This window comes from Vicugna pacos, chromosome 1 (assembly GCF_048564905.1).
Source record: "Vicugna pacos chromosome 1, VicPac4, whole genome shotgun sequence".
In the NCBI taxonomy this organism is placed as follows: Eukaryota; Metazoa; Chordata; class Mammalia; order Artiodactyla; family Camelidae; genus Vicugna; species Vicugna pacos.
In genome coordinates, this window is record NC_132987.1 from 20,777,549 (window position 1) to 20,838,322 (window position 60,774).

At 37.1% G+C, this 60,774-nt stretch overlaps 1 protein-coding gene across 3 annotated transcripts; it reads right to left on the reverse strand.

The window, feature by feature from the left end:
* Positions 1–737: 737 nt before the first annotated feature.
* GK5 (glycerol kinase 5) lies at positions 738–60,246 on the reverse strand. 3 transcript variants are annotated; one of them, XM_006202766.4, is made up of 16 exons: positions 59,948–60,246; positions 52,060–52,153; positions 50,326–50,401; positions 40,119–40,212; positions 35,521–35,652; positions 30,400–30,475; positions 29,783–29,844; positions 29,628–29,701; positions 29,360–29,420; positions 27,750–27,876; positions 26,572–26,676; positions 16,856–16,950; positions 10,815–10,918; positions 9,904–9,963; positions 8,987–9,120; positions 738–6,293 (listed from the first exon to the last, which is right to left on the reverse strand). In XM_006202766.4, the coding sequence occupies exons 1-16, from the start codon at positions 60,107–60,109 to the stop codon at positions 6,145–6,147; spliced, it is 1,605 nt and encodes a 534-aa protein (XP_006202828.1). In that variant the 5' UTR covers positions 60,110–60,246; the 3' UTR covers positions 738–6,144. The 3 variants fall into 3 exon arrangements, with proteins under 3 accessions (XP_006202828.1, XP_072814638.1, XP_072814645.1); XM_072958537.1 differs by lacking the exon at positions 738–6,293 and having other exon boundaries at positions 7,859–9,120; XM_072958544.1 differs by lacking the exons at positions 738–6,293; positions 50,326–50,401; positions 52,060–52,153 and having other exon boundaries at positions 7,859–9,120; positions 59,948–60,137.
* Between the last annotated feature and the right edge of the window lie 528 nt (positions 60,247–60,774).

Consider the following 60,774-nt stretch of genomic DNA (forward strand, 5'->3'; position numbering starts at 1 on the left):
AGACTTTAACCTCTGACCCAGGAGTTTCATATCTCCTGCCAGTAGCCATGGAACAGTGGGAGGCTAACTTGCTAGTTTCCAAGTAGAGTAAAATTACAAATTCTTCTCAGCTCTTGACAGTTTGGTTAACGAAGCTGGGATGCCGACAGAGACAGGACTTTCTGGGAGAGACAGGAAAATCCTGCAGGCTGGGTTAGAGGATGTGAGAGCTCCCTGGGATCTGGTGGTGAATGCTCTTGCCCACGTGGTGGGTCGGGGGTAAGGGGAATTTAGCAAGTCTAAGGCATCTGCCTTAAAATCGTCACCACTTAATAGGTTGTTTCTTTTTCTAAACAGCAAAAAATCCACTAACACTCCCTGTCATCCCCATTTATTTTTCCTACAACTTCCTTTGCATGAGCCAGATTCTGTAAAAATGATTTTATAATATTTAATGTAATTTATAGTCAGATAAATTTCAGAAAAGTCAGCTCCACGTATTTCCATAATGTCCCTTCCTTGTCCTTCTCATTGGGCTATTACTTTGAACAAAAATCAAATCAAAGCCAAACCCCTTCCTTTCTCCTGATAACTGAATGTTTATCATCCTTCAAAATCCCTACTATGAAATGAAACCGTGGTTTCATTCTCTACTTTGGTCAGGGAATGGGATCCAGATTGTTCAACTGAAGCCTCTACCACCATCGGGAGGTCGCTATATAGGTGTGTGAATGCAAAGCAACGAACAGAGAAACACATAATAAAAATGGCTTTAATACACATGTATCGATCAGTCATTCACTGTTTCATTATTGTTTCTCAAATCATTTTAATGATAATTTTCATAAGGGATTTTAAACATCTGCTAGTTTAATTCCATCAAATTAGTATTTGAAATCATGTTTCCTCCAGTTATTTAACATTTTTCTAAACATTTAAATAGACAGTATATTTTCACAACATATTGTATCATTCTTTTTCTTTTCCACCACAAAGAATTAACTCTCTTCTCTAGTAATTTCCTTTGTGAAAGAATGTAGAATATAGAATAAGCCTAAACAGGATCTGAAGAGGGAAGGTTACAGAAAACCTTTCTTCTCTAACCACACTAAGGCCCATTTTTTCCCCTTCCAGTTAAAAAGGAAACACAAGCCCAAATTTATCTTGAGTCAAACTCCAGTTAACATATGCTTATTTCTCTGTGACATTCTTGATGTGCAGAAACCCAAACAGGAAATAGTATTAAATAAGAATTTCTAGGTAAAAAATTTTTAAAAACAAATCCAAAAGTTAAAGTAGACAAAAAGGGAAGGGGGAAATTCCCATACTTATGAAAAAGATTCCTTTTCTTCTGCATTCTAGATTTTATGTATAGATCTTGATGATGATTTACGAGGTTCTCAATGACTATTTAATAAAACTACAAAATATGTAAAGAATCTCAGAGAAATATGATTGTAAACTTATTGATGCATATAAACTGGAATCTATATTAACTATTTTGCACAAATAGGAACATTTTGAATTCATTTCCCACAAAATCACCCTGAAATATTTATACAAATCAGCTCATTTTAAATTAAAAATATTAGAACCATTATGATAGCTATGTACAAAACATATTTATACATTTTACTTACCATTCTAAGTGAAGGTATCTTTGAAACTTTTTGCTATGAGTACCACACTATATAATGAGTATGGAAGGAATATGAGAACTCTTAAGTCATGTTCAAATGTTATATACATTTTGCCCACAAAGATTTGAAAATGCTACTTAATGACTTCTTAAGTCACTGGGCTGATTTTTTTTTAACTTTTTAAAAAAGATATTACTTAGAAAAGGTACGACTCATCTAGCAAACAACCCAATTAGCAATTGCACAAAAGATACGGACTTTTCACTGAAAAGTATAAACAGATGGCAAAAGACCACACAAAAAGATGTTCAACATCATTATTAATTAGGGAAATGCAAATTCAATCCACGACGAGAAAAACCACACACTTATCTCAGTGGCTCAAGTGAAAAATGCTGTCTGACAACATCTAACGCTGGTGAGAATGTGGAGAAACTGGATCATTCTTTCGCACTGCTGGTGGGAATGTTACATGGTGCAGTTCCTCTGGAGAACTGCTTGGCAGCTTCTTGTAAAGATATGGCTCATTTAAATTTGAAACCTTATTTATTTTCTAAACAAAATAGATATCTGTACAGACATAGCCATTTTATTTTAATAAACCAAGTGTAATGTAAAGTGGGGGAGGGGCGGACAGTGGAAATCAAGTGACAGAGAATTTCAGAAACATCTCATTCTGCAGGTTCCTGCCTCTAACACCGCCATTCCCAAGCTCATTTGTGCATCCCTCTAGGGACAAAGGTCCCCTGGAAATGTGGTGACTAAATAGCCAGTGACTGAGAATAGATGCTGGTGCCAAAACAGTTACAGCTCTGAGGACCCAAAACTTAAGAAACCAATGTGATTCCTGAAGCCTCTTTAACTTCTTTGGGGTTACCCATTTAGACTGGTTTTAACCAGACAACCTGGCTTTGGGTATCCAAGATGATAACTCTGGGACCGGATAGTTCCAGGGTGTGTTTGGGATTTTAATTCTAATTGAGAACCATGCTATAAATTTCCCAGAGGAAATAAGAATCCTCTGGGGTAGATTCAAGCCTTCTAGGCTTATCTCTGGGATGATCTGGAACCGCTTAAAGTTGAGGAACTCCAGCTATGTCTCCCCTCAAAGAATTTTAAAATGATTGCCAAACTCCTGAGCTAGATTATTTTTAATTAAAGACTACTCGTCAGCAGGAGTGCCTTGCAGAAGGGGCCATTTCTGAAGTATCTTCCCTCTAATACCAGAGTCTTTGGAATTCTTAAGATTCAGTCTGTTAGTCACATGCAGTCAAGTACACGAAATCTGTGACTGGAAAGGCACCAGTTGTACCTTAAAAGTTAATATAACATGTGTGTCTCCACACAAATACAGATACAAGTATACAAACATATGAAGAATTTTAAAATAAAAAAGTATTAGGCTTACAGTTCTCATAGCAAAGTAGTCCTTCTTAATCCAACAAAACATATTTTGCAACAAGTGTAAGCTGCTCCCTATCCAAAAATGTATGTAACATCAATATGTAAGATCAAAGACAAAAAGTATATGCAAAAAGAAAGTTGCACTTATAAACACAAAGTAAAAATTCATGCTACAAATATGAAGGCACAGAGTCAAGTTCTGCAGAAGTAGACACAGTTTCTGCTTTCAGGAAACTTCTAGTTTGGTGGAGGCTTGGACAGAGGCAGATAAAAGGAGTGATCATCTCCTTTGTTCAGAGATGGGACAGAAACAAGAAGGCAGATCAAATCAAAGATGATCTGCAGACTACACTAATTCTATACTGAAATCATAAACTCACTCATTAAGGCTGCAGAGGATACAGACCTGGGGGTGGGGGTGGGTGGATAAAAACAGCAGAAGACAATGACAACATGAGATTTTTTTTTTCTTTACCTCATTAACCAGCAAAGTAGAAGCTCTATTTATCTTAAGAGACTACCACTTCTTTTCTGCGAACAACCATTTCCTAGGCAGAGAGAAAAGGAGTATGATAGACAGTCTACATTCATTGAGTCTTCAATTTTCTTCCAACAGACTACATCAGTGGTTCTCATCTGGGGCCACTGTCTCCCATGGGGACATCTGACAGTGTTTGGAGACATTCTGAACCACCATAAGGAGAGGAATGCTACCAGCAGCAGCTAGCAGGTAGAGGTCAGGGATCTGCTAAACATCCTATAATGCACAGCACCCCAAAACAAAGAATTCTCTAGCCTCAGTTGTCAATGATGCAGAGGTTGAGAAACCATGTCATGGCTGGATATACAAAAATTTAAAAATCAGTAAGTTTACAGTATAAAAGCAATTAGTACCACTCTAAGGATTGTACAGAAAGATTCCTCACCTTGATAAGATAGCTACAGACCTCTTAAAAACTCTGATAGATCCATAGTGACAAAATAAAACATGCTGAGAAATGTTAGCATAGAATTTTTTTTAACTTGAATTATTAGCATACACATGAAAAAAAAACTGAAAGATAGGATGATTTTTTTCTCAATTGATTTTGATAACGAACAGTTTCTACAACCACAAAAGCAAAAGCGGACACATTTCTGATTTAGGTAAAATCTGACAAAGGACTTAATAAACTGTGTTACTTAAAAAAAAAGTCCAGAAATATTAAAAATAGACATTAATTTCTAGGGCAACAGAAGAAAAAAAATTTGCCACTGATTTTTGAGAAGATGCTCAATTCCAGTGAAAGACATTCAAAGGTATTTTCCCACATTATCTAAAGGCTTTTTTTCCTTTATTTTGTGGTTTTATGAGTAGAAAGAAGAATGCAGAAAATAAATGAACCAACAAACTTTCAAGTATTAATAACGTTACAATTGAGCATATCCCAATACAAAAAGACAGTTATTTCCTATGGAAGTCATACCCACTGAGAAGCAGAATCTATAAGAAATAGTAAAACGAAGTGGCTTTCATATGAGTTTGAGAAGAAAGCTTTTAATTGGCCACTAAGCTTTGTAAACAACGTGGAAAGCAGAAAGAATGAAAACAAGAATAGATATTATCTACATAAGGGGATCTGACTTATTAAACAAAACACCTGCACTTAACAAAAATATTTCCAAATCTTAATATCTATTATCTGTCTGAAATGGGTATATACCATGGCAACAGCAAAATTCCCTACAACAGTCACCTCTTTAATTACATTATTACTTAACAGCTAGCTCTTTAACAGTAGGACTTTACGTGATAAGCCTGACCCAGAGAGAAATAAATACATTATTGCTGCAAATCTAAAGTGAATCTAGCTCACAAGTATGGAGGGGCGAATAACATGAGAACAGGTTGGAAGGTGGTCAACTTGCCTTAGAAAATGTTACCCGGCCTGATGCCACACCCAGCTCTTACACCTCCTACCTTGTTTCCAGCAAGAGAATCTGCACGTGTAGAATCTTCCCTGCTCCTCTCCATGGATGTCTGGCTCGGTGGCCAAGGGGCAGTCACTAGCATGAACACACTCCCATCACCTCTGGCAGCTACTCCCTTGCACAAATCTCAGAGAGATGAGTAGAGTGGACCAAAAATGAAAAAAATACCTGGGTAGGTAAAATACCCCAACGAAGGCGATTCTTCAGTCACCAGTGAATTAGGTCACTTTTGTTAAATTAAGCTCTGTCAGTTAGGCACTTGATAAAAACAAAAGATGTTTGTGTTAGCATCTCAACAAATAAGAGGGAGAACAGGGGAAGAAAGGCAAGATTTATATTTACTACCTGCACGTTGTAAAAAATGGGATGTTAATACTTTAGCCAGTTTTTGAAAGAAATGCTATTTAAGAAGTAAAGTCTAGCCTTTTCTTGTTCCTTATGAATCAATATCCTTTTGAGTTTTATTAACTAAAACTATTTTTTCAGTATTAAAGGAAGCTCCAATTTTTGGTTAAATAAGGAAAAATTAAGGCAGTTATCTCTTAAGCCCAATCAAGGAAAGAACGGATCACCAAATAAGCCTGAGAAAGACATACGGAGCTCATACTTGGATATAAAATCGAACAATCATGGCTTTAAGTGTTCAAAAAATTAGGGCATTAATGTTTCAAAATCCCACATGTCCTCAGTTATTCTTTCTTTTTAGCTATATAGACTTCAAATAGCTCACTTAATTTTAAAGAATTAGGGAACACTTTCACATAATTCTGGAACAAAACACAAATGGTGCTTGACCCAGAACTGTTAACTCAGATAGCAAAGAAATATGTTCATATTGGCCCAGTATAAAAAGGAGGAGGAGCCGTGACTGTCAAAACATGCTTGGAAATGGCTAATGTCCTTTGGAATTTTGCTACAAAACAGGAGATTAAAAAGTTCTGAGGTATTGTGGCCTTACAATCTTACCAAGGTTTAGATTTTTTGAAATGAGGGGTTCCCCCCGCCTCAAAAAAAAGCAGTGCTTTTTCTCCGGGGTGGCAAAGCTCAGTCTAAATTTCTTCTCAGGCCTCGTTGTACCATTATTCAGGAGCTTCGTCTCATGTCACGCCCCAGCCACCAGCCGTCGGCCGTTCCTGCCATCCCGGCAGTGCTATAACTTGTGGTACCAGTTCATGGAGCGTCTCACTGCTTTGACCCAGCTGCCCATGCTCATTTCATAGTCTTGCCATTTCTTCTGTGGCTTGAAAACCATTTCACTTTGCCTCAGTTTCTTTAGTTCCTCCTTGTCAGTCCAAAACCCTACAGATGAAAAAATTTACTCTCAAGTTTTTAAGGCAAATTATGAGTCCATCAAGTATATTCACAAAGCTACGCAAACGAGTGCAAAGGGAAACAGTTATTCCTGCAGAATGCAATCCGGGATATTTTGTTGCTTCTGAATTCTGTTAGATTTATTACTCCTCAGGAATAAATACACCAGGATTTAAAAATCTTTTGGTTTCTAACTATCAGCTTTATTTCTGTGTGGAAGGGTCTCAAATCACTTCTAGAGCAACCACACCCTGTCATTTCACTTCATGACTTGCTACTGAGGACAACAACAAAAAATCCAAGTAAGAAATGGTGTATTTTCTTTTTATACAACTTAAAAACACCAAAGATAAATTAAACTTCTTGTCATATATTCTGAGGTAAGCAGCAGCTCCGTAGGATATGTATAACACTCCAAGCTGGGAATTAATACAAGAAATAGTTTCTTTTTCAAACTATGCATTTCATACAAGGCTTTTAAATTCCAGTTCAAGATAAAATTGTAGTTCTGGCATATATTGTTTTTTACAAAGAGGATCATGTGATTTATAATAAAAAAAATAGCAAGAAAACACATTTATAACGAAGATCATACGTGGTCTGAAATGCTAGCAATGTCTTGTTAATAAACTTGGTACAAACACCTCATCTAGTCAAGTATTAACCTATTGACAAGTGTTCAAGATGTACATTTTATCTTACCAATAAGGCTGACACATAAAATTCTTTCTTTTAATATTTTCTGACAGGTCACTTTTTTCCTTTTTACAAAATCAGCATTTTAGACTGTCTATATTTAAAGATATTAATTAATTTATAGACGTTATTAAAAGATTAAAAATAGTTTTTATTAGTATACTATACTTAGATAAATCTACTCGTGAAAATACATTCTCAAAATTCTTATTTTTCAGAATTTATTATTTACATACTTTTAAAAGTCATTTTATTAAGTTTGTATTGAATAGGCCCAGTTTCTGGATGAATTTTGAAAATACAGAGGATTTGCACAGCCTTCAGATCTCAAATTTCTGAGAGAGAAGTAATCTAACCAGAAACTTCAGATTGTTCTGAGAAGGTAAAACTGCTCCCTGTGGTCAGTGAAGTACCTTTGTATTGAAAAGTTTTGAAGTTAAATATAGACAGAATGAAGGAGATACAACTAAGCCACTGCGTTATGTGTAAGAATAATCTGCATGTGTTTGTTGAAGTATTTTAAATGTCCAAGAGAATTGACGTATTTAGTCTTATAAGGTGATAAGTGTAAATAGAATTTGAATAAACTTATAAATAATATTAGAATGCTTATGAGCATTTGACTTACTGTAATTATAAGCTTAATTTATTCATTCTTCAAGAGTTGTCTAAGTACTTGAGAATATCTTTCGCTGTTATAGTTCTGAGTTGGCTCAGACAAGTGAAATTATTAAAAATAAATCAACTATATTAAAAGAGTTGACACGCACAAAGGGATTTAAATTTGTAAATGGGAATGATTATTTAAGGGAAAGTTATTTTCTTCAACTTGAATTAATCAAACATCAATGAATAAATGAGAGTGACTGTTTCAATTTTATTCAAAGTTAACAGATTTTTAGTAGAATAAAGTTGAACTTATCAAGATTTTGTGCTTTTTGGATCTGTAACTTTCATTGCTAAATATTAGCCTAAACTTTCAAGGGTAAAATATCCTGTTTTGTACAAACACTCCTCCCTTCCACAGAGGAACACGTGAAAATAGTCCCAGTGTCCCAAGTGCCATCTTGCTTCCTACAGAGCCCTCTAACTGGCCTCCCCACATCACATCCCCTCCCAACTAATCCTGTCACTAATGGCCAAAGTGATCTGTTCCAATGTAGATCTATTCATGTCCCTCTCCGGCTTAAAATTCTTCTGTAGCTTTCCAATGCATTCAAGATCAAGTCCAAACTCCTCTTTACCAGGCCAGCACAACCACACCTTCATGTACTTCTCCAGCCTCAAGTCTTGCTCTCATCCTACCAGCACTGTAACTGGGCAGTACCTTTGCACGAGCTGCCCTCTCTAGTGGACCACTCACCTCTATCCTTTCGTCATCTGGTTGTCTGCTAGCCTCTTCAAAACTGAATGACATGTTGTCTCCTCTGGGAAAGCTCACACTACTAGTTGCTTAATACTACGGCTGTTCGCTGGGTTTATCACATGAGTATAATGATGGGTTGACTTGTCTGATTGCTCCCACTGGAGACTCTCACGGCAGGGCAACGCAGCAAGTCGCTAGTGATTATGGCATGTAAACTCTTTATTCCCAGCATTGACTGGGAATAAAGCAAGTGCTCAACAAATAAATGTTCAATAAATAAAAGAATGGAGTGGTTTCTCATACCAAAGACCAGCTTATCTAATCAGACAGCTTACCCAGAGACATTCCCTTGCCAAAGACCAGAGCAGCTGAGAATGAATTTTCCTGGCCTCATACTTCTGACTGAAGGAGTGCAGTAAGGATGGAAGAGAGGCAACATGTCCCGCCTACAGAGGAGGTCACAAGAGTAGTCTGTGAGTGATGTGCTTATGTGTATAGAGTGTAATGGCCTCCAAAGCTTTCCAGACACTCTCCATATTTTTGTGATTTGGGAGGTGAAATGCCATCTGTAAGAGATAGTCTGCAAGACTGCTCTTGTTCTTGTAAAATCCACACATACCAACAGCAAGGCCCGCTAGAGAAGCTGCACCTACGCACGACATATCAACGTGGACCGGTCTGTCTATCGGCTCATTAATCAGGTCCGAAGTCATCTGCATGACAAAACTGTTCTTACAAACGCCTCCATCTGCCCTGTGGGGAGCAAGGCATTTGAGATAAATTACTGCAACAAAAGCATGAAAACATTATTCTTTTTAAAAGAGCCACACAATCTTTTTTAGATCCTTGATTTTATTTTTAAAGTTTAACTTTTTTAAATTAATTAAGTTATTTATTTAAAATTTTTTATTTGGGGGGAGAGGCAATTATGTTAACTTATTTATTGATTTGTTTTTTGGGGAGGTGCTACGGATTGAACCCAGGACTTTGTACATGCTAAGCATGCACTCTACCACTTGAGCTATACCCTCCCCAAGAAGTTTAACTTTTTAATTTCAAAATTATATCACTGAGCATTGATCTGAAGATAGAGGACCTTACTAGGTAATCTTTAAACATTTTTCCTTATTCCTGCCATCAATTTTCCCACCTACCCTGCTTGTCCTGGGACTAGTTCAAAATAGGCCATGTGAACTAAGCTAACATAAGAATTCATGTGGACATTCCAGCAAAGAAAATTTGATGCTTCCATGCTAAAAGGATAGCCACACACCCAAAAAAAGAGATATTAAAGATTCTTCTAGTACATGTAGGGTGTTAAGACCCTCCCAAATTCCACACTGTGCTTTATTTTCCATAAATCTAAAATTAGCTTTCCTTCCTCTCCAAATTCCTATGACCAAGTATTTTGCTGCAGAGGACGTAAGCGTAAGTTCTTTTTGAAATCCTGAATAATGATAATGCTGAAAATGCTAGGAGCAGCTGCCACTTAATTCTACTTTCTAATTAACTCTATTAGAAACAAAATTCACATACCGTATTTTTCTTACAGGAACATGGATCTCTTTCTGCATCACCTCAAATAATTGTTTGTTTCTAGTTAAAAAAAAAAAAAACAAGATATTTAGAGGCAATTCAAACCATGATAGTTCTCTCCAATTTGAATAATAAAAACTGTGGTTTTATTTACATGATATTTATAAAAATATGCCAAAGAAAATATTAATGAAATATTTTTTGCTAACTGAAAGTCAATAACAGATGCTCAAATAAACAAGAGGCTCAAGGCCTCCTGCTTTTCACCTGGCTATCAGAGAACATAACTGTTATATTAACACTAAATGTAATTTATTACCATTCCTGCAAATGAAAATTTAAAGCAAGCATCCATTTAATAGGTAGCTATTAATATGACATACCATAAATAGCATGTAACAGAAATCATCAAATATAGAAATAATGATTTTGTAATCAGAGAAAATATTATTTTAAACATTACAACTGTTCCATTTGCTCCATTCATGAGAGCCGCCTTCTTAACTTTAATAAGCTACACCTGCCCCATAATAACCAGACTACAGGAAATATACATAAAGAATAATTTTGATGAGTCAATCTTTGAGTATAACAGAAGCATTAACAGTTAGAATTCTCCTTCATGAATAATGATATAAAAACCTTTGGAAGTTCAAATTTTGAATCTTCTATGCTTAAGAAACTGGATATCTTTAAAATCATTCTATTTTTCAGATTTAAAAGATTAAATATGAAAAAAAGAGATGGTAACGAAGTTGGCAATAAGAACAGATTATCCCATATACAGTGTGATTCAAACTAAAGATATTAATAGTTAAAATTAAGAAACTTAATTTAGTTTAATAGAAATTAATAAAAAGAAACTGCAGTAATATATGGGAAGGGGGCAGTTTAAGGGCAGGTTCTGGTACCTGAAAGCTATTGACTCCAATATTGCTCGTACAAGATGGTATTTAGTGGTAGAAGGCTTCAAACCCATGAAAGAGGCACATGCACACGGGTCATTTAATGGAGCCTAAAGTGAGAGAGTAAGAATATATTATTATTGTTCTAAATTATGTCCACAGACTTGAAGACATATTATACAATAAAAACGGGGGGAGGTATAGCTCAGTGATAGAGTGTGTGCTTAGCATGCACACAGTCCTGGGTTCAATCCCTAGTATCTCCATTAAAATTAATTAATTAATTAATAACCAGTTAAAAACCTAATTTACTTAGCCCCACCAATTAATAATAAAATAAATTTTAAAAACCACAAAGCCATGTTAGAAAAAAAAAAGCTTATTTAGATATATGTAGTTTTATCATAAATGACAGCCCCCAGATGACATTAATTATTAGAGTAACTTTTCGACAGAACTCAAGCAAGGCTGAGTCACAGTTATTGGACTGAGCTGGATCTTTTGTTTGTGCCCATGCCAAGAAAAGGGAGTGAAGCCCAGAGCAACAAATCATGAAATGCCTCGCTTTTATATATGAGGAAAATGAAAAGTAATGCTAGTATTTCCTCCTTTCTCCAATGGTTAAGCATTTATACTGAAATTATTTCCTACGTAGAGTGGTTTTCTGAGGATGTAAGTTAAACTTAGATAAAACTATAATGTAAAAAAGGTGTTTCTCAGTGTCATAACTTACACCCAATATTGTGACAGACTCTCAAACTAAACTCTTCTATTTCTCTTATTCTTTTTGGGGAGGTGGGGAGATTATTAGATTTATTTATTGACTTATTTATTTAACAGAGGTACTGGAACCCAGGACCTCTTGCATGCTAAGCATGTGCTCTACCACTGAGCTACTCCCCCTGCCCCATTTCTCTTATTCTATTCTCTCTTCTCTTTAGTCTTACTGCCTAGTATCAGAGGCGAACCCGTCTAACATCTGCTTTTAAAAGGCCATAATCTTGAGCTGGAATTATGTGTTCGTCAGATGAAGTCTGTATTCATCTTTGCATCCCTGGAAATGCAAAACAATTCTGGGACATGGAGATGAGACACAAAGATCTCTGCCAGAGCCTGCTGTCTCACAAGGAAACACAGAATGATTCCAACACACTCACGTAAGGTCATGGCAGAGGGACATGCTAGTGCTGTTGGGAAATGATGGTCCCCAGGAAAAGTACCTTTGAGCTTCAGGGCTGTGACACGTCATCTCCTCAGGTGCAAAACTTTCTACCACGCTTCCTCCTAGTTAACCCCACTCCCCTCCCAAATCTTGCCTTAGCTTCCTCTGGGAAAACTCCAAACCCCATAGTCTAGATAAAGTCCGCCATTATACATTTTTGGGAACCTGTAACTTCCCATCATGTCATGTGCCCCAGTTTATAATCACATATATTTGTGTGATCGTTTGTTGAAACTCTATTTTCCCTGCTGCGCTGTTAGCATAGCTGGTGGAAACTCATCTGACGGGTTAGTGTGTCTCCAGGGCCTAGTGCTGTACTTGGCCCCTCACAGGGGAGCAACACACATTTGGTGAATCCATGAACAAACAATACTTTCCCTAATGTCTTAACTGAAGAACTTCTCCATTATATCTTATCTTTACAGTAGCCATGATTTTCCTCCCATTGTGATTATATCTTGGTAATTTTTCAAATTTATGAACACCTTTTGGTGACTCACTTAGGAAAAACTGATTTAGACAGTAAACATACCAAATGGTATTCCAAGTGTAAAACACTGTAAAACAAAGATGGGTCAGGCTAAGCCAGTTCAATTAGTCCCCAGCAATGTGCTATAATTTGTTTTAATGCATAAAAATGACTTATACCACATAAAATCCTGTTATAATTGAACTGAAGTCACTTTTGTACAAATAGCTATGAACATAGTTTACCAACAGTAACAGGCCAATTTGAGTTGGTGATAAATTCCATGGAAGAAACCTACAAATTTCTTTATAGGGTACAATGTCCCTGCATTTGTTAGCCCAAGGCAGTCTCAGGGGTGATAAGGTAGGAAAAACACTGGTAAGATCCCTTTAAGGGCCTGGTCACAACTTGCCAGGGCAGACAGCCTGCAGCCACACCTCCAATCTGTCACTGCCAACCCCACCAAGTGACCTTCCCAGAACCATCAACCAGCTAGGAACAGCAGGACTCAGCAAAGTTCTGTCTGGCACCTTGAGCAGAACCAGCAGACTCTGGCCCAGGGCACAGACTACCTGCTCCCCCGGCCCTGGTCCCCACTGGAATCTCACCCTAATCTACTGGGGACCTGCAGGATGATTAATGCCACCGTGCCTCTTGTCCTTGTCAACCTAGACCCTAAACGTAAGTTCCTCTGGCTCCAACTGTGTATCCCTGTCATCAGAATATTTTATGCTATACCATGAAAGAGTACAGCAGAGTGGATAAGGATCTGGACTCCAGAGTCCAGCCCTGCTGCTCACTATCTGTGTGACACAGGGCAAGTGATATAACAGCTCCAAAGCTCAGTTTCTTCAGCTTCACAATGGGATGAAAAGAGTTACCTTCTACTTTTGTTGGGTTACAGAAGACTGAATGAGACAACGCATTTGTAAAGAATTTAGGACAGTGCCTGAGACATTAGTCCATATTCACAGGTTATCTGCCACTCCAATTTTTATTTTACTGTTATTTTTCACCCAAACCCTTCCCACTACTACTCACTGTCTTCATAATGCTTTCACTATGCCTGCTGAACATTTCCTTCTATTGTAAATAAACTCCCCTAACCCTCAAACCACCCTGAGACAGTCTCTCCACTTATTTTGTGGTTAGTTGCTGTAACAAACTTAGCTCTGTGCTGGGCAAATGACTTCAGCTGTCGCTATTCAGTGGAGGGTCCCCAGGCTTCCATACCACAAGGACCAGAAGGACACCGTGCAAGCCTTCCCTGACCACAAGTTGTCACTATGCATCTACTGTCAGCAGACATGTCAGTCCACATCCACATCGTGCTTTATCTCCCTTTGCCCTTCCACGGTGCAGACGTCCCACAGAGCTAGAGGAGGAGGTCACAGTATTTGCTGGCCAAGGAGGAAGGGGTTCTCAGGAAACTGCTTCAATCCTTGTCTAAAGTAGCCCCGTTTCATGCTCTAGTCTCACTGCCACCATCTCAACCATAAGGAGGGGTGAGCACAGCTGACTCAAAGGCTATTCAAAGCTTGAAAAGACAAGGTGGTCCAATCAGATTCCCTCCCCTGGAAATCTGAACCAGGAAAGACCTCAGAGGGCACCCGTGCTAAAAGGACGCACAAGGTGGAAGAAGTCTGTGCTTAACTTCCAAATTGTGACAAGGAGGAAGGTTAAGGAAAATCATGACGATTCGAAATTATGAGGACGAAAGGACACAGAGCAAAGCTGGTAAGGAGAAGAGGAAAGCACACCCACAGAGAAGCAGAAACCACAAACAGGAACACAGAACCATACAGTCAGTTGCCGATTCCTTTCCATCCTGGGCGCTCAGGAGGATGTAAACAGCCAGCTCCTTTCAGGAATGGCTTAAGCAAGCCTGTTCCTTGCAAACCCAAGAACCCTCATTGGAGCATGACTCCTCAAGCTCTGAAGACTGGCACTTGGCTGCCTGTCCTGTCCCTCCTACTAGGGCCGTCATCACAGAAACTTTAACGTCAGGTGAACGATCGCTGATTCCTGCTTCCGATACCTGTCACGGATGCTCTTCGCTAGTATCCCCTTCCCAATCCACCCGCCCTGCCAGACAAAGCCACAACGGCTGCACTAACTGATGCAGTCCCGTGTACTGCTCCCATGCTCCAGACCAGCCCTCTGCCATTCCCTGCAGTCGCTGTCCCCGCATTCCCCCTCTCCTCAAAGTTCCTCCCATGCCCCTTCCTCAGCTGATGCCCTTGAGAAATAGGCTGTTAGGAGCCTGAGGCATCCTGCCCGCCATGAGCCATGGCTGTAACAAGGTTCTAACATGAAAGGCAGTGTCACTGATGTTCGATCCTTCCTTCCTGCCATTCTCCTAGCCTGCACGCTCTCTAGTTGTTGACATTGGCCGCTCATAGGTGATCCTCCCCACTGTTTTCCAAACAGCTTAGTATCAACACACTATTGTTGTTTGAGTTCACTTTCAGTTTCCAGTTAAGAGTTTCATTTCACACCAGGAAATGATGGGCCTGCGGTCCTCCACCACCCCACCCAACCTCAACATACTGCCAGGGTGCAATCATGGCAGGACAGGGACATTTCGTTATCAACACGGCATTAAAAACCACATTTGTGATAGTCCTGTCTAATTTTTGGACTTTAGCAATACTTTGGGTTCCTTAATCAGATATTTTATATTATTTTTACAGGCATATGAGTCGGTGGAGAAGTTAAAAGCAGAGTTGCCAAGATAAAGTCACTACTAGGTCCCCCAGCACAGTTTTCATAAAAAGAAGAATCTATAGGAACCTAATTAAACTCTACCTTTGCTGATGACAACTATTCACCTAACCTTCGTCCTTAAACCTCAATCAGACAAATATTCTTTTCTCCTTGTCTTATCATGGGTGCTATTTAGTTGCCTCATGTCACCCTGAAGAGGATGCAATGCAATCTCTATATGTAGTTTATAAACTTTTAGTCCTTAGAATAAAGTACATAGAAGGAGATTATTACAGGTATTAAAAGAACACTCATTTTAAAGCCTAAACTGAAAATCTGGTATTTTTAGAGATTTAAAACACCTGATCTAATTCTTTTTCACTGGGTTCTACATCCTATTACCCAAACTTTCAAATTTTGAATTTGTTGTAACTGATTTCCTGAGTATGGAATAGACTAGACAGAAGATAAATTTTTATTTTTCAAAAGAAAAAAACTTGGAGGAAAATTAAAAGAACTAATTCCAAAAAGGGGGGGATTCTCTTCATAATAATATACCTAAAAACAGATTTTATTTTTTATTTTTTTTAACTTAAATTGAAATATAGCTGATTTACTGAAAACAGATTTTAAGAGTCTTCATAACAATATGCTAAAACTGAAGGCAGTATTAAAGATTTTTCAATTAAATACAAAGTTAAATATTACAAAATCAAATCTTTTATTGGGTTCACTTTTTTTTTCAATTTATTGCTCAATCTGAGCGTTTTTCCAAAACCAGTTAATTTTTTTTAATTGAAGTATAGTCAGTTACAATGTGTCAATTTCTAGTGTACAGCATATGTCCCAGCCATGCATATATATATATATATATATATATATATATATATATATATATATATACACATATATTTGTTTTTATATTCTTTGTAATTAAGGGTTATTATAAGACCGGGTTCACTTTTTAGTTTTGTTTTGGGGGAATAGGTAATTAGGTTTCTTTATGTATTTTTTAATTAATTTTTTATTTTATTTTATTTTTAGTGAATGTACTGGGGACTGAGCCAGGACCTTGTGCCTGCTAAGCATGCACTCTACCGCTGAGGTACACCCTCCCCGACAGGGTTCACTTTTTAGTTAGGCAAAGTAACCAATATTCCACACCACAACAGTTAAACAAAGAAATTCTGATTTTTTTTTAAAAAGTTAATGAAATCTACAAATAACTGCAAAATACACACATAAACATATGTGTGTATATACCTTAATGTTATTTTTCTAATTTTCAATGGTATACCTCCTGTAAGCAAAGAATGTCAATTTGCTAATGTATTTTCCCCCAGTGGGAAATGGCTATTTTTGGTTATGATAAAGAAACCATGGGTCTTATGTAAAAGTTTTATAATAAACCTGCCAACTTTTAGTTTCCACAGAGGAGTTCTGAACAGAAGAAGCCAACTGAATTTGCTCTGCCCTCTCATGGAACTCATGCTAGGTCAAAGCACAGCTTCTCGGCCCTAGAATGCCACTTTCACCTTAGTTCTTTCCAGTGCCCACATTTCAGATAAAGGAATGGCAGACACATAAATTTGGGTGTGAGTATGAAGAGAGAAATGTTTGTAATTGCCATTAACTCTTTTTTAAAAATACCTGCAATCCACTAAAAGATGGAACAAAATAAACTCCTTCAGAATCTTCCAAACTTCTGGCCATTTTTTCAGTTTCAGCAGCATCTGTGAACAGATCTGCAAAAACAAAAACAAACAAACAAACAACAACAAAAAAACTCTAAAACAAAACGAAGGGGCTGGGGAGGGACAAACAGAATTATGTTATATAACTTGTATTTGCATGCATCAAAATTCGTTATGAATATAATTTGAAAGGTTGCTCACTTAAAAGGGTCAACACAAAGGCCAGTCTGCTCTAGTGCTACCCGGGTTCCCCACTGCAGAGATTTACGGCCCATGGAAGGGAGACAGAAGACCCTCTAAGATGGGCTCTGTGTGCAGCAGCCCTTACTTTTTCCCTTTAAAGATATTTGGGCTGTTTAAAAATCAATTCTAAGTGTTTTCTGGCATTAAAAATTTATTCTCCTGTAGATAACACCCATTCCAGTTCTCTGATGAAGAGATCATCTACCTAATACTGCCAAGAGAGTCAACTGAAAAACTACACCATCAATGAGTTCAATAAGGGGCCAGTAACAAACAGATATACTAAAAGCCAATCTTCATAAAACAAAAAAAATCAAGACCTATTTCATTTAGCATACTTTTTTTTTTTAGTTAAGTATTTAATCTACATACAGGAAGATGCACAAATCCTAGGAGTGTACAGCTGGGTGACTTTTTCACAATGTGAATACACCCAGGTAACCAACACTCAGATCAAGATACCAACTTCTTTTGTTCGACAACTTGCCTGTGAGATCCATCCATTTTGTTACAAGAAGTTGTACTCATTCATTCTCATGCTGGTATGGTAATCCACTCTCCACATGCACAATTCATTCAACTATTCTACATCTGATATGTATATGGGTAGTTTCCTGTTTTTGGCTAATATAAATAGGCCACTTTGAACATTCATGTACATTCTTTTTGGAAAGCATATGTATACATTTCTGTTTGTTATATACCAAGGGGTGGAATTGCTAGTCCTAGGGTCTTCATACTTAGAACTAGCTTTAGCAAATACTGCCAAGTCATTTTCCAAAGTAATTTTTTACCAATTGAAGGCTCCTGCTAGCAATATGAGAGTTCCAGTTATCCCATATTCTTTTTTTTTTAACATTTTTTATTGATTTATAATCATTTTACAATGTTGTGTCAAATCAGTTATCCCATATTCTTGCCAACAACTGATACTTCCTGTGTTTTCCATTTTAGCTATTTGGTGGTATTGCATGATGGCTTGATTTGTATTTCTCTGTTGACTAATGAAGTTGAAATCCTTTACATTGGCCATTTGGATAGTCTTGTTTGTGACTCCAAAATAAACTTGTGAAACTGACAGCACAGATCAGATGAAAAAGCTCAGGAGCTGGTCATAATAAGTACTGCTGGCTTTACACAGCCTTAATTAGAGGGTTTTAATATCTTATATGCTTTTTTATTATAATGAAGAATTAACTCAAGACAAGAAGTTTAAGGAACTCTTGTGCTAAAACACAAGTGGAAAGTGTATAGCTCAGTAGTAGAGTGCATGCTTAGCATGCATGAGGTCCTGGGTTCAATCCCAGTATTTCCATTAAATAAGTAAGTAAATAAATAAATAACCTAATAACCATGCCACCCAAAAAAAGACTGATTAAAACACAAGAGAATGAGGATCACTTAATAATAATCACAAATTTCACTGAAAATGACAGTTATCAGATCCATAAGCTACATTCATTTGTCCAAAATGTCCAGGTAACACATCAAAATACATCTAGCACTTCAAAAACTAATATTAAAGAGAAAACACTGCTTTTGAAATCTATACTTAAAAAAAATCACATCCAAGTGTCTATATATTTTTGGGGGGGTATTTAGGTTTACTTATTATTGTTATTATTTATTTAATGGAGGCACTGGGGATTGAACCCATGACCTTGTGTATGGGCTACACCCTCCCCTCCCCCAAATGTCTATATTTTTTAATCAAGATTTAGAAAATATACTAGATGGCTGATCCTAGGAAAGTTTTTTGTAACAGACAAAGAAATGGGGGAAAATCTAGTTTGTTCACACTCTTTACTGGTTGTTCTGTCTGTGCTTGAAGAATTTCTCTAAATAATCTTCCACTTAAACTGTTCTCAAATGAGCTTATTGATGGAAAGTCTTCTAAAGTAAACAGACTTATCTCTCTCTCACTGAATGCAACTAAAAATCCGGGATGGAATACACAGAAAAGTTATCTGAGGACTCAAAAGAACAAGCTAACAGTCCAACCAGGGAACTCTGAGTACCACCAAACTGGCAGCGAATTTCCTGTTTTTTATTTTCTCTGGTATCTCCTGGCCTAGGATCAGGGACAACCTGAAACCTGAAACTTGAGTCTGTATACTAGGTGCAAAAATGGGCAGCTTCTGAAGAAGCCCCCTCTCTCTGGCCTGAGGAATAGGAGCCAGGGGCCTCTATAGGACAGAGGGGGAGTAATTACCCTGGTTTGTTTTGGGGGTGGGGGGTGGGTGGGTTCTTTCGACTTGAATAAGATAGAAAAAAAAAAACCAAACTGAGAAAGAGAGAGAGCAAGAAAGAGAAAACAGAGCCTCAGGGGTCAGTGGGACCATAAGAAAAGGCCCACTTCTGTCATTGAGTCCCAGAAGTAAAGGACAAAGAATGCACTGCAGAAAAACTACATGAAGGAAAAAAAATGACTGTAAATTTCCCACAGTGGAGGAAAGATATAAATCTATAGATTCAATAAGTTCAGCAGGGGAGGGTATGTAGCTCAACTGGCAGAGTGTGTGCTTAGCATACACAAGGTCCTGGGTTCAATCCCCAGTACCTCCATTAATAAACAAACAAACAAACCTAATTACCAACCCCCCCCCCAAAAGATGTTCTGCAAATCTCAAACAGGATGAACACAAAGAAATTCATGCATAGCCACACCATAATAAAACTGAAAACTGAAAACCAAAGGCAAAGAAAAAGTCTTGAAAGCAGCCAGATTACATACTAGGGAACAAACACTGAAACGACTATAGGTTTCTCATCAAATGATGATAGTCTAAAGACAGTGGAAGTACTAAAAGAAAAGAGCTGTTGACCCAGAACTTGACATCCAGCAAAAATTATCCCTCAGGAATAAAGACAGTCTCCACTGAAGGATGATTAAGAGAATTTGTTGCCAACAAACATACTATAAAAGAAATGCTCAAGGACATCTATATGCAAAAAAAACTTAATTTAAAAAGAACCTCAACTTAAATCTCACATTTTATACAAAGATGGGTTATATAGCTAAATGTGTAACTAATACATAAACTACAACACTTGTAGAAGAAAATATGGGAGAAAAATCTTTATGTTTAATTTGGCAAATAGTTCTTAGATAGAGAACTCAAAATACAATCCATAAAACAACTGATAAATTAGACTTTACCAATTTAAAAACAGTTAAGGCATGAAAAGATATGATATGAAAAGATAAGGCACAGTCAAGGGAAAAATATTTGCAAATCATATATTCCAAGATGGACCTGTGTTCAGAATTTAAAAAGAACTCTTAAAACTTATCAGTAAGAAAACCCAATAAAAAACACACGAAAGATTTGGATACTTCACCAAAAAAGATACACAGATGAAAAGTGAGCACATGGAAAGTAGTTTGACATTATTAGCTATCAGGAACATGCAAATCAAAAACAAAATGAAACAACATTACACACCAATTAGAGTGACTTAAAGAAAAGGAAGAAGAAAAAAGACAATACCAACCACTGGAGCAAGATGAACATGCACATTATTGCTAAGAATATAAAATGGTATAGCCAGTCTGGAAAACAGTTTGGCAGGTTTGGGTTTTTTTTTAATAAAAAATAAACATAGTTATTTATGTATGTGTTTATATGACATGTATGAAATTGTGTCTATATAAGCCAGCAATCCCACTCTTAGGTATCTACCCTAGAAAGATGAAATCTTACATTCACAGAAAAACCTCTATATGAATGTTCATAGGAGCTTTATTCACATGTCTTTCAGTGGGAGGATGGATGAACAAATTGTGATATATCCACATAACAGAAAATTGCTTAGCAATAAAATGAAATGAACTATTGATAAATATAAAAACATGAATCTCAAAGGTAAAATGCTAGGTAAAAGAAACCATCTCAACTGGTTATATGATTCCATTTATATGATACTGTGGAAAAGGTGAAAGTATAGGGATGGAGAACAGACTGGATCTGCTGCCAGAGATCAGAACAGGGCAGGGATTTACCAAGGAATGACACAAGGTAATTTGGAGGGATGATCAAAGTGTTTAGTACATCAATTACAGTCCTGATCGTGGTGATGGTTATTCAGTCTATACAGGTCTTAAAACTAGTAGAACTATACATCAAAAACCCAACCCAAACCAAACCAAAAACAACCACTATAAATCTACAGCTGTAGATTCAGATATGAATAAATTGATTACAGCCATAACTGTACATTTTTATATGTCGGTATCTACTTGGTCAAAACTCACTGAATGAATGCTTAAAATAGGTGATGAATTATATGTAAATTAAACCACAGTAAAGTTGATTTTGAATAATATTTTTTTGTTAAATATAGGAAAAGAAGTTCAACTTCACTCATAATAAGAGAAACGTCATTCACACACTGTGATGTTATTTCTCACCCATCTAGGTAGAGATTTTTAGTCACATATTTTTTTCTCTGGTCTTCCCTCTGTATTTCTTACCTTTCAGCTTCCTTTTCTATTTTTTTTTTCCTTTCTGTTTTTAAATTCTTCCTGATTCCTATTTGAACTGTTAGCACTGTCCATTTTACATTTTATTAATTTTTTTTCATTTTATATGTCATGGTTTTTGCTCTTTGAAACTTTTTATACTTTCCCAACATTTCCATGCAACATTTTCTTTTATCCATTTATTGTTTCCTTTTGTTGCTGTTATTGTAATCGTCTGTTTCTTCCATGAGATCTGCCTCTGTGGGAGCTGCCTGTTGTGGTTTATTGAACTGGTCACCCTCCTTCAAGGTGCTGCGTATTCTTAAAACACTTTGTGCCCTTTCAGGTCAGGCTTAGGGGGTCGGCAAGTAGTGAGAGGTAAGGGAGTGAACATCCTTGGCTCTTGGGTTTCTTTTCTCTTTCTTTTTAATGTAGGTACTGGGGATTGAACCCAGGACCTCGTGCGTGCTACGCATGCTAGGCATACTCTCTACAATGAGCTACTTCCCTTCCCCCTCGGGTTTATTAAAGTATGAGAAAGATTAGACCTCTCGCCCCAGCCTGGAAGAGGAGCAGTTCAGATCAGCTGGTCCTGACGTCCACTGTTAGCAGGCTCTCTCCCAGGGATGGGCAGGCCCAGCTCTTCCTTCTCCACATGCTGATGGGATTTTCTCCTGACTCATCAACGTCCATTCATAGCATATCAGGGTCCTCACCAGCCTCTAACATTTTCACCAGTAATACTCAGTTGGTGCCTTGCTCAGACCCTGCACCTGCAGTCTACTTCATTCATGTTTGGGCTCCATTCCAGCCACAGCCGTACTCATCTTACTGTGTGTCATCCCAGCAGGAAGCAAGAGGGAGGCAAGATCATGAACAAAGACCCTACTCACTAGCAGTAACATGTCACTATTCACCGCCACCTCATTAGCTCATACATGAAAGAATGTTTATCTCATCTCCTCTAATGAGGCTGTATCTCTCCTGGGAAGATACCCAGAGAGAAGAAATCAGTTTCCTTTATTTCTAGTAAACAAAAGTCCTGGGTAATTCTACATGTATACGAGAAGTCTGATGGGGATTGCCTGGAGCCGGCAGATGTGACGTGCAGTAGCAATTAAAAGTGGTATCACTGGGGAAAAGGCGTCCCCGGACCCACGTTACTGGAGGACTACAGAGATGGGAGCTGTCTCAGTTATAGAAAAGAAATAGGGCATTCTTTCAGTTCCTTAAATGGGTCATGTTCCTCCCTGCTCGGGGCCTTCCTCACTGGTCCTCTCTGCGTGGACTGCTCCTTGGCCAACAGCCTCCCCATCTATCCCACCACCCCTATTCTTCCTTCAGGGCTCCCCTGAAACATGACTTTTTTAAAGAAGCCCTTTCTGTCACTAGACAAAGCCCTTCCTTTAGAAAGAGATCACTGATTCTACTTCTTCCTGGCACTTAACACTAAGGATTTGTTTTTTTTCAATTATTCATTTAATAGATGTCTTTCTTGCTAGACTACAACCTCCTGCTAGACTATGAGGGCCAGGAGTGTCTGTCTTACTCACTGGTGTCTCCTACCATGCATAGTTCCAGGCTTGTACTCAACACTCAGTTACTTGTTAGCTGAATAAAAGCTGGAAGACATATAAATATTTCTAAGATTGAGACAGCAAAACAGAACAAAGAGTGAAGAGGAGCAGAAACAGACCAAATTAAAGGAAAAGCCTGTAGGGGACAGTTAACTTAGGAGGCTCAGGGGTAAAAAAAGTGAGAACCAGCCCGTGTGAAAAGGTTAAGAAAATAAATCTAAAAATCAGGATGAAATTGGTTTAAAAGAGCTTTTACGCCTGGGCCTGAGTTGTTCAACCCAGTAAAGAGGTGGAAGGAAGCCACCATTCAGAGCAGAGCAAGCCAGCATGTCACACACAGACAGAAAGGCTCAGATCACAAATCTTCAAGGAAATGACAGTTACTCAGGCTCTCACTCACTGTGTTTCTCCTGAATGTAATTTAGTTATTTTCTTTGATATACTCACTAAAGTGAATTCTAAGAATATATTCAAATAAAGGTCGATTTTTTTAAATTGAAGTAGAGTTGATTTACAATGTTGTGTTAGTTTCTGGTGTACAGCACAGTGATTCAGATATATATATATATCTGAAAAGAATATATATATATATTTCATTATATGTTATTACAAGATATTGAATATAGTTACCTGTGCTATATAGTAGGACCTTATTGTCTGTTTATTTTATAAATAGTAGTGTATATCTGCTAATTCCGAAGTCCTAATTTATCCCTCCCTGATCCTTCCCATTTGGTAACCATAACTTTGTTTTCTATGTCTGTGAGTCTGTTTCTATTTTGTAAATAAGTTCATTTGTGTCATTTCTTAGATTCCACATATAAGTGATATCATATGATATTTGTCTTTCTCTGTCGGACTTACTTCACTTAATATGATAATTTCTAAGTCCAAAAACCGACTTTTTGTATGGATTTCAGACAGATATATGACAGTAATGTTTAGTTCTGACAATGACTGAAATTTTAAATTAAATAATTCAACCCAATTCTCTCTCACTCCAGTTAGACCAATGGTCCTAGTTCCTACCAGAGGTGAAATTAGCCTTCAGGAGGGACTTGTGCCTCTACCGGAAACTACATCACTTTTCTAGGTCAGGGTCAGTTAGCTTCATCTCCCAGGAAAGAGTTTTCATCATTTGAGAGTCACAGTGAATGAGCCTCAACTCAGCAAAGCAGTGGAAGTGATTTTCACTGATACTGTATACATGGTCATATGAAACTTGGGAATTGTTTTTTTTTTAATGATGATGTGAAATTATTCTGTTTTTTCTTTGTGTCTTTTGGGAAGGAATAAAATTAATAAAAGGTATCACTAAAAGAGAAGAAATATGCAACCTATATTTTCTACTTGTGATAATCTGGAGTTAACTAAAGATACAGGTCCAAAAAATTAAAAGAAGTCCATTTAAGGAAGAAGGGACTTTTAAGCGGTAAAAAGCTTCCAAATAACCATTTTTTGAAATAAGTAATCTTAAGCTTATAATGCGGGTGCATGCTTATAGACAAAGAGAAAGGAAGGAAGAAAGGAAGAAATGGATTGGCATTTGCCAGTGGAATTGCTTTGTCTTTAAACAAATCAGCTTAGTTCATATTAGCAAAGTAGAAAGTCAGACCCTCTCCATAATTTAATTATCAGAGATAATGACTGTTAATACTTTGGTATGTAACATTACACAGCTCAGGCATGAAATACGGCTGTGTAATATACAGGCTGTTCATTATTCACAATAGCCACAAAGTGAAAACAACCCAGATGTCCATCAACTGATGAATGGATAAATAAACTGTAGTATGTCTGTATAATGGGAAATTATTCAGCAACAAAAAGAAATGAAGTACTGATATACACTACAATGTGGGTGAACCTTGAAAACAGTTTGCTGAATGAGAGAAGCCAGTTACAAAAGACCATATATTGTTTGATTCCATCTATAAGAAACTGTCCAGAATAGGCAAATCCATAGACGGAAAGCCGACTAACGGTAGCTTAGGGCTGGTGGAGAGAAGAGTCACTGCCAGTGGGTATGATGGTTTCTTTTAAGGAGAAACAAAAATTTTCTAAAATTAGATTGTGGTGATGGCTGCACAACCCTGTGAAACTACTTAAAAATACTAAATTTTACCCTTTAAATAAGAGTTATATGGCATGTGAATTATATTTCAATAAAGCTTTTTGTAAAAAAGCAAAATTAAACAAGCTATTCTTCAACTGCAGCAACTGTGGTTGCAGTAAGACAGGCAACACTGTTATCTGTCACTGTACAATGTTCCACTATATGGATGCACTGACATTTACTCACTTAATGCTCTATTATGAGACAGGAACTTATTTCCAATGGCCATATTGAACATCTATATACGAACATGCCTTTTGCATGCCTGTATGATTACTTTCTCAGGAAACAAAGAATAGACCTGAGGGCCAAGGGTTTGCATTCTACAAAATAACACATGTTGTCTAACTGCCCTCCAAAGAGGCCATACTAATTAACATTCATCTCAATGGGAAACAAGATTTTCTCTCTACATGCCCACCAGTGCTGAGCATCATTAAACTAACTGATCTCTGATAAGGACAGGTGACATCAGTTTTAAAATGTGTATTTTTTGAGTATTTCTTTGATTATTGAATTTGAAGCATATTTTTTTCTCAGAAAAATAGCGTAACATTTTTTATTCATTAACTGCCTGATACCGCTATGATTTTCTCCTATATTCATGCTGTTAAGGATTTTCACACTATGACTTTGTAATACCAATTTCTATAGAGACCTGGAGGGGAGGTTATAGCTCAAGGGGTAGAGCACATGCTTAGCATGCATGACGTCCTGGGTTCAATCCCCAGTACCTCCTCTAGACATAAATAAATAAATAAACCTAATCCCTTCCCCACCAAGATAAACAAAAACAAACAAAAAAAGTTGTCAACCTAGAATTCTGTATCAAGTTAAAATATCTTCAAAAAAAATGAAATAAAGACTTAAAAAAAATTTTCTATAGAGACCTATAGACAGATCATTCAAATGTTAATAGTCATTTGATTTATAAAATACCTATTTTTCTGTCCTTTATCCATTTTGGGAGTCATCCTTATTAATTTTTCTAACATGGCTTCACCAGTTTCTCTTTTAACTTTGCTACAGCATCTCCCTCCCTACACATGCTAATATTTTAAATACTTACACCTATTCTTTTTCTTTATAGTACCTGGCTTTAATGCCTAGCCTTTCACTATCTCAATGTCATAAAAATAACATCTTATATTTTCTTCTAGCTTGTGCCATTTTATTTTTGTTTTCATCTGAATGATCTGTTCATTCCCTACTTATCTGTGATCCTGTGTGCTTCTTGAGTCTGGCCTATGAAATCTGTTTAAAGGACGACTTACCTAAGTGTTGAGCCCATTCTATGGCAGTGCCAGTGTCTCCTGCATTGCTTTCAGCTAAGCATACAACTTCTTGCCCAATCTTCCACCCAATTAATGGATAAAAGCCTTACAAACAAATAAACAATGTAAGTCATATGGTAAATAGCAAATTCATTACAGAGACATCTATGATGGAACAATTTGTAGCAATATGGCTCTAAAGTCACACTGTCTGAGTTCCCATCTCAGCCCTACCGCATTTCTAGCTGTGTTCTTACAGGTTTCTAACCTCTTAGCCTGTTTCCTCAACTGCAAAAAAATAAAAATTAAAAAAAAAAAGAGAGAGAGAGCGAGCTCCTGTAAGAATAAACTGAATTAATAAATAAAAAGAACTTAGTGCAGTGCCTGGCATATAATATGAATAATAAATATTAGCTTTTATTAGCTATAAGCATATCTATGTCTCTACAAACAAAGAAACTATTTTAATTGAGAAATTAAAGGTTATTATGAGACTGATTTTCTAGAGAACTATGCTATTGCATTTATCTGTAGTTTCTAAACAGTTCCTAAATAAGAAACAATGATGAACATTTTCTAGCTTCCATTTTCCTACTAAGGTAAAAAGGAAGAACTTTGGGAGGGATGACAGGCAGGAAAAAAATTTAAAAAAAGATTTAGTAGCCATGTTAGGGGACCAGGGCTCAGACGGAGAGCCTCCAGCCCTCCTGGGTGTAGTTACACAATCTAAATTTCCTGGTTTGTACATTACAGGATTTCCTCTATTAGGGAGAGCAAATTCCAAGCAATTGTCATTAAAACTCTAAATTGCATGGATCACTAGTTGAGAAGTACCACCCCTAAAAAAATTCACAAAAAGAAGAATAATTTATAACACATAAAATAAATTTTAGAGACCCAGAAAGGTATTCTAAATAAATATAACAAGTATTATAGGTAAATATTTGGAAAGCTGATCAAAATAACCTAATCTTTCTGAATTTTTCTATAAAACCTTTCTCATTTTTTAAATGCTTTTAATTTAAAGAAAAAAAGGAAATGGTGATTGACTGTCTCTAAGAATAATTATGAAAACTGTTAGAATATTCTTAATATAAAATGGGAAAATTGTGTCACAAAAGTTAAATGTGAAAAAAGGTGTTATTTTATAACAAGTAGGATAAATTCTAACTACTTACCTCCAACACTCTGCTGAGGGTTATTTCCAGTATTAATATCCAAAAATGTCCCAGTTCCCATGGTTAACTTCACGTCTCCTGTCTGAAAGCAGCATTCTCCAAACATGGCTGATTGCTGGTCAGCGACCTGCCAAAAACATTCAAATAAAACCTTTGGGCCTTTAGCATAGTCCATTTCACTCTACCCCACTGTCTTACTTATTGTATTCTCATTGTTCAACATTTTCTTTCCTTTAAAAAAAAAAAAAACTCACTGGTGAGACCAGAGAGCAACAACTATACCATAGGAGTCTCTCCAGAACTAACATTATGTGGATAACTAACGTGTCTCTGGGATTTTTAACAGGGAACCCACTTCGTGACTTTTAAGTATCATAATAATATTAAAAATAAAGCTTAGAATAAAATTTGTGCAAGAAAAAAAACAACAAAGATTATTCGTTTTCAACTTGCAAGCGCTTTCATTCATTATAATTTCATTCAAAATAACTGACCACACAAATTTCTCTTTTAATAAGAGTGATAGGTGTGTGATTAACTGTAAGTAGATGTAGGTTAAAACCATACATTTGCCAACCATACACTCGTTAAAAAATTGTAACATTTTGTTCATATAATTACATGTTATTAGCAGTATTTTAAGGACTAAAACTCATCTGAAGAACACTTTCTCACTAACCTATAATTCTTCCAGCCAAACCTTAAACTACACCTGAGCCTACCCAGAGCTCAATAAGACTGATCCTCTCCAGGAATTTGTAACCTGGTAATTAAATTCCTCTCCCCTCACGTGACTTCTCCACCTACCGTGGTTGATCATCTATCTAGAGACAGATGCTCTACACCTCTTACAGGAAATCAAAGGCAAGGTCTGAGTTTCTATTCAGCCTCTCAATCAGGTGGTAGAATCCTTGGGATTCTCCAAGTTCCAACTCTCTCATTCAGCTAGACAGAAGTCTAATCAAGAAAGGAACCTCAAAAAACTAGAAACAGCAAATTTTTTACTCTCCCACAGATTCTCTACTGGCTAAGTAAATGCTGACTAAGGATTTTATATAATGCAAATACATTTCTTCTTTTTTTTTTCTTGGCTGCGGGGGGGATTGGGTTTATGTATTTATTTTTTCATAGGAGGTACTGGGAGTTGAATCCAGAACCCTGTGTATGCTAAGCATGTGCTCTACCACTTAAGCTACATCCTCCCCTCTCAAAATATATTTCTTCTTGACTTTAATTGCCCCATCACAGTTTATCATTACACTATATCAAATATAAACTAAGCACTGGCCCTATCACTGTCTTTTGTCTCAAGTATAAACCATGCACTATTCAGAATACAACATTTTAAAAAAATTTAATGTAGTTTTCTGAAAAACAATATATAGAGAATTCAGAAAAGGTTATAAAGTATGTCCACAATAGAAGACTGGCCCAGTGGTCCCCTTTCCAGAATATAGAGAATGCTTCTGATTCTATCCAGGGCCCTTTAACTTGAAAAAAAAGAAAAAGAAAAAAACTTTAACTTCATTCTGCAAGGATCTTTCGTGATCCTTAAATCTATGCATTTAGTTTACACTGTACAAGGAGAAAACCTCAAGTCTTCTACTTACCAAGGCCACTATTGGTATAGGCACACCAAATACCTCTTCATCCACTGATCCAAAATTGTAGCTTCAAATAAAATCAATGAAAAAGTAAGTTATAGCTCTAGAAATATAATCCTAAAGTTCAGCAAACTGTTTTCAGCATAGGCCAAAAAGTTACATAATGAACACATACATAGGCATTTCACAAATGTGATAAAATGCTTGTCCCCACAAAGACAAAGTGAATTCAGGGACAGTTTTGTTGGTTTCTATATCTGATTTTTATTTTTACCTCGTATCCCTCACAGGAGGCAGGAGAGAGAGCGGGATGGAAAGCAGGGAGGTGATGAACTTGCTCCAACACATCTGAGCAGAAAAACATGGCATCAGAATCCAAGCTAAATTACATAAAATTGGTGATTCAAAAAGAAAGAAAACAAAATTTACCTCATATGGGTCAAAAAGTCCAGTTGTACTGGCATTTGAAAAATCCGTGGCAAATTCAGAACCTAAATTTACATTGGAAATGATCTGTTTGTTATCAGGTAGCGTAAGTCAACGCCTGTCCCTAGTTTATAATCTTGACCCTTTGACTGCCCTCAAATTCATTCCAAAATGTGTATTTCCAGTGCCAAGTCTCCAAAGCAATTTCCCACTTAATCTTTCTGAACTTTAATACTTTACAGAAGAACTTTCATGTCCAGTGTCACACCATGATTCCCAGTTTAAAGACGAGGAAAGGGGCTCAGAGAAGCAATGTGATCACCCAAAGTGGCAGGCTTGGAATTGAACTCAAGTCTAACCACTCTTGAATTTAAGACTGTTCCTCAGTTTTATATTGGAGGTTTCATCGCAACTTTAAAATCACCTTTCTCTTCAACAAATCTGAAATTAATCCAGCTTTACTACAACATGAAGTTACTAGGGTACCAAAAAACAGTATGTCTGGGATAAGGGGGTGTGGGGCGGGGGGGAAGAGTTTAAGACTTCCACTTTTTTTACATGAATCATTTCTATCAGTTAAGTTCCAGTTACTTGAGACAGATCTATCACACCATCCTTACCTTTCGTGAGCTTATGTAACAACCAGGTGTCAACAGTCCCAAAGCAGCAGTTGTCCTCTTCAATCGCCTTTTGCACCTTGAAAACACAACAGCACAAATTCAGTTCAAAAAGGCTAAATTAAGTGCGTGATTACGTGTCAACCACTAAATACAATACAATCCCATTTTTAAATAAAAATTAATACATACATAAGGAAATAATTTCTAGAATTTACCCCAAACGGTTCTATACAATTACTACAAGGGATGAAAGGCTTTAGTTTTACACCAAGCATGTTCACTTTTGTGATGAAAAAAATGAAGTGTATCAATTTTTTAGTTTAGATAAAAATATGTCTAAATATAAAAAGTTTAAAACAGAGGATGGCAGACTATGGCTCACAGGTCAAATCCAACACCAACGTTTTAAATTTTATAACGGTCAAAAGAAAAAAGAAAGGAAAAAGAATACTTTGTTATACATGAAGAGTATATAAAATTTAAATTTCTATGCCCTTAAGTAAAGGGTTATTGAAACACAAACACACATTTCTTTATGTATTACTTATCACTACTTTCATGCTAAAATGACAAAGAGTATTTATGACAGAATCCTCATGACCTTCAAAGCCTAAAATGTTACTATCTGGCATATTGCAGAAAAATATCCCAAAGGAAACAAAAGAATGAGAACTTCTTTAAACTACCTAATAGAGAAATTGAAATGCTTGTAAAGGAATATTAACTTATAGGAAAACAATTCCCTAAATCATACTTTATCATCTCTCCCACTCTTATTTATCCTTCAAGACTAGCATTTCCTGGATACACCCAACCCAGCCCCCTATGGGTATCTTCCATACAGTCATTCTCTCAAAGCATCTTTACTTCCGTAAGCTCGTTAAGAGCAGGAACTAGATTGCACTTATAACTCCAACACCTAGCAGGGATCCTGCTATATGAATAGCAGATGTTAAAAAAAAAAAAGCTTGTTATATAAATGAGGTAAAAAGTTCAGCAAATGGAGACATTTAAGGATAAATTATATTTTAATAGTAGAAAGGATCAATAAAATGAAAACAGATGACATGAGTTTCAAAAACAGGTCATTTGTAGATGACTTAGAGCAAGTATTTTAAAGATGCCAAGTGTTACACCACTTAAATATAGAGTACTTAAAGCAATATTATTATTTCAAACTCTCCTTAAATTTAGAAATTATGATTCTAAAATTTGTTCCAGATTAAACAAAGGTTAATCCATATTTCAGCAAGTAGCAACAATGCTGCCAGGTAGTAGTTCACTTGTTCTTTCAGAACCTACTTGAAAGTCAGGCCCTCTTGTGAAGCTAAGGGGACACATTGTAGACACCAGGGCTTTCTAAGGCAGGAGGACCAAGGGCAATCCTCCTCACACTGGGTGAGGATTCCAAATGGCTATACCCTAGAAGAGGGTAAGCTAGAAGGACGGGCTCTTACAGGAACTGCAACTCAGCTTTGAATCATCTCAGTCATTAAACAGGATTTAGATAATCCTGGTGCCTAGAAGAATGTAAGAAACATACATAAATCCTATCCAGAGCAAGATATATATATCTTGGTATATATTAATATATATATCAAGGTATATATTAAGGTTCTCATAATTTCTACACACAGTTTCACAAATACAATGTCTAATTCATACAGATACATACACACATACAAATAAGTAACCAGGTTCACCAAACTCATAAAGTTGTATACATTAAATGTGCACAGCATTTTGTATGGCAATAGTTATACCTCAATAAAGTGGTTTAAAATTTTTAAAAAAATTTAATAACCACACATGTGAGGAAATAAGAGCCCATCGTGAAAAAACAACAAAAAAAGAAGAGACAGTCCACAAGGGTTACGGATATCAGAATGAATCATCATGGACTTTTAAAATACAATGCTAATTACATGAAGAAGAAAAAAAATTCTAGAACTAAAAAATTAAGAACTTAGTGGATGGGTTTTAATAATAGCACATAAGACACAAATGAAGAGATTATAATAGATTTGGAAGACAGGTTAGAAAAAAAATCCAGAATAAAGTCCATAGAAACCAAAGAATGGAAAATATGTAAGACAGAGTGAGACACAAAAAAGATTGAGTTAGAAGATTTAACATACATGTAATCAGACTTTCAAAATGAAAGAAAATAAGGGGAATGGAGCAGAAATTACATTTGAAGATAATGGCTGAGAAATTTTTCAAATCAACAAAAGATAGCAAGCAATGAACTTAAGATGTCCTACAACCCAAGTAGGCTGTCATACCTAGATAATCGGTACAGAAAATGTGTCGGATAAAGTCAACATCCACTCATAAAAAGCCAGCAAACTAGGAAAAGTAGAGAATGTCCTCAATTTGATAAAGGATATCTAAAGAAAACCTACTACAAGTTCATACTAAATAGTAAAATGCTGAAAGCTTTTATTCCAAGATTAGGAATGAGAAAAAAATGTTTGTAGTTATCCCTTCCAGTCAATATATCTGGAGGTCCTTGCCAATGCAAAGAAAAAGACATAGAAATAAAGTCATATTTCTATATCATACGTTATCAGGGAATTGCAAATTAAACCAATGAGATACTACTTCACACCTATTAGAATGACTAAAATCTAAAATACTGACATCAAATATTAGCCAGGATGTGAAGCAATTCCCATTAATTGTTGGTAGGAATGCAAAATAGTACAACCACTTTGGAAGACAACTTGGCAGTTTTGTACAAAGCTAAATATAGTCTGACTGTATGATCCAGCAATTACATACAAAAGGATTTACCCAAATGAGCTGAAAATTTATATTCATACAAAAACCTGCACACAAATGTTTACCACAGCTTTATTCATAACTGTAGATACTAATATATACATGATACACAATAAGTTTATACTGTATAGCACAGGGAACTATATTCAATATCTTGTAGTTAACTTATGGTGAAAAAGAAAATGAAAATGAATATATGTATGTTCCTATTAAAAAAATACTAATCAGTGATTAAAACAAAAAAAGAAATGAGCTATCAAGCTACAAAATGACATGGAGGAAACTTTAATGCACACTGTTAAGTGAAAGAAGGCAGTATGAAAAGGCTACATTCTGTACAATTCCAACTATATGACATCCTGGAAAAGGAAAAACTATAGACAGTGAAAAAAAAAAATCAGTGGTTGCCAGAGGTTCAGGAGTAAGAGGAGAGGAATGCTAGTAAGTGAAGTGCAAGAGATTTTTAGGCAGTGAAACTATTGTGTATAATACTGTAATCACAGTCACATTATATTAACAATACTTATTAATAATGTGTCAATATTGATTCATCAGGTGTAACATATGTAGCATATTAATGCAAGATAATAATAGGAAAACTGCGTTGAGGGTAGAATATGGGAATTGTACTTTCTGCTCCATGTTTCTGTAAACCTAAAACTCCTCTGAAGTTAAAGTGTACTAATTTTTTTAATCAACGAAAGATGCATTCAGTTTGTCTGTATCTTCTTGAGTCAGTTTGAGTAGGTTGTGTATTTATAGGAAATTTTCCATTTTACCTAAGTTATCTAATTTGTTGGCCTATACTTGTTCATCATATTGCCTAATGTTTTTTACTTCTGTGAGGTTGAATTAAAGTTCTTTTATTCAGAATTTTAGTTATTTTGAGTCTTCTCTTTTTCCCCTCACTTGTCAGTCTAGCTAATCTTTTCAAACTAACTTTTGGTTTTGTTGATTTTTTTCAACTATTTTTCTATTCTCTATTTCAGTAATTTTCAGTCAGTCTTTATATTTCTTTTCTGCTTGCTTTGGGTTTAGTTTGTTCATCTTTTCCCAGTGTCTTAAGGTAGAAAGTTAGGTTTGTTTTATTATAGTCTCTATATGTAATATGGTCTTGATCTGAATTTCCCTGAAAACATTACACTGTTGTTCAAGTTTTCTATTTCATTGTTGATCTCCTGTCTAGTCGTTCTATCCGTTATTGAAAGTGGGTAACTGAAGTCTCCAACTAGCACTGTTGAATTTCCCATTCAGTTCTGTCAGTTTTTGCTTCCTGCAATTACGTTCTTATAATTATTATATATTTCTGACGGATTGACTTATTATAAAATGCCCCTCTTTAGTAATATTTTTTGTTGTTTTAAAGTCTATTTTGTCTGATATTAGCATAGCCACTTAATTTATGGTTTCTATGATATATCTTTTCCATCCATTTACCTTTAACTAATTTATATTTTCTAATCTGAAGCATGTCTCCTATAAGACAGCATATAGTTTGATTTTTTCATCCAGTCTAAAACACAATGAGATATTACTACCTATCCACCAAAATGGCTAAAATTAGGAAGACTGATAATAACCATTATGATGATAAATGAAGCTACAAGTTCTCTCATTCACTGATGATGGGTATATAAATGATCAAAAACTGTAAAAAAAAAAAAAGTTTGCCATTATCTATTAAAGGTGAAAATATATACACATTCATGCCTAAAAATTCCATTCTCATGTATAGATATAGCAGAAATGCATTTATATAGCATTATTCATAATGGCCCCAAACTGAAACAACTCAGATGTACATGAACAGGAAGTATAAAAGGATAAACTATGGTAAAATCATGTACTGAAGAGCAATGAAAATATAAGGAAATTAATTTACACACAATTTGGGCATATGTCACAAATATAATGTTAAGCAAAAGGAGTCAGACACAAAAGAGGAAGCACTGTATAATTCCACCTATATAAAGTTTTAATATATTCAGGCAAAGAAAGCTAAAGTACAGTGTTGAGGAATAAACACATAAACCATAAAAGTGGAAATAAAATGCAATACATAGTGTCACAGTGTTGTAGTTCTTGATTCAAGTAGTCTTACACAGATGTTTGCTCCACAAAATATCACTGAATGGTAGTTTTGTTTTGTTCGCTTTTCTATATGTGCTATGACTCACAATAAAAAGGTTAAAAAAAACAGAGTAAAGATTCTGTGTTTTCTATCTCAATGTGGTGGGCAGTTAATTTTCCCTGAGATAATCAAACTGCTACCTGATTCCTTCAATTTTTTTTTTCAGCCCCATAATCTAGATTCAGACACACACAATCTTCCCTTACCTCAGTCAGGTTTTGCAAAATCCAGGCCAGTCTCAAAGAAACATGCTGGGTTGTGAAAGTGAACAAACTGGCTGCTAGAAATCGTTTACTCCTAGTGAAAAAGTGCAGCACTCGGCAGGAACTGTGAATGAGCTATTTTAAAAAAATTTTTAGGAAAATGCATTTAATATATTAATTCCATACACTTGCAAACAAACCCAGTAACAAACAATTTATTTAACTACTTGCAGAGTGTTCTCAGCACTTAAAGAAACCAAGTAAAGCAGTATTACCCTAAGCGGACAATTTACATTCTAATATATGAAATGTAACACATCTACTATGAGCTTCTTTAGCAAACACGAGAGCTCAAGTACTTATAAAAGTTTTTTTAAAATAAATATTTTCTACCCCTTTACCTATTTTTAACTACAGAAGTAAAGGGAGACAGTCAAGGGAGAAGGCTATTTTTCTATCAGAAATATATTTTAATCAAGTTAGTATTAAGCCAGAAGGGAAGTTTCCCTACACATTACATACTTAAAATTTGAGATGAATGATTTTATTTAATACTGCTTATATTTAAAGATGAAACATATAGTTTTAAATTTACTTCTTAGTATGCAAAATCTTTAATTGAAAAAAATAAACTTACACAGAAAATCAGCATTGAGTTTTAAGGTAAGACATACAAAAAAAAAAAAAACTTAAAAAAAAAAAGCAACAACAACCGAAAAAAAAACCTTCACCCTGTCACCTAACTACAAGGATGAAGATGTAGAATTCAACTTCTGAAATTGATTTTTTTCAAAACATTCATTTACAGAGAATTTATCCACTTCTTGCATTTTTTTCTGTTATTCCCATCCCTCTCCAAAATAAATTGAAAGATTTTGGTTTATTTATTTAAAATAGTAATACAAATTTGTTTTCCTTTCACTTTTAGCATAACACATCAATCAAGAAATGTGTAGACTCAGTTCTCTCTACATTTCAGTTTTGTCTTTTTTTTCTTGAACAATGAGCCTCACTTTAATTTTTTTCCCACCTTTTTTTTTTTCCTTTTGGGTGAGAACATTTAAGTTCTACTCTCTTAGCAAATTTCAGTTATACAATATAGTATTATCAACTACAGTCACCATATTACACATGAGATCCTCAGACTTTATCATCATATAACTGAAAGTCTGCACCCTTTTAACTTCCTGTTCACCTCATTCAGTACTCAAAACTTTTGCACTTCCTTATATTTTATATTACTATGAAATAAAAGACTTTTAAAAAGTACTTAAAGTGACTACCCAGAAGCCTGATGTGCTATATGTCAAGAAACACTTCAAACTGAAATGAGTTCTTCCTCCATAAGCAACTATACTCTTCTCTATAAAAACTTAGGACCCTTCAGGGATCTTCTGTAGAATGCAGACAACTTGTGGGGCTGGGAGGGGCACACCAAAAGTCTTAAGAGTTCTAACACCTGCATTTTTAGTCAACATATGAACAATGAACCCATTTGTTCATATATTTAACAAATATTTATTGAGTACCTTCTATGTACCAATGCCTGTGCCAGGCCTGGGAAGACAGAATTAACAATAGAGGCAGAATCCCTACCTTCTTGAAATTCACATTCTAGTGGGAAGAAACAGACAAATAAGTAATCAAATCAATAAATGAGATAACCTAAGAAGACAAACTGGTTGTAAAATAAACCACTATCTAATGTACCACCAAATAAGAAAAAAATCCTGCCAGTTTAATTACGACATAACATTAAGATATAATTTATGGTTAAAATGACCAAAAAAGAAAAAACAAAAACCCCCAAAACAAAACAAACAAAGAAATCCTGGTAATTAAAAATTCATCCTGGTTAGAAAATCATCCTTTTCAAAGCTGGAAAAAATATATGTCTTATACATTGCTGGTGGGAATGCAAATGGCACAGCCTCTCTGGAAAAAAAGCATGTCAGTTTCTTATAAAAATAAAACATGCAATTACCGTATGACCTAGCAATTGTACTCTCAGGGTATTTGTTCCAGAGACTTGAAAACTTATGCTCACATCTGTACACAGATGTCCATAACAGCTTTATTTGTAACAGCCCCAAAACTGGAATTATTAGCACAGATGTCCTTCAACAGGTGGTACACCTGTACCACTGAATACAACCTAGCAATAAAGAGAAAACAAGCCACTGATACATGTAACAACTTGGACTCTCCAGAGAATTATACTGATTGAAAAAAGCAGATGCTAAAAGGTTTTGTGCTGTGTGATTCCACAGATATAACATTTCTGAAATGAGAAGGATTTGCAATGGAGGACAGATTAGTGGTTGCAAGAAGCACCGGACGGGAGAGGGTGGTGAAGTACACAGGAGAGAGGTGGCTATGGTTATAAAAGAGCAACATGAGGGATCCCTGTAGTCCTGGACCTGTTCAGCCCCTTGACTGTGGTGATGGATACATGAACAAAGGGAAAAACAAAAACTGTATAGAAACTAACACACACACAAACATGCAAAAAAGAAATGAGTATAAGTAAAACTGGGGGAATCCGAATAAAACCTATTCACAATAATTAATAAAATATTCATGTCAACACTGACTTCTGCTGTAGTTACCACTGGGAGAAACTGCAAAGGGCAGGAGGGATTGCTGTATTATTTCTTACAGCTGCATGTGAATCTACAATGATCTCAATTAAAATTTCAATTAAAAATGTTGGTCTCAGAATCTGAAATTTGATGAGTGCTGTGAAAGAAATAAAGGACAGTAACAGAGACTGGATGGGGCGGGGCTACTTTAAATAAGATGGCAGAGAAAGGCTCCCACAGAGGAGGTGCCGTGGGAGCCAGGCCCGAGGGGTGAGAAAGATGCAGGCCTGATGGCAGACAGAGCCCCATGCAGGTACCAGGCCTTCAGGTGAGAAAGGGCTTGAGTGCTGGCAAGGCTGGAGCCTAATCTTTAGCAGCTTCAGGGAGAAAAGGATCCAAGAAGGGGTCAGAGCTGCAGATGGTGTCAAACCATGGTAAGGAGTTAGAATTTTTATGCTAAAAGCAAAGAGAAGCCTTAGCAACCATTAGGCAAGAATCAGAACAGCAGTCAGAGGAAGCTGGGTGCCTGGGGGGACTGGCAGGGAACAAGTGTGCCAGGAGACTGCCAGCATGCCTCAATGCTTCACCACTCTGCCTGGGGCTCGCTGGTGCAAATGGCCGGCTGCTGTGCAGCTCTGACACACACTCCCTAAACATTCCTAAGGGCCCCCATCAATAGACCGTAAGCATCTGGAAAAGGATGACTGACTACAGGATGGGGTTCCATCACTGGCAGGACGGGCTCTGGTACTGTGTGTGCTAACCTCTAAGAGTCTGTTTGTGTGCATTTTTCTCCTAAGAGAGGGCAAAACTTACATCATACACGTGTTTGATATCAAGTAGAACAAGTGCTTTGAAGGTTCAGTTTTGGGCTTAAAGTCAGTTTTACATCATGATTTGAGATTTGGGGCTTATACTGCAGAAAGAATTGTTTCCACCATCACAATTTATTTTCAAAGGGATAAAAGTTGTAAGTTATCACTGACTAACTTAAGGAACATCTGCTGGATTGATCTATTAAAAACTAGAATTATGTATGAAAGTATAAAACCACACATGGTATATAGTATAATTGTAAATTATACCATTCAAAGTTCCCATTTCCAAAAAAAAAAAAGTTCCCACTTCCTTATAACCACTTTCAACTCCCTTAATGACTCTGTCTTCCCTGTAAACAGCATCTCTCAGGATCCAGCCTCACAAATTATTAAAGGTCCATTTTTATGTATTAAAATTAAAAAAATCAATGTGGGTGAGAGTATGGCAAATTTGTTTCACTCATGCATTACTGTCACAGTCTATAACATGTTCATGATTGTTTTCATGTAAAATTAATGTCTCCAAAGACTTACTAAGCAAAACGCATGTTCCAGACACTCCCCCATGCACCATCTGGTAGGGGACCCCTAGCTGAGAAGGCATTTAACTGTGTGGCATTAGAAGCATTAAAATAATCAATACGCAGTACTGATTATAAGAGCAAATGGTGCAGGTTTTACCACATGTGAGGGGCTGGCAAACTGTCTTACCCTCTGACTCAGTGATCTCACACTTAGGAACGAGATGCTGCTGCTGTCCCCGTCACCAGCACCACCATCATCACTGGCTTACTACGTGCCAGGCGTCATGCTGAGAGGGAGTGGCAGTCTGCTATCCTTTCTCCACTTTTATAACAAAAGATGATGAAATTTGCACACTTCTGTTTCTCCTCTGGATAGAATGTGTATTTTCTTCCATTCCTCCGAGAATGGAAACAAATTCTCATTCATAAGTGAACCTCTGGTCCACCCCAAACCTCCTCAGGACTTCCTGAAGTGCGATTGTTAAGCACTTCAATCCGCCAAACACACTTCTGGGTGACTGAATATGTCTCACTGGTGTGGGGAGCGTGCATGGGTGTATTCTCTTCTTAAAGTCCTAAAACATCAGTGGTAGATTATACGAGTAAGCCTACAGTTAGAGGATATTTACAGGAAAAAACAGTAACATCCAAATCACAGAACATAAGAAAAAGATTACCTTCATTAAAAGAGAACTATTCCAAGATTTTACAAGTTCAATAGCTCTGAGATCTTGCCAACTAATGAAGTTGTGGAAATGATTTCCCGTTTTCCTAAGAAAGATGGAAACAGTATTTTGAGACCCAATAAAAATCAGAGACTATACTGTATCATAAATGTGTCATGAAAGAAAACAAAATTATTTCAAAGTATGACTTAACTAGATGGGGCTTTCTGAACGACTCCTTCTCTTTGATTTTATAAACTGAATACACCCTACAACAATTATGATATGATATATAGTATGAAATTGCAGATCAGATTCTATCCAGAAAGATACTTTGAAGCACTAAAATGTATACACTTCCAAAAACAAAACGAAAGTAACGAAAAGCATTTAAAGACTTGTTTATACACTTTTAAAAGCAAGAAAAAGGAGCTGACACTCCTCCCAGTCACAGTACTGATCCTGACACACACAATCAGATCAAACACGTCCGTCCAAAAGAGCTGGAATGTGGCTAGAGCAGTTCTGCATCTCAACTTGCGCGCTGCTTTAGCCACTGGTAGCCTTAGAAATTTGTCTAAGAAGAAATTCAACAAACTCTGGGTCAGTGCTACAATAAGAGCACAAAACTAAGAAAATGAGTGGAAAGAAATCCTTTTTCCTTTGAAGCTCCTGTAAATCAACCACTGACACCCACTCACCTTCACCATCTAGCACACGCCTGCCTTCTGAGCTACCTCCAGGCCTCCTCCTGCGCAACTTCAACCACGTTCGGATCCCGAGACCATCATTTCCCACTCTTCTCAAGCAGTCCACACGCACGGTCACATCCTCAACTCTGTCACCTAGAAACATGCTACCACTGAAATCCTAACATTGTAGGATATCGGTCAACATATCTTGCTATTACTTCAGTTCTCTCCATCTTACTCCCCAAATACCTTCCCTTCAAACTCACTGCAACCTTTAACCCCTCAAACACTCCCTTCCTTCCTACCAACCCCTCCTGGGCTCATGCTCCTGAATACCATGGTCTATCACTTTAATAAGTTGCCTTCATACACTCGTTATCCCTCGACACTCTCTCTTTTTTAAATTGCGGTAAAAGAGACGTAATATAAAATTCACCATTGCAACCATTTTTAAGTGCACAATTCTGTGGCATTAATGTTGTGTAACCATCACTAGTATTTCTAAACCCCTGGCTCTTTCCAACTTCTGGCTACTGCGAATAATGCCTCTGTAAACACTGCTGTACAAGTATCTGTTCGAGTCCCTGTTTTCAGTTCCTCTGGTACATGCCTAGGATTGGACTTGCGGGGCCATGTGGTACTCTATGCTTAGTTTCTGAGGAACTGCCCAAATGCTTTCCACAAAGGCTGCACCATCCGACATTCCGACAACCAGTATGTGAGTTCCGATTTTTCCACATCCTCACCAACACTTGTTATTTTCCACTTTAAAAATTACAGCCATCCTGATGGGTGTGAAGTGGGAGCTCATGATGGTTTTGACTTGCATTTCTCCAATGACTAATGATATTGAGCATCTTTTCACGTGCTTATTGACCATCTGAATATTATTTAAGCCCTCTGTCCACATATGAATTGGGTTTAGGTTTTTTGTTATTGTTGAACTACAGGAGTTATTTATATATTCCGGATGTTAATTCTTTATCAAATATATGATTTGTAAACATTTTCCCTCATTTTGTGAGTTTCCTTTTCACTCATTAGTGTCCTTTTTTTCCCCTGTTTTTTTAACTTTTATTAATGGGAATCACAGCATTCACTTACATCATGACCATGGTACTTCTTTTTCCTTTAGTGATCTAAAGAGTCACCATTATCAGTACAAATCAGAGAACTGGTTCTCCTATCAATCTCAAATGAAATTTCAAACCTGACATACCAAGACACATATCTTCCATATTACCACTGCAGTCAGTTTTCAGGAATCTAACTGCAGATTTAAGATACCAAGGACTATACATTTTTTCAGACAAATTTTTAAAATGCAAATTATACATTATGTCAAAATAATTTCAACACAGCTTTATTTCTTATTATTTATGATTAAATTTAGGGTGATTTTTCTACTTTGGAGAGTTCCAATAGTCAAGAAAATTAAAGAAAAATTACTCATAAGTAGATGAAAATATCTTAACAGCATTTTTTGATGCAGAAAAGTTTTTAGTTTTGATGTTCCATTTATCTATTTCTTCTTTTGTTAGCTGTGCTTTTGATGCCATTTAAGAAATCACTGCAAAATTCAGTCATACAGTCATAAAGATTTCCACTATGTTTTCTTCTAATAGTTTTATAATATTATCCTTCAAATTTAATCTTTGATCTTTTTTTTTGAGATAATTTTTATATGCAATGTATGGTTAAGGGTCCAACTTCATTCCCTTGCGTGAGGATACCAAGTTTTCTCAGCATCATTTGTTGAAAAGGCTGTTCTTTCCCCACTGCGTGGTCTTGGCTCCCATGTTGAAAATCAACTGACCATTGTATCAGTTTTCTTGGGTTGTGATAACAAAGTATGACAAATTGGATGGCTAAAACTAGCAATTTATTGTCTCTCAGTTTTGGGGACTAAAAGACCCCATGATGCTGGCAGGGCCTACTCCCTCTGAAACCTGTAAGGGAATCCTTCCTTGACTCTTCTCAGCTTCTGCTTGTCTGCAGCAATCTCTGGCATTCCTCGGCTTACAGATGTATTACTCCAATCTTCCTTCTTCACATGGTGTTCTCCCTGTGTCTGTCTTCACACAGCTAGCTGTCTTCACACAGCTGTCTTCATATGAGCCTCCTGAGGGACCGTGAGTTCAACCAGCCCAGGTGCTAAAGAGGTATTTTATTTGATAATGAATAAATGCTGCTCTGCCAGTGAGAACTATCAGACTGTGTTTGACAGAAATCAAATTCACTGATACATGATGCTTTGGAGACATTCTACATCAGCATCTACTTACATACTTAAATCTTATATTTTCCCCTGGTTCTTCAAATATTTGTACAGCAATTTGTGCCAGGAGTTGCGGACACAGCTGTGAACAGAGACATGGCATCTCTGTCCCTATGAATATATTTTCTACCAGGGAAGTCAGACAGATAAGTAATTACTCAATTGCTTACTTACAACAGGAATAAGTTCTATGAAGGAAAAATACAGGGTGTCATGAATGTATTTAACAGGGAGACTCTGTCTAGTCTGGCAGGTCAGGAAAGCCTTCTTTGAGAAGTGACATGGAACTAAGCTCAGGAGGATAAGTACGAACAGACAAGAGGGTGAACATTCCCAATAAAGTGTATTTCCTTACGTTAAGAGGTCCTAAGGCAGGATGAAGCACGAAATGTGAAAGGCTAGTGTAGCTGACAAACAAAGAGGAAAGAAAGTCACAAGAAGAATGTGGCATCATTAATTCATAACGTGGCAGAAGACAATCTGTAGTGCTGATCTCAAGTAACAGTGTATGTTTCAACATTCACTCAGCAGTGATTTACGTTTGTTTTAACAATAAAAGGAGAAGTGGAGGAAAAGCAGGAATAGCGAGACGGTAAATGAACTGCCTTAGACAACTCCAACACAGGCTACCATTCTGTGGCTCCTAATATATTTTGTGTCACAAATAATTGGTAAGAACCATTAACACAAGTATCAGGTAAAAGACATACTTGGTGCTGAGGGAACACAGAGTAATTCAGACACTTGTATTACGAGACTGTAAATTCCTGGGGGCTGCTGCTCTAACTCACTTTTATATTCAGTTCAGCAACCAGCACCACGCCTTACTCGTGATGAGCCATCAAACAGTTCCGGAGCAAATCCCGGTTCAGTGACTCATAGTTTATGCTACTAATTGGCACACGCCCTGGCCTGAGGTTAGTTGGCAGAAACCTCCCTGACAGTGACAGAAGAAAGAAAACAACTCATGATTTTTCAAAACAAAAGGAATTTAAAATAACCAAAAGGGAGGAGACGTCTCTTTAGAATTATTTTAGAAAACAGGCTAAGCATAACCTGAGCAAATATATTGAAAAAAATTTTAATCTGAAGAATATGAAAGAAACTCAAGGACTGAAAAAGTTAAAAAATGAGTTTCCTGGCATCTGAAAGGGGAAAAATCAAAGAGGAGAAAAATAAAAAGGAAGTTCAAAGTTTTAGACTTCTAATAGCAATTCTAAGGAAAACAACATTTCTGTGGCCACAGGAACAGAGTGCACCATGGACACGGGAGGAGAAACCAATGAGTGGGAGGAGGAGGCTCTGGCTGGGGCGGGAGCAGACGGTAAGCCCTCCCTGCTGGCTTGGAGAGGCGCCCACTCCCGGGCGGCGGCTCAGCTGTCTGCCGGGGAGCTGGCAGGACCTGCCAGCACCAAATGCCACAGTGCTCACCTGGAACCAGGGAGCAAGATGAGACTCCATTATTTTAAGATAAAAGATACATGAAGCCTTGTGGGTGAGGTGGGGGGATTGGAATTTTTTCTTTTTAATATCTAGTATTTCAGTTCCCACAAAGTTTCCAAAATTTATGAAAAGAACACAAATATCTCAAAAAAGGGCAACTAAGAAGAAAACCCACAATTAATGGTTTTAGGAAAACAATGTCTCTCTACAACAGCAGCACCAGTAAGGGAAGTGTGAACTGCCTTGGAATCTGACTCTTCTATTTCTCCTAAAAGTGAGGGATGATCCTACTGCCACCTAAAAACTTTGCTTCCTGATGCTGTGACCTTCCGAATGACCTTGGGTCTAGGTTCCCATGAAAGCAATCTCTGGCCAATGACCTAATCTCCAAATCTAATCCAATGCAACACTTCCAACCAGCTGTTTCCCTAGGAACACTTTCCTTCCCCTATTTCCATACCATCTACTTCCTAGATTCATTCTGATCCTGCACTTCACTCTCTGATTCCCTTTGAATTGGGCGGGCAGGGGAGTGAAACTCACTGTCCAAATCCTCAGTCGTCTTCTCTTCTACCCATACAATCTCTACCAGAGAACACACCTACTCCTCCAGACTGTGTCCATGTCAACAGTTGTCAACTGGAAGTGATCTGCTCCCCAGGGGACATTTGGCAATGCTGGAGACATTTTTGGTTGTCAAACTGGGTACTGGTATCTACTGGGTGGAGGTCAGGTATGCTGTTAAACACCCTACAATTCCCAGAATGATCTCAAGAACAAAGAATTATCTGGCCCCAAATGTCAACAGTGTGACTGTTCAGAAACCTTGATCTCTACAGATGACTTTAATTCAGTTGTTCCTTCATCTGCTAATATTTGAGACTTGCTGTGCCCAAGACACTAGGTGGAGAGTTGGAGAGAGGCACATGGGTATCGTAAATGCAGGCGTCAAGCTGAGATGCGCTATGCCCTGAGAGAAAGAGTTCTTATCTGGAGGAAACAAGCCGTGCCTCATTCTAAACCAGACTGATGTTCAAACTGCTTTTGGGACATCTTCACATTCACACATCCCAAACCAAACACTCTATCATGTTCCCTTCTACCCACCCTCATCGCCACCTAACTCGTTTGACCTCTTATATCCTCTATCATTTCTATCATAACCTCCCAAATATCAAGGCCAGAAATACTGGCAAACTGATTTTTTTTATTTAATTCACTTTTTAAAAATTGAGGTAGAGTGACTTACATTATATTAGTTTCAGGTGTACAACATAGTAATTCAATATTTTATGAATGTACTCCATGGAAAGATACTATAAAATAGTGACTATATTCCTTGTACTGTACAGAGCATCTTTGTAACTTAATTGTTTCACACCTGGTAGTTTGTAACTCTCAATCTCCTTCACCTATTTTGGCCCTCCCCCAGCCCTCTCCCCTCTGGTGACCACTAGTTTGTTCTCTGAATCAGTGAGTCTGTATCTGTTTTGCTGTATTTCTTCATTTGTTTTATTTTTTAGATTCCACATATACTATCCATCTTTATCTGACTTATTTCACCAAGTATAATAACCCTCCGGATCAACTTATGTTGTCGCAAATGGCAAAATGTTATTCTTTTTCAATTTTGAGTAATAATCCATTGTGTATATGTACATATATACATACATAAATATACATATAAATACACACACATATCTACCACATCTTTACCCATTCACCTGTTGATGGACACTTAGATAGTTCTCACAACTTGGCTACTGTACATAACGCTGCTATAAACATTGGAGCGGATATATCTTTTTGAATTAGTGTTTTCATTTTCTTCAGATAAATGTTGAATCACATGGTAGTTCTATTTTTAATTTTTTGAGCAATTTCCCTACAGTTTTCCATAGGGAACTTACATTCCCACCAAAGGTACACAAGGGTTCCCTTTTCTCCACATCTTTGTCAAGTTTTTTCTTTTTGTCTTTTTGATACTAGCCATTCTAAGGTGTGAGGTGATAGCTCGTGGTTTTGGTTTTGATTTGCATTTCCCTGATGATCAGTGATAATGAGCATCTTTTCATGTACCTGTTGGCCATCTGTATGTCTTCTTTGGAAAAATGTCTATTTAGATCTTCTGCCCAATTTTTAATTGGGTTGTTTGTTATTTTGGTATTGAGTTGTATGAGTTCTTTATATATTTTGGATATTAACCCTTAATCTGACATATCATTTGTAAATATATTCTCCCATTCAGTAGGTCATTTTCTCATTTTGTTGGTGGTTCCCTTCACTGTGTAAAAGCTTTTAATTTTTATTAGGTCTCATTTGTTTATTTTTGCTTTTGTTATCCTTGCCTGAGGAGACAAATCCAAAAAAAACATTGCTAAGACCAATGTCAAAGAATTCACTGCCATATGTTTTCTTTTACTTTTATGATTTCAGGTCTTACATTTAGGTCTTTAATTCATTGAGTTTATTTTTGTATATGGCATGAGAAAAATAATTTCATTCTTTTACATTTAGCTGTCCAATTATCCCAACACTACTTACTGAAGAGTCTGTCTTTTTCTTATTGTATATTCTTGCCTCCTTTGTCACAGATTAAATGACCATATGTGTGTGGTTTTATTTCTGAGGTCTCTATTCTGTTCCATTGATCTATGTCCAGTTTTGTGCCAGTACCACACTATTTTGATTACTATAGCTTTGTAGCATAGTCTGAAGTCAGGGAGCATGATACCTCCATCTTTATTCTTTTTTCTCAAGACTGCTTTGGCTATTCAGGGTCTTTTGTGGTTCCATAGAAATTTTAAGACTATTTATTCTAATTCTGTGGAGAATGTCATGAGTATTTTGATAGGGATTGCATTAAATCTGTAGACTGCTTTGGGTAGTGAGGACAATTAAAAAAATTAATTCTTCCAATTTATGAACATGGGATATCTTTCCATTTATTTATAGTGTCTTCAGTTTTCTTCATCAGTGTCTTATAGTTTACAGAGCACAGCTCTTTCACCACCTTTGTTAAATTTATTCCTAGATATTTTATTCTTTTTTATATGTCTGTAAATGGGATTCATTTCTCTTTCCAACAGTTTCATTATTAGTGTATAGAAATGTAACAGATTTCTGTATATTAATCTTGTGTCCTATAACTTTGCAGAATTCATATTAGTTCTAGCAGGATTTTTTTTGGTGGAATCTTTAGCATTTTCCATATCTGGTATCATGTTATCTGCAAACAGTGACAGTTTTACTTCTTCCCTTCCAGTTGAATGCATTTATTTCTTTTTCTTGTCTGCTGTGTCTAGGACTTCCAATACTGTATTAAATAGAAGTGGCAAGAGTGGGTATCCTTGTCTTGTTCCTGATCTTAGAGGAAATGCCTTTTTCCACCATTGAATATGTTACTTGTAGCTCTGTCATATGGCCTTATTATTTTGAGGTATGTTCCTTCTGTAGCAACTTTGTTGAGAATTTTTATCATAAATGGATACTGAATTTTGAAAAAAAAATTTCTGCATCTATTGAGATGATTGTAGGTTTTTATCCTTGGTGCTGATGTGATATATCATATTAATTGATTAACTGATTTGTAGATATTGAAACATCCTTGCATCCCTGGAATAAATTCCACTTCATCATGATGTATGACCCTTTTTGTGTATTGTTGAATTCAGTTTGCTAGTATTTTGTTGAGGATTCTTGCATCTATTTCATCAGAGATACTGGCCTGTAATTTTTTTTGTAGTGTCTTTATCTGGTTTTGATATCACAGTAATGCTAGCCTCAAAGAATGATTTGGGTACTGTTCTCTCCACTTCAATTTTTTGAAACAGTTTGAGAAGGACAGGTATTAACTCTTCTTTAAACGTCTGGTAGAACTCCCCTGTGAAGTTATCTAGTCCTAGAATTTCGTTTGTTGGGAATTTTTTGATTACTGATGGATATGGGTTGTAACTTTTTCCATTTCTAATTTAAAAGATTTGAACAGTCTCTCTTTTTTTTCTTAGAGCCTGGCTAAACTTTATCAATTTTGTTTATCTTTTCAAAAAACTAGCTCCTGGTTTCAATGATCTTTTCTATTGATTTTCTGGGGGGGGGGCCCTCTATTTTATTTTTATTTATTTCCACTCTGATCATTATTTTTCCCCTTCTGTTGACTTTGTGCTTTGTTCTTCTTTTTCTAATTCCTTTAGATGGAAAGTGAGGTTGTTGGAGATTTTTCTTATTTCCTAAGGTAAGCTTCTATCACCACAAACTTCCCACATAGCACTGTTTTTGCTGTGCCCCATGCATTTTGGAAAGTACTTTAGTACTTTATATATTTAGGTGCTCCTGTATTGGGTGCGTATACATTAACAAGTCTAATATCTTCCTCTTGGATTGATCTTTTTATCATTATTAATGCCCTCCTTTGTCTTTTGTTATAGATTTTGTCCTAAAGTCTATTTTGTGCGATATGAGTACTGCTACCCCAGGTTTTCATTTCTCTTTGCATAGAATATCTTTTTCCATCCCCTCACTTTCAGGGTGCATGTGTCTTTAACTCCAAAGTGAGTCTCTTGTACATAACATATAGCTGTGTTCTGTTTTTCAATCCAATCAGACTCTCTATGGTTTTTGATGGAGCATTTAGTCTATTTACAGTAAAAGTGATTATTAATAGGTATGTACTTATTGCCATTTTGTTACTTGTTTTCTGGTCGTATTTGTACTTCCGAGCTCTACCTGCTACCAGACTCCATATGGTTCTTTCTGTACAACCTTGGCTGTAGAAGAGCTGTTCCGACATTCTTCAAGTCGTCCTCAGAGAGAGTTGCTTTATATGTAGTTGCCATTTTGATGTGTGTGTTGGGGGAGGTGAGCTCAGGGTCTTCCTATTTCACCATCTTGATCCCATCCAGGCAAATATGGAAAGTTTAAACTTCTTCCTCTTGCCCATCACTGAACTAAAGGCCAAGTCCTTGTGAATTCACCTTGATTATATTTCTTAAACTTATCCCTACCCTCTACATTTACCACTTCTCTTCTCAACTGCCCCAGGCTCCAGCTGCTCTTTGGAGTCCAGTGCTTTGTAACAAAGAAAAAATTTATAGCGTTTTTGGTGTTATTGTTTTTAAGATAAGAAACACATGTTGAAGGCAATATAGAGGTAGTGGAAAGAGCATGTGCTTTGGGCTCAAAAAGATAATCTGGAATCTTGGTTCTATTTATTAACTGAGTGACCTTGAACAACTTACTTATTTCTCTGAGCCTCAGTTTCTTTCTCTGTAAAAGTAGACATAACACCTAAATAACAGCTTTGTAAGGATAATGGAATCTAAATTATCACAGGTATTCACTATACAGTAGCCATTATGGTACTATAGTTGTGTTTAATCCATACACCTCTATACACATCTCATTTGTTACAGGTACTTAAATATTAAATTTGCAGTAGATTGAAAATATAAATCATAATTACAATCCTGTGTTTCTGAAATTTGCTAGGTTCTCCTGAATCTTTTTAGGTATAAGTTAATTTTGTAGATCTTCAATCCAGGCTTATTTGAAAAACTGACACCAAACAAAAGGAATGGAAAATTTAATGACAGCAACAGTCTTTTCACTATTATCCTGTGTAAGTGAAGCCCAGATGACACGCAGGGAGCATATTCAGTAAGCCAGAAAGTAGGCCCACTTTCACCCTCTTAACCAAGCAAAACTGTTCTTAAGTCACAAATTTAAAATCCCCAAACAGGGTTCACAGCAATACGTTCGCTGTGATATGAACCCTGCACTAGAGTTCTTAATTGCACAATGCACTTACTTGTTCCACGTAATAAAAGTTGCTCTCTGTGTTGAAATTCCAAGACCAACAATTTGATTCATCTCTATTCCTGCAGCTAAAAACAGAGACAGGTAAAACACGTTTAAAGTTCATGAAGTTTTGCTTCACAATAATACCAATGTGGAAATCACTCGACATAATTTTAAGAAAAACAAACTGGGTTTAGCATTTTAATAACACGATTGGAGCTAATAAAGCATCACTAGGACAATTTTTGTAGTACTTTTTTTTCTTAAAAGGAAAAAAGGTCATATTCTAATAACAAAATGGCCTTTTTGCTTTACAGGTTAGGGAAAAACACAACTTTAAGTAAGCCATGTATTTTCTTCTTGACATTACTAAAAAATTAGATCTTAATTTACGCAATGATCAGCCATCATAGAAGCTGATTAATGGCAGCAAGGGAAAAGTCCTTAGGGAAAATATGTAAATACTGAAGCACAGATCTTATTTTCCACATAAACAGATGTTAGAATACAAATTAAAACATGCATTTTGGAGGTCCAAATTTCCTAGTGTATAGCAACTCAAATGTTTTCATGATATTCTTTTTAAAAAGCAATTTATCCCACTGAGCAAATTAGGAACAACTTCACCCCCCGGTATAGTACTCCTGCCAAAAATATTTAAGTTGAATCTATCACGAGGAAATAATTAGACAATCTCCAAATGCAGGACAGTCTATTAAACTGGTCTGCACCTTTGAAAACTGTCAGTGTCATGAAGAATACACTCTAGACTAAAGGAGACTAAACACACTGACTGTTAGGTGCAGTGTCTCATCTTTGGTTGGATTGTGAATTGAAAAAATAATTATTCATGACTAAGATCAGAGGGGAATATTGAAGAGTAAGTATTAGAAAACATTCAATTTCCTATATAATAATTGCACTGTATTTATGTAGAATACTCATTTTCTTTGGAGATAATGAAGTATGTAGAGATGACAGGTTATTACATCACAACCAACTCTCACACTGGCCAAGCCAAAAAGAAGAAACGTTTGCAGAGAATGGTAAACACTGCAAAATATGTTCGAATCTATGAGGAAGTATACAGGTGTTCAATGTAGTATTCCTGCCACCTTTTCTTAAAAATAAGTTTTGAAATACTTCAAACCTAAGGAGAAGCAATTCCATCAGAAAAAAATGAAGTAAAAGATCTTTTAGAATTTACATTTACAAGTCATTATTGGCCATGTTCTTTAAGAAGGCTGCATTGAAAACGTTCTTAAAGAGCTAAGATTTCAGACCATGGCTGTGGCCAGGAGGGCATTTTGCAGCAGAAGGGCCCACAGGAAAAAAAATAAAACAACAAAAACTTACTTTACAACAAAGGTAATTCAGCTGTAAACTGCGAGCAGGAACTGTGTGCTGTAACTTTGTTTATAACACTCAGGTATTTTATACATAACAGGAAATCAAATTGGCACTAGCTACAGCCTAGAACCAAGAAGGAAGGTGAGCCCTTGTCCCGCAGCTCAAAAGGTTTACAGCAGAGGACAGAGCAGCTGCTACCCTCCCCTGACAAAGTGATTCACTGTAAACTGCAAATGTCCCTCCAAAATACTGGGAAACTGGGACCCCATAAAATACTACCATATGTATAACTATAACCTAGGGAACTCACAAAATTCTACAGACGCCTGAGGAAAACTCGTAATATATACATAATGGACTTTACTGACTAGTTTTATTTTATAAATCCAGTTACCTTTGACCGATTCTTTTACTACAGCAACAAATTGAAGCCAGAGAACATCAGGGTCAATTTCAACCCAGCCAGTTTGAGGATAAAGACTCTCTACCTATGCAGGAAAAGAGAAGATACAGTAAAAGCATTAGATCAAATCAGTAGCATCCGGGTCTTAAGGTGACTGGGTTAAAAATAAATAAAAACATGATTTTATGTATTACGTAACTCACTTCTATTGTTAAGATGGAAAAAAATACATATCTGAAATAAAAAAGGATGATACACCAAAATACGTTTTCTTTAGTTCATAAGTTTATAGAAGATTTTAGTTTTCTGTATTTTATCTTTACTTTCTAAGCTTTCTACAATGAAGATGCGTTGATTTTGTAATAAGAAAAAGTCAAACTTCAAAAAAAAAAAAGGTTAAAATTCGCAAATAAAGTACTGAGTTCCAGTTCAGACTGTGACGGAGTGAGCACACGCCACCCCGTCCCTCCCAATGAGTACTGGTAGGAGACCTGGACAGAACGCGTGGAGCAGTTCTATGGACTGCACAAAGCATACGGTGGCAGGCCGACGGGGGAAGAAGATAAGTAATTAGAGTATAACTAAACTGGGGGTGAGCGTCTCATTTTTCTTGTGGCCTGACCTCAAGGCAGCCTGGAAACCAGCAGCGGCTATCAGGGTACAGTGGAAACTCCAGGAGAGTTCTGGCTAACACTCAGAGGGAATGGGAGAAATCCCCCAGCTTTCTTTTTTATCCCCCTTTGCCTCCACACTTTTCTATCTGGACTATCCCACAGTGATGGCTGCAGCAGTAAACACAAGCACCTGAAATGCTAAGTGAGGGAACACTTCCTCTCTAATCAGATGAGCTGTGGGCCCAGGGGGCCAAGGTGAGCCCCCAAAGGCCTTTTTCTGTCTGTGTGCTCCTGGTCCCTAGCCCCAAATCCAAGCATAGGAAGTGCCCAGCAGAATGGGATAATGAAAGCTCCAGCTTCCGGTAAGAGGACCCAAATGGGGAGACTCAGGGAACTGAAAAGTACCAGGAAGATCTCAGAGGGAAGACCTTGCTAAAGCTACTCCAGAAAAAAGTCATGGATGAATTCCTAGGCTCACCTCGAAGCTGCACGTGTGTGAATAGAACCCTAATCAACACGGCAAAGACGCTAAGAGCAGAACTAAGGAACAGACCACTGCCCGGGTCCCAGACTGACCTCAAGGTGGCAAATATTACACAGGGAAGATCCAAACACTACTGTTTGTTCTGTTTTGAAAACAGAACTAACATTGAAACCAAAGTTCACAGAAGGCTGGTCATCACTTGTAGCCTGAACACAAGTGTATTTATCACCTACTAAAAGAAAAATACTAACATTCGTCATAGGCTTTACACAAGTCCCAGAGTCTTATAACATGATATTCAAAATATCCAGGATACCATCCAAAATTACAAGGTATATGAAGAACCAGAAAAATCTCAGCTCACATGGGACAGATAACAGATACCAACACTGACATAACACAGATATCTGATTAAAGATTTTAAAGCAGCTATTATTAAAATGCTCCAAGAAGTAAAGGCAAAAAAATGGAAAGATAGAAAGTCTCAGCAAATAAATACAAGACATAAAGAAAAATGAAATGACAATTTCAGAATTTAAAAATACAATAATTAGGGGAGTGGAGGAAATGGAGAGATACTGGGCAAAGGATACAAACTTTCAGCTATAACATTACTGAATAAAGTCTAGAGACTCAATATACAGTGTGGTGACTACAGTTAATGTATTGTACACTTGAAATTTGCTAAGAGAGTAGTTCTCAAGTGTTCTCACTACACACACATACATATGGTAATCATGTGAGATGAACGTGTTAATTAGCTTGATTATGGTAATCATTTCACAATGTATCAGTATAATAAAACATCAATTTATATGCCTTAAATACATACAACTTTTAGCTGTCAACCATACCTCAATAAAGCTGGAAAAAATCCATTAAAAAAGAAAAATATAATAATTAAAATAAAAAACATACTGGATGAGTTCAATAGTAGAATGGCAATAACAAAAGAAAGTCAATAAGCTTGAAGACAGATCAAGAGAAATTATCTAATCTGAACAACAAAAAGAAAAAAAGAACAAAGCTTCAGGGATCTGTGGGACAAGAAGAAATGGTCTAATATTTATGTCATTATTGGCTCCAAAGAGGAAAACAAAGAGTTCAGTGTAGAAAAAAAGTACTTCAAGGAAGTAATAGTGCTAAAAATTCCCAAGTTCAGTGAAATACTTAAAATCTATATATTCAAGAAGCTTAGAAATCTCCTAACAGGATAAGTCCAAAGCATTACATGGCCAGATCCAGCATAATTCAAGTGCTGAAAACAGAAAACAAAATAAAACAAAATTGAAAGCAACCAGACACATTACATACATAGAACAATGATTCAAGAGACTGTAGACTTCTCACCAGAACCATGAAGGCCAGGAGGAAGTGGCTAACATTTTTAGAGAGCTAAAAGAACTCTCATCCAGAATTCTACATCAAAATCCTAGGATTTTCTTATAGATATAGATATGATGATCCTAAAATTCATATGGAAAGGCAAAAGAACTAAAACAGTCAAAACAATGTTGAAAAAGAATAAAATTGGAGGAGTCACATTACACAATTTCAAGACTTATTATAAAGCCATAGTAATCAAAACAGTGTAATCATAAAAACAGACAAATAGAACAATGGAACACAAGAGAATCCAGAAACAGACTCACACAAATATGGCTAGTTGATTTTTGACAAATATACAAGGCAATTTAATGGAGAAAAGATAGCTCTTTCAACGATTGGAATAGTTATACATCCATATGCGAAAGAAATTAGCTTCAACCTAACCTCACATCTTAACACAAAAAATTAAGTCAAAATGAATCACAGCTCTAAATGTAAAACATAAAACTGTAAAATACTTGGGAAAAAAATCACAGGAGAAAATCTTTGTGACTTGGAATTAGGTGAAGAGTTCTTACATATGATACCAAAAGTACAATTCATAAAACAAACTAAAAAAAATGATAACCTGGGCTTCATCAAAACTTAAAATGTTCGCTCTGCAAAACATACTGTTTAGAAAATGAAAAGACAAAGTCAGACTGGATGAAAATATCACATTTAACAAAGGACTTATATCTAGAATATATTAAAAAATCTCAAAATCCAACAGTAAGAAAACAACTCAATTAAAAAATGGGCAAAAGACCTGAACAGGCATTTTATCTAAGAAGATATATGGATAGGAAATATGCACATAGAAATATTCACCGTCATTAGCCATTAGGGAAATGCAAATCAAACCCACAATGAGATACCACTACATCTATTAGGTTGCCTAAATAAAAAATACTAACAATATCATATACATGTGTTGGGGAAGAACAAGTGGAACTCATGTGCATTGCTGTTGGGAATGCAAGATGGTAGAGTCACTGAAAACTTTTGCAATTAATTAATTAAGTTAAACATTCACTTACCATATGACCCAACAATCCCACTCCTAGGTATTTATTTTAGAGAAATGAAAACTTACATTCACATTAAAAATCCATACACAAATGTTTATAGCAGCTCTATTGAAAATTACCAGAAGCTGGAAACAACCCAAATGTACTTCAACAGGTGAATGAATTGTGTACATATCCACAATAATGGATTACTACTCAGAAATAAAAAGGAATGAACTCTTGATACAGACAACAATACAGATGAATCTCAAAGGCATTATGCTGAACAAAGCCAGTCTCCAAAGGCTACTTACTGTATTGTTCACTTATATGACATTCTCAAGATGACAAAAAACTATACTCATCGAAAATAGACCAGTGGTTTTCAGAGATTAGGGAGGAGGGTCTGACTACAAAGGGCTAGCACAAAGGAGCCTGGGGGGTTACTTCTACGCATGTGCTAAAACTCACAGAACTTATTCACAAAAAAAGTAAATTTTACTCATATGCTGATTTTAAAAATAAAATAAAAAGAACCTATGGCTTAAGGTTAAAATGATGGCTTGAACATAAATTTTCTCCAATTCTTCTCAAGACTCCATTTAAATAAAAACATGAAAAAGGTTTCTGCAGAAAGATAAGGAGAGCAAACAGGCTTAGACCAGGTTTTTACAAATGTTTTTAATATAAACAGTGGGTGGGTGGGCGGGTGGTACCTGGCTAAGCACAGAGGAGAAAACTGACACCTCACCCTTGTTAGGATTATTTCCCATCTCTGGGCAATAATCCCAGGCAGAGATTCTAGGGTAGAACCCTGAAAATTAGAGGTACCTCAGAAGGCTGAGATGCCAGACAGGGTTGAACACAGGATTGATTCAGTCTTTATAAAAATCCTCAACTCCCCTTACCCAGTCAGATCCACTCCCCTTCCTAAGTGGGCACAAAGTTTTACTGTCTGAAGGGGTTGAGAGAAATTCTTTACTTGCAAATAAATACCAAACATAGCTGAGAGGGGTAAGACAGGGTACTGAAAATATGAAGAGATAACCAACCAAAGACCACCATTTAAGGAAAACTTCTAACACGTATGGAAAGGTCAAAATAAAGAGGGGAAAAAAAAGGAAACATGATAAAAACAGTGACCATGGGGGGAGCCATGAGGGTGACATGGGGATGATATGAGAAAAGAATCTATTATTCCCCAGTGAGCATGTTAGAAACAAACAGATTTAACAAAATCATTTCCCTTCTATCAAATAACATCTCTATTCTTTCCATGCAAGACTTTCATGACCACAGATTGTAATGGCTCAGTCGCAATTAGCTCTCCCTCACCCTTAAAAGCTGATTGCATCCCTCATCACATCAAGTCTACAAACCACACTTGTTGGTGGCACGCCAGGGTCATCTCCGTCCACTCCACCGACCCGGACAGCTCACCACCCCCAAACATGTCACAGTAGTTTGGAAGACCAAACTGAAACTAGATCAAGAATATAATCAAAGCTAAGAAGAAAATGTGTTCTGTTGATTAAAAACAAAAGATAACCACCAGATTTTTTTCAAGAAGGTCCAGAGGGTACAGAGTATTGGAGAGTCCACTGTTTTCTTTGGAGTGGCCTTTCTGTTCTGTTCTTCCAACCAAGATGTTAGCTTTCAACAAGGACTTACTGAATAGCATTGGGATCTATATTCAATCTCTTGTAATGAGCTATAATGGAAAAGATTGTGAAAAAAATATATATATATATGTTTGTATAACTGAATTGCTTTGCTCTACAGATGAAACTAACATTATAAATCGACTACACTTCAATAAAAAATAAGAATTTAAATAAATAAATGAAACTTCCTGCAACCTGGGTACATCTAAAACTAAAACAAACAAAAAAAGATGTTATTATCTTTCATTGTTTCTCACAATCACGTGATGTTCAAATGGGGAACATAATAACCTTTCTCCATTTTTAAAAACTAAAAATATCAAATATTCACATGCATGATTTCCAACTCCAAATACTATTCTAGTATATAACACCAATATTTAAGAGTCCATAGAAGAACTTTTTAAAGACAACAACTTATAGAAAAAGGCTAAAAATGTGTCTCTGCTATTAAAAAATGAATGTCACAAGAGAGAAAGCTGAAGTCTTCTGAGAGGCCTAGTACTAGCCGCCTAATGTCAAGGCTCCTGTTCAGGATTTCAATTTTAACTAAAAGACCAACACAGCCTATTTTGTTCTTGTCCCTAAAAGGTGATGTCTTCAGTTTTTTTCTCTTTTTTAAGCTATTTATTTGGCAATAACAGTCAAATCCTGTACTAGTGGTTGGGGTTTCTATAATATATTCTTCCCAACATAATATTAGCAGAAGTGTCATTTTCACATAAGAAAACAAACACCAGGTCTGTGTCTAATTCACAGAGTCCCATGAAGCAAACTGAATTCCTAATACTTTTATTAAATGCAATTCAATTCTTTATTCTGTGCCCATGAGGTAATAAACCAGATGCTAAATCGTAATCTAGGCCAGCAAGACCCTCTTCCCCAAAGAAATCAAGCTACCTGAAGTAAAGGACTGATTGTTGTTTTGCTTTGTTTTTCTGATTTCTAATTCATTGCGGACCAACAATTTTTAAGACACAATTAAAACAAGTTTCTAGGTAAAAAAATTACATACAAAGTAAAATCCCAAATGCTGTATTATTAAGGTCAACAGACATAAAATTACTCTGCCAAATTGCTACACAAGTTTCTAAATCTTAGTTTCTCTATTTCAATCTCAGCAGTGTGGGAACCACACTTTAAGAAGCAATGCTGTAAACGCCTATCACAGTTTGAGAGGCACTGCTTTCACCCCCTTAATTTAGGATACAGTGCTTCATCCTTTGAGGGCAGGGAATTTTTGTATTTTTATTTACTCACATATCTTTCCAGACACCTCCAGTTTAGAGTCTGAGCAAACCATTCTAGTCTCCTGCTACTCACAGCAATCCCGATTTCGCTTTGAGATTTTTACCTCATTTCTACAAAACTAATGATTCGCCCCAAATTATATAGCAACTGTGAAACTCTGTTATCTCCTAACAATTTCTGTATCTCTTTGGTTCCAAATAGTTCAACTCCTTTCAAAAAAAAAAAAACCTCACTGCTTAAAACAAAAGTACTTTGTGTCTAGAATTATAAGGGAGACTGTGTGAAAAGTATCATTGTGTTCTGATAAAGACTCATTACAAAGATAAGGAGCACACAGTCGCTGAAGGACAGCCTTTCATCTGTCCTTCAGGTGAGGTTAGGGATGGGATGTGTGGCTGGGTAGGCAGTGTTCCTGCACAGGTGAACAGGGAAGGGACCAGGGAGCTGCCCTAGCCCCAGCGCTCTGTCTAGTCCTGAAACCAGACTGAGGAAGCCCTCCAAATAAACGTTCCAAACAGTCTTTTAAAAGCTGAACCCGCTCTTGGGCAACTGCAGCGGCTGAAAAACACGTCTAAAAAAGGGGGTGGAAGCAAGGATGGGAACCGAGCAACCGAGAGACCAGTGCTGCTGGCAATGGATTAGGTAGCTAACAGCTCCTGTTTCTCCAACACTGTTAACATAAAAAGATGCTGATATTAGAAAGAAGAGTAAATAAAAACATCACATCGGATCAACGTTATTTTTGGAGTGCTGACAACTGTGTAGAAATCGACACTTCATTAAAACGAGAACAGAAGAATACCAATCTGTTGGTTGTTTTACTAGTAACAATGACTTGGTAGGTTTCTCAACCCAGAAACAGATACTTTCATGAATCCTCAAAGATGGAAAGGAGAAAAAGTAGTAGCAACACAGCCTTCAAAACTTGTCCAATAACTCCCATATCCATGGAGATCAGTTGCTCAGCACTTTGAGAAGCAGTTAATAATAATGACAACGGAAGAACGGAGATAAAGTTAAATTCCACCAAGATCTGAAATTTTTAAATGTAAATAAAGACAGGGGCTGAAGGTCTATCAAGGAAGTGCAGGAAAAATCAAGCAAGTCACAAAGCACCCTCTGGCTAGATTTGCGCAGCCTGCCCTTCCTTCCCTGCCCTGCCCTGCGAGTCACCGCAGTCCCACCCAGGTAAGGCCAGAAAGGCAGATCCCCAGGTGAATGGAAGCGAGTGACTGGCCCCAGGTCACAAACCGGACCCCTATCGTCCGCAGCCGGGACAGGAAGGGCGCGCATGTTACAGCCCTGCTCGGGGAAGTAGTGCGGAGACCTGTTCGGTCACGGAGCGCCGCTTAGGACTGAGGGCCCGCGGTGCCGCAGGTGGCTGCGTCCAGGCCGGATGAGGCGGTATCGCCCTCTTGGGCTCCGCGACCCGGACCGGGTGCCCCGCGCGACCCTTACGCGTGGCCCCGACGCCCGCTCCCCAGTCACCTTCTGCGCGCTGGAGCCGCAGATCCGCGCCGCGCGGTCATAGACGTGGCAGCGAATCACCGAGCTGCCCACGTCCAGCCCCAGCACAAAGCGTGCGCGCAGCGAATCTGGCGCGCTCTGCTCCGGGCGCCCCTGCTCCGGGACGGTGGGCAAACCCGACATTCCGACCCGCACGCCTCTCTGCCGCAGCCGCCAAGCCGAGAGGACGCACTTTAAACGCCCGAACTCAGGGGCCGAGAGCGCCCCGCGGGGCCACCGCCCCCAGCCCGCCCCTCCGCGAGATCCGGGAGCGGCCCCGCCCCTGCCGCGGGCCCCGCCCCGACGCCATGACGTCAGGGGTGCGAAGGGACCTCTTGCAGGAGCGCGCGCGGGGCGGGCGGTCGCGTGGAGCGCGGGAAGGTGAGCTGAGGCTGCAGGCTCCCGGCAGCCCCAGCCCACCCAGGCGGCTCCACTTTCCAAGCGACCGCCGCTTTCAGTGTTTTCGTGGCTCCTAATGTTTATGATTACGCTCCTAACTCCAAGCTCCCTGAGGCAGTGTCTTCGTTTCTTTTAACTCTCATTACATATTACGAATCTCTTAAAAATAAAGTGACCTAAAAGAAATTAAAAGTTCGGCCGAAGGAATTTATTAATAAACTGAGGGTTTCCCCCCAAGATTCTCTCCCCCCAAAACCTGGTAAGATTTGCATATATAATGCACATCAATAAATACTTGCTAAATGAAATAACACAACGAGTAAGACCTTCCCCAGCCCTCTGGTAGAGAAAAGGGACAAAGCTCAAGGTGGCTGTTTTTACCGTCAACCTCCACTCCAAAGATTGCTTTT

Bases quoted from the DNA above. Each gene is read 5' to 3' on its own strand.
- GK5 (XM_072958537.1), bottom strand. From the start codon at position 60,109: ATGTCGGGTTTGCCCACCGTCCCGGAGCAGGGGCGCCCGGAGCAGAGC. The intron at 52,154-59,947 runs GTGACTGGGGAG...TTTCCTGCATAG, and splicing joins GCGGCTCCAGCGCGCAGAAG to GTAGAGAGTCTTTATCCTCA. The intron at 40,213-50,325 runs GTAAGTGCATTG...CATCTTTCTTAG, and splicing joins ACTTTTATTACGTGGAACAA to GAAAACGGGAAATCATTTCC.